The sequence below is a fragment of the Miniopterus schreibersii genome (genome assembly GCF_964146895.1).
Source record: "Miniopterus schreibersii genome assembly, chromosome: 16".
Taxonomy (NCBI): Eukaryota; Metazoa; Chordata; class Mammalia; order Chiroptera; family Miniopteridae; genus Miniopterus; species Miniopterus schreibersii.
In genome coordinates this window covers 21,956,122-22,028,210 of record NC_138116.1, presented here as the reverse complement: position 1 = coordinate 22,028,210, position 72,089 = coordinate 21,956,122, and the positions used below count along the sequence as shown (strand labels likewise).

General features: G+C 40.1%; 4 protein-coding genes across 7 annotated transcripts in view; all 4 read left to right on the top strand.

Annotated features, from left to right (window-relative positions):
- Nucleotides 1–15,179: 15,179 nt before the first annotated feature.
- Nucleotides 15,180–22,236, top strand: KRT20 (keratin 20; the record flags this gene model as incomplete). Of its 3 annotated transcripts, none has more annotated exons than XM_081161336.1 (8): nucleotides 15,180–15,578; nucleotides 17,511–17,593; nucleotides 18,830–18,986; nucleotides 19,317–19,478; nucleotides 19,620–19,745; nucleotides 20,620–20,840; nucleotides 21,578–21,618; nucleotides 22,139–22,236. In XM_081161336.1, the coding sequence occupies 8 exons, from the start codon at nucleotides 15,183–15,185 to the stop codon at nucleotides 22,234–22,236; spliced, it is 1,284 nt and encodes a 427-aa protein (XP_081017462.1). The 3 variants fall into 3 exon arrangements, with proteins under 3 accessions (XP_081017462.1, XP_081017461.1, XP_081017460.1); XM_081161335.1 differs by having other exon boundaries at nucleotides 15,183–15,578; nucleotides 21,599–21,618; XM_081161334.1 differs by lacking the exon at nucleotides 21,578–21,618 and having other exon boundaries at nucleotides 15,183–15,578; nucleotides 22,119–22,236.
- A 4,021-nt stretch (nucleotides 22,237–26,257) lies between these two features.
- On the top strand, nucleotides 26,258–31,822 carry KRT12 (keratin 12; the record flags this gene model as incomplete). Its single annotated transcript, XM_081161322.1, has 8 exons — nucleotides 26,258–26,806; nucleotides 27,193–27,275; nucleotides 28,255–28,411; nucleotides 29,518–29,679; nucleotides 29,782–29,907; nucleotides 30,042–30,262; nucleotides 31,179–31,249; nucleotides 31,725–31,822. The coding sequence occupies 8 exons, from the start codon at nucleotides 26,258–26,260 to the stop codon at nucleotides 31,820–31,822; spliced, it is 1,467 nt and encodes a 488-aa protein (XP_081017448.1).
- A 25,725-nt stretch (nucleotides 31,823–57,547) lies between these two features.
- KRT10 (keratin 10) lies at nucleotides 57,548–61,956 on the top strand. 2 transcript variants are annotated; one of them, XM_081161320.1, is made up of 8 exons: nucleotides 57,548–58,189; nucleotides 59,002–59,084; nucleotides 59,446–59,602; nucleotides 59,695–59,856; nucleotides 59,960–60,085; nucleotides 60,363–60,580; nucleotides 60,983–61,297; nucleotides 61,617–61,956. In XM_081161320.1, exons 1-8 carry the CDS (start codon nucleotides 57,566–57,568, stop codon nucleotides 61,624–61,626), a joined length of 1,695 nt encoding a protein of 564 aa, XP_081017446.1. In that variant the 5' UTR covers nucleotides 57,548–57,565; the 3' UTR covers nucleotides 61,627–61,956. The 2 variants fall into 2 exon arrangements, with proteins under 2 accessions (XP_081017446.1, XP_081017445.1); XM_081161319.1 differs by having other exon boundaries at nucleotides 60,983–61,317.
- A 6,910-nt stretch (nucleotides 61,957–68,866) lies between these two features.
- The window catches only part of KRT28 (keratin 28), a gene marked incomplete at its 5' end in the record, with an annotated part of 8,888 nt that continues 5,665 nt past the window's right edge, over nucleotides 68,867–72,089 (top strand). The window contains 3 exons of the mRNA XM_081162520.1: nucleotides 68,867–69,316; nucleotides 69,779–69,861; nucleotides 70,399–70,555. Of these exons, the coding sequence (XP_081018646.1) occupies nucleotides 68,867–69,316; nucleotides 69,779–69,861; nucleotides 70,399–70,555 (690 nt within the window). The remainder of the gene's footprint in view (nucleotides 69,317–69,778; nucleotides 69,862–70,398; nucleotides 70,556–72,089) is intronic.

Sequence of the window (72,089 nt, the reverse complement as noted above, 5' to 3'; positions counted from 1 at the left end):
CAGCACCAGCTCTGGGCCCCCCACTGCTCCACCCACACTCATAACTCTGGACCTTTGCACCTGGGAGGTTCCGCACCCTAGATTTCTACATTACTCTTCCCTCTCCCTGCAACTTCCGGCTATCACTCAGGTATCACTCTCACAGTGAGGCCAATCCCAGTCACTCTATATACAAGCGCACCCAACCCAACCCCAACCCCAACCCTAACCCGGGGCCCCTTCATTTGTCTCCACTGTATGGATCAAACTCTAGCATGCTCTCTTCACCTCTGGTCCTCTCCTCTCATCTAAATTCCATGAGGGAAGAAACTTTGGTGTTTTTTCACTACTGTACCCCCAGTGCTTACTAGGGCCTAGCACACACTTAAATATTTATAAATGTTTGTGAATGAATGATCAAATATTCTACAAGGTTCATACTAAACAGTAGCAGCCCCAGTCTCCTCACCCCTGAATCTTCGTCTCCAAAATCTTTTAAATATTTATTCAGGTATTAACCTTCATGTTTCTAAAGAACATGCTTATACTGCTATTTCTTGAATATTCAATTTAAGACATTAAAGACCTAAATTTCTATTGTGGAAGATGACGATACAGGATTTTTAAACCACAGCCCCAGTTCCCATTTCTCCACCTTTCTAGTATAACGATATCACACTACTGTTATAATTTACTTATATCTTTTTGGCCTGCATCCCTCTAGATACAATGATACAACTGAATGTATCAATACAATTGACTGATACAAGACAGTCCCTCTAGATACAATTCTAGCTAGAATAAAACTCCTTTAATAGAAATATTTGTAGGTTTTGCTCAGTGAAATATCCCTGTGGCCTAGAACAATGTCACATACATAGTAGGCACTGAATAAATATTTGTGGAATGAATGGATTAATTCTGATTTATAGTATGTGATTAACACAAGTCATTCATTATTGCATTCTCAGGGTCCTTTGCCCATTTTTTAATTAGCTTGCTTGCCTTCCTGGTATTGAGCTGTGCAAGTTCTTTATATATTTTGGAGATTAACCCCTTATCAGATGTATCATTGGCAAATATGTTGTCCCATACAATGGGTTCCCTTTTCATTTTGTTGATGGTTTCTTTTACTGTGCAGGAGGGAGCTTTTTAGTTTGATGTAGTCCCATTTGTTTATTTTTTTCCTTACTTCCCTTGCCCTAGGAGATGTATTGGCAAAAATACTATTCCAAGAGATGTCTGAGATTTTACTGCCTATGTTTTCTTCTAGGATTTTTATGGCTCCAAGACTTATATTTAAGTCTTTTATCCATTTTGAACTTATTCTTGTGTACGGTGTAAGTGGGTGGTCTAGTTTCATTTTTTTGAATGTATCTGTCCAATTTTCCCAACAGCATTTATTGAAGAGACTGTCTTTATTTCATTGTATGTTCTTACCTCCTTTGTGAAATATTAGTTGACCATATAGGTGTGGGTTGATTTCTGCGCTCTCTGTTCTGTTCCATTTATCTATATGCCTGTTCTTATGCCAGTACCAGGCTGTTTTGATTACAATGGCCTTGTAGTATAGTTTGATATCAGGTATCATAAGAACTTTGTTCTTTCTCAAGATTGCTGAAGTTATTCAGGGTTTTTTTAGGTTCCATATCAACTTTTGGAATATTTGTTCTAGTTCTGTGAAATATGTCACTGGTATTTTAATAGGAATTGCATTGAATCTATAGATTGCTTTAGGTAGTTTGGACATTTTAATGATGTTAATTCTTCCAATCCATGAACATGGTATATGCTTCCACTTATTTGTATATTCCTCAATTTATTTTTCAATGTCCTACAATTTCCAAGTACAGTTTTTTACCTCCCTGGTTAAATTTATTCCTAGATACCTTATTTTTTGTTGTTGTTGCAGAAAAAGCATTTGATAAAATCCAGCACACATTTATGATAAAAATTCTCAGCAAAGTGGAAACAGAGGAAACATAACTCAATGTAATATAGCTCATATATGACAAACCCACAGCCAACATCATACTCAATGATCAAAAACTAAAAGTGTTTCCCTTAAGATCAGGAACAAGACAGGGATGTTTGTTTTCACCACTCTGATTCAACATAGTGCTGAAAGTTCTAGCCAAAGCAATCAGACAAGAAGAAGGTATAAAAGGCATCCAAATTTGAAAGGAGGAAGTAAAACTCATTATTTGCAGATAACATGATATTGTACATAGAAAACTCTAAAAACTCCACCAAAAAGCTACTAGAACTAATAAATGAGAATCTATGTTCATAACAAGTTCCCAGTGATGTTGATGCCCATTTGGGGACCATACTTTGAGAACACTGGCTTCCTCATAACTCTCCAGGAGGTCTCAAGCACTAAGATGATGCACCTATGAATGGATTAGATTTCCTGTCACCATCAACCCCCCCAATCAAGCTAACCAGCTGTTGAGCACATGATCACAGCACTTCTCAAACTTTAACATGCACGCAAATCACCTAAGGATCTTTTGAAAACACAGATTCTTATTCAGCTGGTCTGAGGTGGGGCCCAAGATCTGCATTTCTAACCAGTTCCCAGGTGATGTCAATGCTGCTGGTCCACAGACAAAACTTTGAGTCTAAGGCATTACAAATTGTACCAAGTAGATTAGTATTAAAATTAAATAATTTCTTTAGGTCTCAAAGCTTTGAGTTGGTTCAAAGCATTTGATTTTAGGTCTGAGTACTAAAACTACCAATATACTTTTATATTTTATTAAAATTTTTAACAAAATAGAAGCTAGTTAATATTTTAACTTTCACCCACATGAAACTTCCAATAGAAACAGGCCCAACTGACTCCTTGGCACTGCCCATATGTACCCAAGCTCTGTTCAAACAGTGCAGGTAATAGTAAACCTGGTGGAGATGGTTGGGAGGGTGAGGCTATTTATACATGTTGATTCAGAAACTTGCTCTTTGTCCTGTGGTGAATGGTGTTTTGTTACATAGTTATAGCACTTAGGCTTCATTGACAGCTGGCTTCAGAACACCATTATCTAATGTGTTATTGGGCCCTGCCCCCCAACTCACACACACCCTGCAAGGCCTGGGTTATCTCTTTTTTATTTCTTAGGCTATAAAGATTGTGGTAATGGGAAGTGAAAAGAGAGCATTAGCTGCTCCCAAAACCTACCTAATCCACTTACTCTCTTATAGCTACATATAAATATTGAGTTCGCTCTTTGGGGAGGGCAGGACCAGCTACATAATTTGCAAGGCCCAGTGTAAAATGAAAATGCAGGACCCAGATAAAGCAAAAACTAAAAAAAAATTAAAAAGAGAGAGAGAGAACTCATGGACATGGACAGCAGTGTGATGGTTGCGGGGGTGGAGGGGGATGGGTAGAGGTGGTAGAGGGCTTAGAGGGGATAAAAGATGATGAAAAAATAAAATTTAATTTAAAAAATTTATTAAGAATTTCAACACTAAGACAGCAGAGCATTAAACCAAGTGCTACGCCCTTTGGAGGTGATATGCCCATGAAACCATCGTGGGGGAGAGACTGACATAATGAAAAATCCATGAATTAGGAAAGTGACCAGACCCCTTCAACTGTTTTCCCCTTTTTCTCCCTCTTGAAACAAATGTCAGAAAAGAATAGCTATGAGGAGAACGGTGGTGTCATTTGTTGAACGGTGGTGTCATTTGTTACATTGTTGACTAAAAATATATATATATACATAAATATGTGTGTATATGTATATATATCCCTGACTTATCTTTGGCCTGCCTTTCCTTTGTTTTTTGCTAAAATATCTCAACTTTTTGATTAAGGAAAATCTAACTAGATGCCACGGAATCCAAGCAGGGTGAAACTGAACTCTGCCTTTGATCTGATTATGATAAAATGGTTTACCTAATCTATGATTCAAAAAAATGTAACAGCACAGACATGATGGGAGGAGAGGGTGTGTAATCTCCAACAACAAGCTTTTCAAGTCATCAGGCAGCACATCTCAAACTTCAGTGATACACTAAGGATCTTGCGAACACGCAGATCCTGATTCGGGAGGTGGGTATGGGACCCAGGGGACACGTGCCCCAAGACTAAGTACCACACTTTGAGGATCTGAGCGCTAGAACTATCCTGTCCATTAAGGTAGCCACTAACCTCATGGGCATTTTGAGCACTTGAAATGTGGTCTGTCCAAATGATGACGTGCTATGAGTGGAATATGCACACTGCATCTCCAAAAAAAGATGAAATATCTCATTAATAATTTTACATCAATTATATGTTTTGGATATATTGGCTTAAATAAAATATATTATTAAAATTAATTTCACCTGTTTTCTTTACTTCTTTTAATGTGGCTCCTAGATAATCTTAAACTACATATGTGGCTCACTGTTGGACGCACTGTTTTAGAAGCTTAGTTGGAACTTCACTTATTCATCTTCCCCATTTAATTATAAACAAGTTGGGGTAGGAGCATGAGACTCAGGGAGGGAACAACTTGATAGCTGAGTTTACCTCTCAAGGTCCCACCACACCGAGTTTGCTTCTCTGGCTCCCTCCACCCCAGCGTGCGCGCGCGCACACACACACACGCACACACACACTTACACACAGACACATGCACACATGGGCATGGGGGTATGGAGTAGACTGAGAAAGCATGTGACAACTTGGAAATATATACTGTGACTCATAAGTGTTGCAAGTGGGAGATATTCATGGATTACTTAGATAATAGGCTCAGTTATATTTTCATCCAAAAGACTGTCCCTCGGCTTACCTAGTTCTAGCTACGGGGGCTCAATCAATAGCAATGACATAATGCTACTAGCCTAGCGTATACTGAATGGTAAATGTTTGTGACCCTTTTTTTTTTTTTTTTTTGGTCACCATCACCAAGTTTACAATGATTGTACTTCCATTAGGATCACTGCTGCTACCAGTAGCTATAATTCAGAGAGTGCTTTCTGCATGTCAGGCGTTGGGCTAAGCACCTCAGACACATCCTTTTATTTAATCCTCACAACAGTGCTACCCTGGGCTTCACTACCATCCTCCACTTTACATAGGAGTAGGGCGAGGCTCAGAGAGATTAAGAACCTTGCCTACGTTCACACGGCAAGCAACACACAATTCAAACCCAGATCTCCAAAGTCTGTGCTCTCAATCCTTGGTCTCTACAATACTGGCGGCGAGTGCAGGATGGTCAGTGCTGCCAAAAGGAAAAAGTGAGGTTGGATGGTTTTGAATAGTGCTTTGTAATATCCACACCAGGACAGATATTCATCTTTAATTCTTTTTCTGGGTCTATTTTTAAGTATACTATTTCTCAATAAATAGGGAACTAGAAAAATGTCATCAACCTTTCCCCCTGATTAGCAGGGAACATTTAAATCTGACATTTTCTTTAATACTAGAATGTTGTGAACACATGTATCTGTACATATATATGGATCGTATACAAATATGTATGGATACACATACACTGCATTTCATTATTAATATGGGGCATAGCAGAGTGACACATTGGGCAAATAGGCTTATAAGGAAAAGTGGAACAATAATTCATAATCAGTTACAAATGAACTGTTTTATGATGAAGGCACAAATATTAAAATTATCTTTGAAAGACAGATTTTAAAATTTTTAATTTCAGGTTGGAAGTCATTTTTTCCCCTAGTGACTTCATTCTTTCCTCATCAAAAGAACTGGTTTGTCCCAAAAGGAAGATTTTATGGTGGCTTTTACTTTGGGGATTATCACCTGTGTATATAAATATCTTAGTATAATTTTAAAATACCAAAGCTTTCAAATAATATGCAAACTACTTGCTAAATCCACTTTGACAGAACTGTAAAAAGAACAAAGTCTGTAAAAGCTTTCCTGTAGTTCTACCAAAAGAGATTTTATTCACGTTTCCACATTAAAAATGTTGGGTAAAATCCCTGAAATACTAAGATGCAAAATGATGGAGACAAAATAATCATAATCATAGTGACAAAGCCGTTAAAGAATCGTGGTTTTAACAAGAGAGAGAGACAGGCCAGAAAACTTGGTTTCCATTTTTACTTTCTGACTAACTGATCATTGCCTCTAGGGTCCATTTTGTTAAAGTTTTTCCATTCTGACAATGCTAAGGTACCAAGTCAGTGTAACCTGAAGGGGCAGGAAGGGTGTACCTGAATTAGAGGTTAAAAACCTGAACACTGGTCAAATGTCATACTTACTATGTTCAATAAAGCATACCTGGTGACTGAACACACACCAAGGTAAATACTATGCTTTTAAAAAGCCACCAGGTAAACCTTTAATAAAGCCCTGAATGACTTAGGAACAAAATGAACACTACAGTAGAAAACAAAGTGAATTACTGGTACAGATCAAATTGCCCAGAAACATCATGTGTCAACATTAATGTCAGTCCCTCAGAACCAAGATATTGCTCCTTAATTACTCCAGGCTTCCAAAGACTATAGTCCTTCTGACAGCTCATTTCAGAGATGCATTTATTTTGAAAAAGTGTCTGTAGCTACCAGCCTGTCCATTCTGTTAACGTAAGACTTGCCCATAAAATCCTGTTATATTTCACTCTGGGCAGCAATTATTCAGCACCCCTCAACATATGTGTCAACACATAAGAAATTGCTCCAGGCTCTTTCTACCTTTTCATGGCTTAAAAAAGCAGAAAACACCAAACAAAGAGGCCTTTGTGGGACATGAGGCATCAGAAATATTAGTTGTGTTGTGAGAGACAAAGAGTAGTCATTCATTCTTGAAAAATATTAATAAACCAAGTTTCCATTGACACCTAGTAAGTCCCCAGAAAGGTGTAAAGCCCCTGGTTATAAGGCCAGGAAACATATCACAGAAACAAAATGCAAAACTGCAAAAAGCTATACTATTTGCAATGGTTACTGTCACTTGTTGCAAAGATAGTGGTTCTCTGCCTTCACTTTTCTAAATCAGGTTAAATGGGGCTCCCGACCATTGGGTTGTTTCTTCTTGACCCTCCAAAGCCCAAGCAGGATATCTAAGGATTAGTATCTTATCATAGGCCAGCATTCCAACTCCACAATTAACACATACCCTGACCCCCAGAGCCTGCAGACTGGCTTAGCTCATCTAATTCTTTATCTTCCGGTGCCTGGGTCTCGGTGTTCTGCCCTCACATCCCACACTTCCTCGTCTTCCTTACCCACCCACATGAAAATGAAAAGAAAATCCATGACAGTGTTTCCTCGGCTAGACCACAAGCTCCCTGCGAGCAGTGTCTGACCACCTTTGATGCTGAACACTAAGCACTTTGATTCATTTGCCTGGTTACTTTCCTACTTTTAAAAGCTAGTTGTCGGAACTTCATTTCATGCTTTTGCCAAACTGCCTGCTTCAGAAAGTGCAAATCCTTTCTTAATCAATAAATACCTATTTTATTAATACAATATGGAATTAAGCTCTAAATAAAAATCTGGTTTTGCTAAAATTTGTTTACAACTCCTTCTTCCAAAATTTGACATTAGGAAAAACTTATTCTCTCTCAATCTCTCTCTCTGGCTTTTTTTTTTTTAATCTCTCAAGCATCTAGGGAGTTCTCTTTCAATCAATATTCTGCCTTTATAGATCTTTTAACTTAAATGTGTGCACATTAAAAAGTAATGACATAACACCCAACCGAGCTGAATTGGGAACACACCTGCCATTTGTGTTCTGAGAGATGAATTAATAATACATCTCTTCATCTGCTTTGATGTGTCTGCATAACACTGCGCCCTGCTCTGGGTGTATTGTGATGAGGCCAGTGATCACTGCCCCCTCGTAGAGCTTCTATCTCAATGGTGTGCTGTTAGGAGCAAATTGAAAAAGTCTTTAGCCCTAGGGTGGAAACTAGAATGTGTGGGGCATATACAGTGGTGCCTCAGTTTTTGAAGGGCTCCGTGGATGAACATTTTGGTTTACAAACACCGTAAACTCGGAAGGAAACGCTTCGGTTTTTGAACACGCCTCGGAAGTGGAACATGCCACACGGCTTCTGCTGAGGGCAAGATCCTGAGCCCTAGCTGTGGGCTGTGGATCCCTCGGTTTTCGAACGGTCCGGAACTCGAACGGTCTTCCGGAATGGATTACATTTGAAAACTGAGGTACCAATGTACCTTATATTAGCCTCTTAGGTGGTAATTTAATTGATGAGAGTTTTATTTACACATCAGGGTGGTGGTTTGTAAGCACCTTTCCTGGGTAAGGCAAACTTACTGGAAATCAATTTAGAGAGCAAACATCATGCTGACTAATCTCAACTTTCTATATTTGTATTGTCACTGTAGGCAAGTCATTCAATCTGTGATGGCCTTGCCTTCTTGTCTGTAAAGTGAGAAGGATGGCCTGCATGATTTCCAAGGTCTCTTCCAGGTTGGAGAGCTTATAGTTCTTTGTATTGAAAAATAAGCACCATGAAAAACAAAAACACATGGTGAGTAACTGCCACTTGCTTACTTGTCTTCACAAATACCAAATGTGGGTTGTTCAAATAACATAAAAGCACATCCTAGAACAGAATCGCTGATCACATCTTCCCCTAAATTAATCCAAAAAGTACAATGCTAGTTGGTTTTTCCCATTTCGTTAGCTAAATCTGGTCAAGATTTTCTCCATCTTTCACAAATTGCTCTTGAGCACCATAGACACTACATTTTTAGATTGTCGCAATGAATGAAATGCTCTGTGGTAATGCAGCAGGGGGGTCTAGAGAAAGAGGAAACCTCTAGGCAGCAACGAGGCCTATGCTCCTCCCAGTCGCTGTGGTCTGTCCTTGCAGAGGTTTGCCTCTGGAGTTCTGAAAGATCCTGAGTAAACCAGAATTACAGTGGTCACTTCACGAGGAATGATGTCACAACCCATGAGATCAGAGGCAACCTTTCCTACATCATATTACACACCTCCGGCCCGGTCCTCTCCAGACTGGAATAATCAACGGTCACCCACAGGCCTTCTACATCCCATCTAGTAACGCAGGCACCAAGACACGCACATCCACAAACAAACATGCCACCTACCCCTTTGCCACAGCCCCTCCCCAGAGCTTCTCCCGGCCCTGTCCCCGTGCTCTCCCCTTAGGTGAAGGGCACCGCCATGGCTACCCAGTCACCAAGTCAGAACACCAGGAGTCTTCCTTATCTCATCCTGTTCCTCACGCTCCACACCCACTCATCCAACAGAGGAGTCAGGGCCAAAGAGCGCACACATGCCGTACCTAGAGGGAGGCGTGTACAGGGGAGATGAACAGGGTGACCAACTGTCCCGGCTGGCAGGGGCGAGTCCTGGTTTGAACACTGAAAATCTTGCATCCCAGAAAGCTTCTCAGTCTCAGGCAAACCAAGACAATTGGTCATCTTGGAAAGGAGGGAATTTGGGAGGACAGGGATGCTTCCTGGAAGAAATGATACCCATGGACAAGAAGGGGACAGCACGTGCAAAGGCACAGAATGGAGGAACATCAGTGGGGTGTGTCACTGGAGTGTCGAGCTTGAGACATGGGGGGTGGGAAGGGGACTCTGGAAAGGTAGGCAGGGGCTCTACCTCTTAGAGAGTTATGTGCTGGGCTTGACCACAGAAGTGTCACGGGTTTCTCAGAGAAGTGGAATAGTCAGATCTGCGTTTGTAGGCAGGTATCTTAAGACTGGACCTTAATATTTATGAACTGTTGATGGCTTGAAGCAGGAGCTAAGCTATTATTGTTCAGTTGTCAATGATTTCTTACCTGTGACTTTAAAGATGGAAGCTAGAATTTGTCTTGGGGACAATTTTTTCTCCATTTGGGGAAGAATTTGGTTGGGCTTGCTCTTAGTCAAGTTGATATAAAGTAAGTACCCACTTGTTATCCCTGGTATAACCTCAGACTTTTGTGAAATAATCCAGGGCCAAATGCAGGAACAAGGAGGGCCATTCAACCTGTTAGGCTTCCCAGCAAGAGACTTTGGACGTTAAATTCAAATGTGGAGATAATCTGATTTCAGAAATCATGTCCAGGATTTAAAGAAGATAGTCATCCCGCCAGTCAAAACTGTATCCCAGCACTGAGCCACACAGCCTACAGTGCACTAAAGTTACTATTTTTTATAAATCTTGTGATTGGTACAGATATATTATATTATGATACCTTTGTTGAATATGACAACATGTAGTCAATAAAAACACTTTAACATGATAACTTTGGTTACCCTATTTTGGGTTTTTTCATTTGTTTAATACATCATGAGCCTCAAAAAATGGAAATGATCCAGACACCCCCCACACTCTGAGAGGACTTGCAAAGGGGTGTGCTTACACTACAGGGGGAACCAGTGACTGCTGTTTGCAATCCACCCCACTGTCTTACATATATCCCTTAATCACATATTACTTAGTTTTGTCTGGTTTTCACTTTATATCAATTGCATTATCCTGGGTAGATTCTTTTGTGTGTTGTTTCTTTTATTCAACATTATGCTTTTTTAAGATTCATCCATATCATGAGCATAGCTTATTCACTTTAAACTGCTGCAGAGTATTCCACTGTATGAATATACCTCAGCATATGTATTCATTCTACTGTTGATGCGCATTTGCATTGGGGTGTGTGTGTGTGTGTTAGTATTATGTCCATTACGCTTCCAAGAATATTGTTGTACATGTCCTCAGATAAATATGTTCAAGAGTTTCCTCTGGAACACGTAGCTATGGATGGAATTACTGGGTGACAGGTACATGCATGTTCCCCTTTTTGAGAAGTCAAACTGTTTTCCAAAGAAACTGCACCTATTTAACACACCATCAGTGGATGAGAATTCTCCTTGACGACAACTGATATTGTCCAACCTTTTCATTTATTCCGGTTGGCAGGTGTGAAATGGGCCATTCAGCTTTCCTCTTCTGTGCAAGTCTGTTCATAGTTTTGCCCACTTTTTCACTGGGTTGTTTTTCTTATTATTGATTTGTAGATATTCTTTCTTTCTTTCTTTCTTTCTTTCTTTCTTTCTTTCTTTCTTTCTTTCTTTCTTTCTTTTTTAAACATATCTTTACTGGTTTCATAGAGCGGAAGAGAGAGGGAACGAGAGATATAAACATCAGTGATAACAGTATTGATCGGCTGCCTCCTGCATGCCCCCCACTGGGGATCGAGCCCACAACTGGGCATGTGCCCTCACAGGAAATCGAACCGCGATCTCCTGGATCCTAGGCCAATGCTCAACTGCTGAGCCATGCCAGCCGGGCTGTAGATATTCTTTTCAGATTCTGGAAACTAATTCCTTGTCAGTTATATGTATTATAAATATCTGCTCTTCTGTTTGGGTCTTTTTCCATTATAAAAATGGTGTGCTTTAAGGAACAAAAGTTGTTAAATTGGTATCAATTTTGTACTTCATAGTTTGTATTTTGTGTGTCTTGTTTAAGAAATACTCCTTTATCCTGATTCCTAGAGATATGACTCTGTATTTTCTTCTAAACATTGTATAGTTTATACCTTTCACTTTATTTCTTTAGTGAATCTGGAATTTATTTTTGTTTATTACATGCATATTTTGCCTGAGATAGAAATACAATTCCATTTTTTTTAATACAGAAATACTTGAAACGTTTTCACACTAATCCGTAACGCCAAACCAGCTGAACATGATGTTTCCATATACCGCAGATCTGTTTCTGAGCTCTTTGTGCTCACCCATCGGTTTATTTGCAGATCAGTGTAGGAGCCATTACTCATCACGTGAAGAGCAAAACTATAAAATTAGAAACTGTAAAAAGCACTCTTAGCTTGTCAATGTCTGAAGTTAATCTGTATCTTCACCCTTTTCCTGAATAGTCAGGGACCTTGGGACAATCTGACACCATTCATCCCCTTCCAGCTCGAGTCTACTCTAATTCGCCACTGTTTCTCCTTCACAACACGTGTGTTCATTTACAGCCGATCTTCATTTAGCTTTGGCACCTACTTAGCACTCTGTTTGTTCAGCGTGCTCTTTTCATCCCAGGTCTTCCATCTGAGATCATCTTCCCTGTTTAAAACAACGTTCTTTCAGACCGCGGCGAGTGAAAGTCTGCTGATGGCTGACACAGTTTTTGTCACCCTGCAAACGTCTTTGTTTTCCTGTCACTCCTCAGAGATGAGGTCGAGCAGGAAAACTCCGCCGGCAGTTCTTTTCTCAGCCCGCTGAAGATGCTGCTCCTCTCCCGTGTCCGCTGTAGCTGGTGCGCGGGCGTCGGTGTGGTCACCACTCCTGTGTTCACTGCCTCTGCCCTCTGCCTGCTGCCTGCCTGTGTGACAGACAAGGTTCCAAGAGGGAGAGCTTCTCTTTAGTACCTGGTTTCCAGTTCCAATGTGCTTTGTTTTTATGCATTTTGCCGGGAATTCATTAGGTTCCCTCAACCTGAGAACTTGTTTCTTTAAGCGATTCTGGAAATGTTCACTCTTGCCTCATTGAATGTCTCCTTTCCCCTCCTCCCTCCTCTCCTGCTGGGACTCGGATCGGGAACATTTACACCTCCTTAAACCTTCGTCTCTAGACTCCTCGCCCCTTAGCTGCATGCTGGATAACGTCCTCAGCTATCTGTGTTCAATAAAGCCACCACTGGTCAGGAACCACTTCAAACTAAATTCTCCATTTAAGGTGTTCAGGTTACACAGAGACACGGGTAAATACAGACAACAAACTGCCAGGCTGGCTGTAGCTACAAATTCTCAGGGAAGTTTTTTTTCCCCCTCTGCACAAAGCACCAAGGTTGAGACAGAAAGTTTTTCTTACGGGAGAGGGGAGAGGAGGAGAAAGGACAGGAGAGGAGGGGAGAGGAGAGGAGAGGAGGGGAGCCGGCAACCGAGGTACGTGCCCCTTGTCTGGAATTGAACCCAGGACCCTTCAGTCCGCATGCCGATGCTCTAACCACTGAGCCAAACTGGCTTGGGCCTTCCCATTTTATTTCGAGCCAATCAAAGATACCATATCATTTCACTTGTAACTATTTCATTAAGTAAACCAATTTTTAATGCACAGAGGCCATGATTTTTTTCTGACTTAACTTTATGTTAAGCCAGGTATCTAGAACCACAATGCCTACAAACACCCACAGTTCCTATACGCCATCCTTCGCAACCAATCAGAGCGACGCATCCTGACTGAGATGTCTGGGGCAGACAACCCCTCCCCGCAAGAGATTGCAGATTCTCTGTGTATCACGTCTGGGCTGCAATAGCTTGTCCATAATGGGGGGGGGGGGGGATCAAAGTCCTCTGAAAACTACAGTGCTTATGATAACTCTCCAAAATACTGGCCATACTTAACATTAATCATTAACACCCTCAGCAGAGTCTGTCTACTAGATAAAAATGTGCCTCCTATTAGTCATAAGGAAGTTGGGACCTAATAAATATTTACGGATGCAGTCATCTGACAGCCTGGAACATCAGGGACTGTAAATTCTTGACTTATGTATGAACAAGAGCCAACAGGACTTGTTACCTAGTCCTCAGGGGTAACTCAGAAAACTGAGCTGCTGTGAAATACTTCCCTGATTTCTCCTGTGATCATATTATAAGATATAAAAACCTACCAAGCCATAAAACTCAGTGTGACGGAGGAGCCATCAAATTCTCCTGGCCTTACATAAACATGTGGGAGTCATCACAGAAGAAATTTATCTACCCCTCAAATGAGTAGATTGGATGACTGAACCCCATAAAATAGTGCAAATGTCTTATATTTAGTTTAAATTTGAAATCTCAAAAACCTACAGACACTAGCCAAAAAATTGGTGGAATAACACATGGACAATATTTGGAGAATATTTCTCCAAAATATTCAAAATTATTTTAATCATTCTAATGAAATTTTAACTCTTTCACTGAAACATAAGTGGATCCAGTCCAGACATACGGAAGAATTGTGCTAAAGAAGAGAACTTGAAATATTATTGCATTTAATAACTGCACTTATATTCCTTTCTAGCTATAAAGCTAATTCTTCATTTAAATAATGCTTCTACACACCTTGATCCTGTGTCATGGTGTGTGAAACTCTTAGCTGAAACTAAATCACTACAAAATGTGTACAATTTAAACAGTGCAATTTTCCAGTGACTTGAATCAAACCCCTTCTCCTCCGTTAAGCAATAATTTAAAAAAAAATTAATCTTGTGAATACGCTTATACAGAATGTGTGTTTATAAAAAGTTCTTCACTACAGGTTTTAGCTGCGACATCTATTTACAGAGTAATTTACAGCTCTATAATAAGTAGTGAGATCTGCTTATGACATGCCCAGTCATTTTTGGTGAACACTCAGTGAGTGTTGGTTGGTGCACACACATACAATATTCTGTATACATACACATGGGGTATTATTCGGCTAAAGGAAATCCTGCCATTTGGAACAACACGGATGGACCTTGAGGGCATTATGCAAGTGAAATAAGCCAGACAGAGAGAGACAGACACTGTGTTGGTGCCACTTACATGCGGAATCTGAAAGAGGAGAAAAAGAAGTCATCACACTCACAGAAACAGAGAGTAGAAAAGTGGCTGCCAGGGGGCAGGGGTGGAGGAAATAGGGAAAGGTTGTTCAAAGAGGACACTTTCAGCTCTAAGATGAATACTGCCTGAGGATCCAACGTAAAACATGGTGACTATAATAGGTAACACTGTATAATTAAACTTTATTAAGAGAATAGAACTTAAATGTTCTCACCAAAAAGAAAAAAAAGAATAATGTTTTTTAAAAAAATTTTTCTAAAGCATTCTTTATCACTGCCCTGACTTACTTATTATGTAGCCACACCTGCCTTTTTAGGTACCTAAATTATTCATGGAGACTGCAAATATTCTTTGTGTATATCAGGATGAAAAAAAATTTGCCAAGGCAGGTGCAAGAGCTAAAAGAACATGCCTTCTTGTTTCCTTTCATGACCTCTGTTGAAAAAAAGAAATCACCCCTGAGAAAAGCCTCTAAGAAATGCCTCTAGTGGTAATTTCTGGAATGTAATTAAACAGATTGCTGTACAAAGGGGTGGGGGGAGCAAGGCAAGGTGGACTGTGATGTCAGTCCTAACGTGAGATGTCAGCAGAGGAGGAGTTTCTTCCCTGTGAACACTATAAAAGGTTACTTCATTCACCACAGAGGGACAGACTCTGCTCCACCCATCCTGAAGCTACAGGTGCTCCCTTCTAGAATCCTCAATGGATTTCACACGCAGAAGCTTGCAAAGAAGCCTGAGTTCCTCCTCACAGGCCTCTCTAGTCAGCATATATAGGAAAGGGGGCATGCAGCTCGTGGGGACTGCACCCAGCGTCTATGCGGGGGCTGGAGGCCAAGGCACCCGCATCTCAACCTCCAAAAGCTTCGTGAGCTATGGGAATGATCTCAGCAAAGGGGACCTGGTTTTTGGCAATGAGAAGATGGCCATGAGAAACCTCAATGACCGCCTAGCAAGCTACCTAGAAAAAGTACGGTCCCTGGAGCAGACCAACTCCAAACTTGAGATACAGATCAAGCAGTGGTACGAAACAAACGCACCCAGCACCAGTCGGGACTACAGTGCGTACTACAAACAAATCGAAGAGCTGAAATCTCAGGTGAGGGGGCGATGCCTGTGTTTTCTACTCCATTGTTTAGCTGCATGATATATCAACAGGGCATATACAGTAGGTGGGTCCAAATGGACTCTGTAAAGCAACTTAGGCCGAAATGCAACATCTATAAAAATGGTAATATTCTATAATCTACCCTTCATGCTGGAGTACCTGGCTACATAGGATGGCTGTAAATCATACTTTTTAAACTTTTAAAATCTAATTATATATGAAATATGAAAATGTTATCCTCCAATCTTATAATCTGTGTTTTTGTCACAGTTTACCAAGTCAAGGCTAAGTGAATAGTAAACCTTTTTCTTTTTTTTCCGAAAAAGCTAAATCTTTTTAAGTAATAATAAATTTTTCTTAGTTTTTCACCTAGTTCCATCAACTTTTGAAACCCCCGTCAACTTAGTTTCCTTCTTTCATTTGTGTAAATGGTATGATACAAGCATTAGAATACTGTATCACAGATTTCAACGATAAAGTGATTGGGGTGGAAACGGGGGGAAGGGGTATTGGCCTTAATGATACCTGGGTTTTTAAAAGTCCTACTTAATAATCTGGTCATCAACAGCAAGCAGTGCAGAAACCACTTCAACAGTAATAAAATGGTCTATTGCCCCCAATTCAGATTTATTGCAATTGTATCAGAATCATGTCATCCAGGAAAGGTGGAGTTCTCTGTTTTATCGATTGTATGGAATAAAAGAAGACTTTGCCCTAAGATTTCAGATATGACACAGAGCACTTTCATTGCTTTAATATTCTTATCTAATCAAGAAAAGTGTCTCTTTTCTTTCCTTTTCTATTTTAACATTCATTTTCCTTTAGAGCAATGGCCACTTACCAGGAGGTCTCTTTTTCTTGTGCTGTACGAGACATCAGTACGATTTCATTCAGATTCTACAGGAAGTTACTCTGGTATTTTAGGAACTACGTCGATGTGAGAGACGAAGGTGTTTAAAATGCCCTTTCTGCCAACAGGTCATTCTTCTCAGGCTCTCACTAAACACATTGAAAATCAGCCGACCCTTCTGCCTACTTGTCTCATGGTTCATGTTTCTGAATCTGCTTTGGATCATCCCGAATCCATAGGCACAGCTATTGCTTCCATTTAGCTGGATAGACCTGGCATTTGAAGGAAGGCAGTACTCTCTAGGATGGGATATGCTGAAAGAGACATGTCATTATAACATCTTCTAAGAGCAGACTCCTGATCCATGTGCACCTTAGAGAATTCACCCATTAGGTGACAGCTTCTTAAGAGCAGGGGCTTATGCATCCTGACAGGCCCAGTGCATAGCACAACTCCCACCACATAAGTGTCCATTCATCAGCCAATATTTAGTAGACACTAAGTGCTGGTTACCATGCTGGGCAACGGGAAATATCATGGTAAACATACTGTGATTTAGGGGGAAAGAGGCATGGACAAAGGCAACAATCATCCCACACAGAGGGACAAATGTTAGCAGGGAGAAGGAACTGTGTAGGGCAATGATGGCACCGGCAGTTCCCCCGTCCAGTTCTGTTTCGAGGAAATCGTGAAGCCTCGAAGCAAGGGACGTCTAACTGAGACGTGGAGGAGGTGGAAGGGGAGGACGGGTTCGCCGAGTGAGAGGAGCTAAGAAGAATGTTCTAAGTAGGAACAAAGGCGAGGCACTCGGTAAGGTTTGATGCCTCAAGCTGAATTTAAAATCTCCTTTGGTAAAACAACAAGAGAGCTGACCCAAGTCTGGAACGAGCATTGCATTTTACCAGCCTATTGTGTTAAGTACCCATATCATTATTCTTCCTCTCCATTTTCATGAGGAAATTACAGAAATGAACATCATCTTTGATATAATAGTAGTTGTATCTGAGGATAAATGCGATCATTTTAAACTTGTATCCAGTTGAAAACGTCATTCTTTCTCATTTGTTTTCCAGATTAAAGATGTTCAATGGCAAAATGTTCAATGGGTCCTGAAAATCGATAATGCTAAACTGGCCGCAGAGGACTTCAGGCTGAAGTAGGTTCTCACAAACCATGGCACTTAGCTTCCCATTGTTAGTAAAGGAGCTGCCACTAAATATTTTCAGGATCTTGGCATTTAAAGGGTGTTAGAAACTATCTGGTGTAGCCCAGCACTCAAAGCTGGACTTGCCTCTCCCACAGTCTTAAGATTTGGTCACCCAGCGTGTAACTGAGCACTTCCAATGCTCTAGTTGCTAGAACATTCTTTTTTAGTAACCTGGCATCTACCTTCTCAAATACTGAGCCTAATTCTGCCCTTTGGGATAACAACAAAGCAATTTAAAACTCTGCGTAAGTGCCCCTGTGCTATCTAAAGAGTCATTTGTCTACCATAGTGATTCTGCGAGTCATCCATGTTCCTCCCACTGCCTGCAAGTGTATGGCCAAAGTCCCCGGGGTGATGTGACTCTTGATGCTTTCTAGTTTTCCAGTGTTTTACAATACAGTCTGACCATCCAAAGAGCTAGGACTATGATTAAATCAGCTCAAACTGTGCTCACTCTCTTGTAGTCATATCACACTACATGTGAGCAGAGCTGCTCCTCAGAAACTGCTTCTCCACTAGGGCTTCCTCGTACACAATGCATCTGCACTAAAGGGTACTTTATGTTGTAAAACAGTGGCATCTTAACGCTACAAGGAATCAAAAAGAAAAAAAAGAGAAAGCCTATCTGAAGATTAAAGCAGTAAAAGTTCATTAATTCCTGTCAACATCTAAGTGTCCTATTGTATTATCATTTTTTGAACTTTACTACTTTAATAAAAATGGGAGTATATAAAATTGTAGAAGAGAATGCATGAATTTTTAAGATAACTTACTTTGGATACACTTGTTTACAAAGTAATAAAAATAAAATTGTCGTGTATATTCATTAAGTAAATTTAATTCACCATTTTTTAATATCAATAATGAGAACCCTTTGCTAACACAGTTATTAAAGCACATTTTTTTAGAATTTCTTTTTAAATATATCCTCGAATTTAGAAACTTTTTATAGTAATTTCAGATTGGTGGGTTTGTTTGTCTTTTTAACCAAATCACAGAGATTATATTATGGGGCAAATGACCTGATTCCTAGATTCCCAGGAACATTTTTGAAATGTACAAAGAGGGACATACTAATATATTGAAACTGATATCCTCATCTACCACACATACACCTAGCTCCTTATCTTTTCCAGGATGGCCTCAGAAGGACTCAATTATCTCTGCTTATTAATTAATTCACAGGTATGAGACTGAAAGAGGGCTGCGCCTCACCGTGGAGGCAGATCTCCAAGGCCTGAATAAGGTCTTTGATGATCTAACCCTAAACAAAACAGACTTGGAGGTTCAAATTGAAGAACTGAACAAAGACCTGGTTCTCCTCAGAAAAGAACATCAGGAGGTAAGAAAATATTCAGAAGTGGTACTGGGAATGGTGGAATGGCTGGCTATAATAATAATAAGGAAGGAGACCTGGTGGCGGTGACAGTAAGGAAATGACAGCAAGGTGATGTTAGCCCTAACTTCTTTTCATTAGGGCTTCTGTCAAGGTTAAATAACTTAAAGCAATACCTGGACCATAAAAAGCCCTGCCTAAGTGATTATGTTCTTCCTTCCTTGACTCACCCCCAGTGAAAGAACCCATAAAACAATAATTATTAAGTCTTTTCTGCCCAGCTTCTTCCAAGAACACACTTCAGGCTATAATGAACCAGGATTTTCGTTCTCGTAGGAAGTGGACAGCCTACGCAAACAGCTGGGCAATAATGTCAGTGTGGAGCTGATGGCTGCTCCAGCCCTGAACCTCAGTGCCATCATGGATGAAATGAGGCAGAAATATGAAGTCTTGGCCCAAGAGAACCTTAAGAAGGTCAAAGAAGAGTTTGAGATACAGGTAATAGCATAATTCTAAACGGTAAGCAAATGTGTAGAAGTTGTCCCCCAAAAAGAGGTAACTCTTTTCCTTTCTTTCTTCCTTCCTTCCTCCCTCCCTTCCTTTCTTTTTTCCCTTATTTTTTCTTTTTTGGAATTTCAGACTTTAACTCTGCAAGAACAAGTCACAGTGAACACTGCAGAGTTAAAAGAATCGGAGATTCAAGTAAAGGAGCTGAGACGCACCTACCAGAACTTGGAGATAGACCTCAAGTCCCATCTCAATATGGTAAAGCACATCTAACTTCCAACTCTCAATGCTGTGCGTGTTTACTAAGTGCCTGTGTTAGGAACTTTAGAAATGTAAAGCCCTCTAAGAAATAACCCCTCCCCTTGCTGAACTGGCAGGGAAACAGGCCAAACAATAGATTATAATGAAAGAACAGAAAAAAGTCAAGGGAAAGGGCCATGTACTGCAACGATACAGAGGAAGGCGTGGATCTGGACTACTTCACAGGGAAAGTGGCATTTAAACTAGATCTGAAAACTTAAGGTGAATTTTTAAGCTAGAGAGTAGGAGTAAAGACATCCTAGACAAAGCAAATCAGTCAGCACATGATAAGTTATGCTGTGGTAAGAACCTCAAAATCCCAGTGGCTCGCACCACTGCATCCATCATGGTTTGGCTGCCGCTCTAGCTGGGGCACACCACTGTTGCGCACAAAGAAAAGAGCAATAGTCGGACCATGTGATCACTCTCAAAGCTTCTCAGAAAAGGCATTTGTCCATTTTGCTTGCATCTCATTAGCCAAAGAAAGTCATAATACCAAGTCTGGTGTCAACAGGGTGAGGAAGTCTAATCCTCCGCGTGGAGGGGCACCATAAATCGCAGGGAGGGGAAGCGGGTATTGAGAGCAATCATACAATTTATAGTAAGAAAACAGTGAGTGCAAAGCTAAACACAAACAAAAGCGCCCAAGAGCTAGTGATCCTAGCTGGCCCACTGGGGGTTGCCTAGATGAAGAGTGGGAGATAAAGCTAGAAATATGCATGATGCCCATGATAACTAGCTACAGAAATTCCTCTCAAAAGATATTAAAATTGAGCCACCTCTTAAATTAACTCCTCGAGTAAGAAACGTCCACTTTTTCTTGTGCCCATAGAAACAATCCTTGGAGCAGACACTGCAAGATACCAAAGCTCGTTATCACAGCCAGCTGGCCGCCATCCAGGCACTGCTCAACTCCATTGAGGCCCAACTGATGCAGGTTCGGACTGATGCAGAACTCCAGAACAAAGAATACAATGACCTCCTTGACATAAAGATCCGGCTTGAGCAGGAAATTGCTACTTACCGTCGCCTTCTGGAAGGAGAAGATATTCTGTAAGGCTCTTAGAATCAAGGGATATGTGTCAATGTCTACACACTGTGCTATTTCAATGTCCACACATTAAACCTTGTCACTCATTTCCCAGCATCAATACAATCCCTAGCACAAAATCAATTACACACATACACCAACACCAACGCCAACACCAAAACAAAAATACACCCTAAAGTACATACACCCCAAAAATACCAAATACAGGCTTTGTACTTGAGGTTGTGTTGTAGGACAGTTAGAAGATGGTTATACAGATGATAAAGATTATGCTAATGTTAATTTTTATAATTAATACATAATTGAAAGCAAAATTACTTTCTGAAATTCTCATCAAGAGGTCATGAATTGCACAACAGGCCACAGAAGTCTGTGGGAACCAGTTAAAGAATCATGGGTGTTGCAGCAGCAACTGTCTTCAAATCCCACACCCAAGAAAGTCACAAGAGAACACAGATTTCAACTTCCATTGTAGTTTTACTATTTTAATTAGAAAAATGTCTAGCATATGTTAAATGGCTCAGTTTTGAAGCTCTGTATTTTCCAAGTTAAAAAGTAAAACACTCAAGTTAGAAGAAACAAGCATAGTAAAAGAGGGGGAAATGCAAACACAAGATTAAAACATACACCACTCGGACTCTACATTGAAACAATAAGGCAGGACGGTGCTTCATTTTCAAAATATCAATAACACTTTTTTTTTCTGTTTCTTTTTCTTTAAAAAAAAAACAAAACACAGAACCACAGAACATCAGTTAAGCATCGTGGGGGAGAAAGCAGGTAAGTGTTCTAATTTTCAACCATTTCCTATAAGACTGAATTCTCACTCAATAGCTGACCACTTATTATCCGCCACTGGTGAGAAGTAAAGGGAAATCATTTCTCAAGTGAGCAGATATTACCCTAGGGATTCTGAAAACCAAGCACATCACATGAAGAAAACCTCCCTGTGGGAAATTTGTCACATTGCCTATGACGGGGTGATTTTCTTGGCCCTGTGCTATTGCTGTCCTGAGACACCCTGAGATCTTGAAAATGAAAAATAAGATGAAAATGTGCATTTTGCTTAATTCAATATTGTGCATTTCTCTTTGGGGGTGGGGAGAGTAGAAAATTTATAAATTGGGGGAGAGTGGCACATTCTCTGCATTTATTTTTAAAGTGGACTTAAGATATTTAAGAAAGAGATCTTTTTTCTAAAAGAAGGAAATACATACCAAATAATAATTAAAAGATGAATATTATCAACCAGCAGAGTTGTGTGTCTGAATTAACATTTTATATTTAAATCTAAATTTAGATGTAAAGAAGACCAGGAAGATTAAGACCGTCGTGCAAGAGGTCGTGGATGGCAAGGTTGTGTCATCTGAAGTCAAAGAAATGGAAGAAAGTATATAAACACCCACCAGAAGGAGATGCTGCTGAGGTCTTGGAAGAAGTGTCACTATAATTTTTGCTCCCTACAAGAAAGTGGCCACCGGAAAGCACTGTTAGTGCTTCCTAGTGATGGGGTGGGAGGGGTAGCCCATTTATCTATCAGTCTCTGTAATTGAACATAAGTGTTTTACTCAAAGGAGCTGCAAATTGCCAGCAAAAGTGAAATCCAATGAGCATTAGGATATTTAAAGCATCATTACTGCCATCTTTACCATGAAACATATTAATTACGAGCTACAGACCACCTTCTAACAATTCATTAATGTTCCTGAAAATTGTAACACATTTCAATTATACTAAACCTCATGGAACAGAGGTTCCATGCAAATAAACCTCTTTCTCCCTCACGGTTCCTGTTCATGAACTGCAAACATCTCCTTTCCAGGGCCCCTGGATTCTTGATTGACGTAATTTCTTGATTGATTTCATAGCATTTTCAGGATCGGTACCATTCTGCTGGCTGTGAATTATATCTGCTTTCCCCATTGTCTCCACTGCCTTTTAATACTCAGCTCAGCTCTTTGAATAATTTGAGAGTCACATTCCAATCGTAAGTGATGAGCAGAATAAGAATGAAGCATATTATGCTTGAAGTGGGAGTAGATTAAAAGCAAAACTAAAAAGTGAAACTCTTTTCAAGGCAGAATGCTTCTCCTGATGATATTAAACTGCATAAATCATTGGGTTCTCTCTTCCTTTGTGTGGTGAATATATGCAATGCTGTTTCTCACTATTTTTTGTAATAGCTTTAATGAGTTATAACTCACCACAAAGTTCATCCTTGTAAAGTGTACAATTCAGTGGTCTTTAGCGTGCTCACAGGATTGTGCAACCATCACCACTATAAAATTTTAGAGTGTTTTATCATCCCAAAAAGAAACCCCATTAGAGTCACTCCCACTCCCCACCCTCCTAGCCCCTGACACTAACCTACTTCCTCTCTCTATGGACTTGCCTAATCTGGACATTTCATATAAATGAGATCATGCAATGTGTTCTTTTGTAGACAATGTTTAGAGCAGCATTATTCATAACAGCCAAGAAATGGAAATGACTCAAATGTACATCAACTGATGAACAGATAAACAAAATGTGGTATATTCATACAACAGAATATTATTTGGTACTAACAGCGAATGAAGTGCTGATACATGCCACAATGTGGATGAACCTTGAAAGCATTACGCTAAGTGAAAGAGGCCAGATACACAAACTTGCTCATTGTATTCTCAGCTTGTTTGCATTATTTTAGCGAGCAGTAACTGCCTTGCAAACGTTTACAGAAAAAATTAATTTTCCCTCTATTATTGTATTCTAGTAAGTGAATAGTTTGGATTTAAATTTCAATATATGTTTGTACAGAAATAGGATTCTAAGTGTGATTACTAAATTAAAAATAGTGTGATTTGCTTAAGAATAATATCCACCACTTATTGAACACTTGCTGTGAACTAAACAGAGTGCCAGGTATTTCACAGCCATTTCTCATTTACTCTTCATAATAACACTATGAGGTAGAAGCTACAAGGTTGATGCACATGAACCTGACAAATATGTGATCATTTTTGACCTTCAAAAATAGCAATTTTGTATGGCTTTACCTTATCATGTCACCTCCATTTTACATATGAGGACAAATGAGGGTTATATATGAAGACATGAAGTCAACACTTTCCCAAATTAACAATTAACAAGTAATGGAGCAAGACTGAACCTCAGGGCTGTATGTCTAAAGTTATCCTGGGCTCTGGGAATTACTTCTACGTAGAGCCTTGCGGCATCTAAAAGCAAGAATGACATGGAATCATATAAAATCAAACCGTGACCAGTGGACACCCTCTGCCCTCACCCTTACTCACTTGGGGGTAATCTCAGGTACCTGATTACACCCTCCAATAACATTTCCAACTTAGAGCACTAGTTAGTGATTTCCACTTTTTAATTTCCCTTCGAACATCTGTTTTCTCTCTCCTACACTCACTTGTCAGATTCCCCTTAGCAGTGTGTTATTTTATCTTCCTCTCTCTAACCACATACGAACTCCAAAGTCAAGAACTTGTCTTCAAGAGTGGCCCCTGGGGTCCTTGTTCATCTCAAAAAAAATGCAAAACATCAGTAACCCAATATTCATTCGCTCACTCACAGGGTCTTAAAATTTTATTCAAAGCAAAAGTGAAAGGTGGTATGGACCAAATGGTCACTGAATTGCAGAAAATGGAAAATGGAAAGTCTATCTGTCTTTAACTCAGGTGCAAAATTCTGCAATCAAAGACCAGAAAGGTGACCAATCTGACATGAGGAGATGAGCACGCGTTTTACTTAATAAAAATCTAAAGATTTACAAATACCACATAAATAACTATCCCCATTTTGAGTACTCCCAAAACTCTAATGAAGACATAATCTTTTTGAACAGTCCACCCTCATTCTAGTCAATTCCCTCTCTGCCTCACCTTGTGTAATCACTTTGCCAATAGGACCAAGACTGTCTCTGTTTTATACATTTCCACCTTCCTACATTTTTACAGCTGTCAAAGAAATTCTTTCCACTTCTAAAAACTCTAGAATCGAGGCTTGATCATTTAACTGAGCCCTCCCTCCCCCACCACACATACACAAAAAAAAATAACCACTGAAGAAGAAATATTTCTCTTTCCAACCTCTGAGGTTGCTCCCCATTTATAATTGAATTCAGAATAAATCTTGGTCAAAGCATACCAGTAAATTAGAGCAGAGTTGTTTTCAAACGAATCAATTTTAAATGACACATTCAAGCATATTAAGGATTAAGTTCTTTCAAGTGAAATAACTCCAGGTGTGTGTGAATGAAGTTTAGCCAAACACTAGGCTATGACTCAGGATAAAAAATGAATTAGACATAGTCCCTACCTGAGAAACTTACAGACTAGGATAATATATAATATGTATAGAAACATAAAGGTATAACGTGTAAACACAATGTATAGATATTGAGCAAACTTATTTAAATTTACATATACGCATTAGAGTTGGGAAGTATACATTTCAACACAAAATTGGTTCCAAGCTCAAAAACTGAGGTTAATCAAATTCCCACACGGCGTGATGGTATCGCTAGGCTACAATCTGAAGTTGGCACATTCCCTCTGGCTCTGTCAGCACTGATACAATTAGAGCACACGAGAAGCAACTGTGTTTTGAGAAACTAGCAATGCTAGTGAACAGACAGGCTCCTAATTTCATGGGGATTACTGAGAAGGTCATTTCTTATGTAAAGGAAGATCGGCTGAAAATACTCTAATATTCTACCCAAAAACAGCATTTTCAATGTTTAAGACATCTGCTTTCCGAATCAGAAAAGAAAGAAACTATGCAACATGCTAATGACGACGTTTTAAAATCCTTGAGCGTTCAAATTCCAGTATCAATCTGGAAAATGCATTTATTCCCCCTTCCACCGAGTACACTGCACAACTGCTTCTAAAGTGATAGTCCCCTGGAAGGTAGACTAGATCATGACTGGATGGTTTACACCGAGTTTTCTAAAGGAAACTGAAAATATGAGTGAGGAACTTTAAAAGGCTGAAGGTTGAGAAAGAAGTAGTCATTCATTTACCCATTCAAAAATCACTCGTTGCTTTCCTACTGTGCATAAGGCACTGGACAATGCTGAGGACACAGGCAATAGAATAATCGGGGGAAGAAAAATTGCTTCTGACACCCTCTCTCTACTCCACCCAGGTTTCCTGTTTTGTATATCAAATACGTAATGGGCACAATTATTCAATTATTTCTATACCAGTGAATTTTCTGTGTGTTAATCATTTAGGTGTTGAGATGGTCAAGAAAAAGGGGAGCACTATCTTGTTGAATGGAGAGAGTGAACTTTTCAACTGCAACACCCATTTCATGGTCTATAAAAGGGTAACTCTCTGCCTCGCTGACACTGCTTCCTCTCAGGTTCTGCCCATCTTCCCCAGGCTGTGGATCTCTCCAGCACCCCATGTCTCTCTCCATGCAGAACTCTGGGCTGTCCAGGCGGCTGTCTGACCAGAGCGGGACACTGGGCAAAGCCAGGGGCATGTCTGCTTCCAGTGTTGGAAGTGGCTATGGGGGAGGTGCCCTTGGCTTTGGAGGCAGCTACGGGGGAGGTTTTTCTGCTGCTTCCATGTTTGGTTCTATTTCTGGCTTTGGGGGTGGCTCTGGAAGTTCCTTTGCAGGAGGGCTGGGCACTGCTTATGGGGGAGGCCTCGGGGGCAGCTTTGGAGGCCTGGGGATGGGGATTGGATTTGGAGGAAGCCCAGGAGGTGGCTCTTTAAGTATTGTCTCTGGCAATGACGGAGCCCTTCCTTTTGGATCGGCAAAGGAAACCATGCAAAATCTTAATGATAGAATGGCTTCCTACCTGGATAAGGTTCGAGCTCTAGGAGAGGCTAATACTGAGCTAGAAAACAAAATTCAGGGATGGCACGAAACACGAGGATCTGAAGACCCTGGGTCACAGAATGATTACAGTAAATACTGTCCACTGATTGAAGACCTCAGGAAGAAGGTACGGATATGGTTTTTGGAGGGGCTTTGGGAATTACGTTTTATCTTTATTTTTTGCTATTACAGTGTTTTACCATGATAATCACCACTTAAAACATATATTTTTCAATTCAACTATATTTGGAGTGATTTCTCATATTAAGATATTTAGTTTCATTTTATCATTTACCATAAAGTGACTCTATTTCCACTATCTTTCTGTTGGAAATATATGTTCCTTAACTTTTAAATATTCTATCAAAATATATATTCTTTAAAAAATTAAACTGCCTTAAACTCCTAATAAAATATAATTTTAACATCACCCAAAAATGTCCTGTCAAAAGCATACTTGTATAATACTGATATCTTAGGGCCTTATTTTGTGCATCTTCCCGATTTTGCCAGATCATTTCTGCCAGCGTTGGAAATGCTCAGTTCATCTTGCAGATCGACAATGCAAGCCTGGTTGCCAACGACTTTAGAATGAAGTGAGTTGAAGAAAAGATAGATTAATGAAAACTAGCATTTCTTCTTTTTCCCTATTTTCCTGCTTTCACTGATGGCAAGTATTTCAAACCTTCTGCAGCTCACCTGCTCCACACATTTCGTGTTTTGGTAAATTTACATAGGATATTCTAGAAAGTAACTAGATTCAAACACAACCCACACACTACATGTCCTTAAGTGTAAGTTGCTTAAACTCAGGGCTATGGGTTAATTTCATGTCACATCATGAGTAATTTGCTACTGACTCGTGATGTGACACTATAATTCCACCAATGTCCTAAACCTCAACTTTCCATGTATCAAAATGAATTAATAATGTTTTCTGCCTGGGAGTTAAATGAAATCATCTTTTTCCTGATGATACAAACACCTAAGATATTAACCATGCACTTTATTTTTATATTCTTTCCTCCTTTCCCAGACTCCACCCTTGGGACATCAAGAAGAAATACTAATGTCCTTTTTGCTCCACAAAATTTCCACACAGGATGTGGCAGTGGTGATGGCCCCGAACCTGTAAAATCTTGGTAAAAGCTACTAAAGAAGCATCCGTGTTTTAAATTAAATCAGGAGTAAAAGTTAAGCCAAAAAAAGGACTAATTATTTTATTTTCAACTGCTTTTAGGATTCTGTCTGAAACCCCTGGAGAGGGGCTGCTGCTCACAGCCAGGGCAGTCGGCCAAAGGGGAAACTGCTCCCCCGGAGGCAGTGCTGTTGGGGGTTCACTGCTGCGAGAAAAGTGTCACCTCATAATTTTTTCAATTCTCTCCAACCGAGCAGTAAACTATCATTAAAAAGGGAAGGAAAAAGTTATAAAAGCAAAGGCAGCATTGTACATTGCAATGTTACCATTTTAAAATAGTCACACAGATTCATGCACAAAATAGCCCTGCGGACGGCAGGTGCCTTATTCAAATGAGTGTGTTGATTCCCGGGACTGTTTTGCACTTGGTTTTTCAGGCATGAGAACGAGCTGACCCTGCGCATGAGTGTGGAGGCCGACGCCAACGGCCTGCGCCGGGTGCTGGACCAGCTGACCCTGGCCGGAGCCGACCTGGAGATGCAGACCGAGAGCCTAGCGGAAGAGCTGGCCTACATGAAGAAGAACCACGAGGAGGTGGGCCAGAAAGGGCAGCTTTGGTTTCAAAGTTACAAATGTGTTGGAGTTAGAACAGATGTGGAGGATACGTTATTTCCCTGTTAAAATGGCCATGTGTCTTGAATATCTTGTAGGGTGTGGGGGGGGGGGGGTATGTCGGCTGCTGCTGGTCATATTGATGGCAGTTCCCATTAAAGGCACTTTCTGATTTTGTCATTTTCATCATTAGGTAAGGAGAATAAGAATTTTTTAATTACCCTGATCTAGTGATTTTTGCTTAATGGAGTACTTTTAAAGTTAAAAAAACAAAAGCCTACCAATAATGCATAACAGTATATGAGAAGGCGGCTATGTCCCTTGTGATACACACACGGAACTCTGATAGGTCGCAATACCTATCGGGGCCTGGTACACAGAATGGACATTAATCACGACGCTAGCAATAGGCTTCTAAAGAGCTTTCGCCTAGAAATCAAAGGCTGTGATACAAACAGTATGCGAGCCTAGGTACTATCTGCTGTGCTCGGTCTGGCAGCTGTAGCTGAAACCCCCAAATGTACTGTTTCTACCAGGCCTTCCCTTCTTATTAAGGCCCTGGATCCCCAAGAAGTAGGGCCAACTCATCCATTAGGCATGGTAGGCACAGCACTTCGGACCCATGGTAATTTTAGGGGTCCAGGAAAATGTCTTAAGTTCTTCTAAAATCAAAAGAAAAATATCAGTTTTTATTTTTATTTCTCTTTTTTTAATCCTCACCCAAGGATATTTTTTCCATTGCTTTTCAGAGAGAGAGAGAAACATCGATGTGAAACAGACAGGTCAACTGGTTGCCTCCCGCACGTGCCCCGACTGGGGCCGGGGATCGAGCCTGCAACCAAGGTACGTGCCTTTAGCCAGAATCAAACCTGGGGCCCTTCAGTCTGCAGGCCGAGGCTCTAACCACTGAACAAAACTGGCCAGGGCAAAATATTAGTTTTTAGGTTAAAAACAAGTTTTACTATTGTATTAATATGTTTGTCTTATACCAACTCAGTCATAAAATATGTTTAATATTTTTTATAGACGAAGCAGCCCACAAAAATCATAATGGGCCCCTGCGCCCCTCTCTCACTTGCTGTCCCCAGGAGCTCCAAAGCTTCCAGTCTGATGGCCCAGGCCAAGTCAGTGTAGAAATGGACGCTGCCCCAGGAGTGGACCTCACCAGGCTACTCAACAACATGAGGGCACAGTATGAAGCCATCGCTGAGCAGAACCGTAACGATGTAAAAGCCTGGTTCACTGAAAAGGTACCACTAACAAAAACAAAACTCTTTATCTGATACATTGGCAGAAAAGACCTGTCGAGGCAGCGCTCACTCCTGTCCCCCTGCTCCTCTTTTCTGTGGCAGAGCAGGGAGCTCAAGAAGGAGATCAGCACCAATACTGAGCAGCTTCAGTCCAACAAGAGCGAGATCACCAACTTGAGACGCGCGTTTCAAAACCTGGAGATCGAGCTCCAGGCCCAGCTCACCATGGTAGGGCCCACGCAAAAAGACCCAGCATCATTTCAACTTCCAGAGAAAATACTGTGTCCAAATTAGGCCATTGGCTGCCTTCCTCGTTGCAGTCCCTTCCAATGTTGTCTGTGCCATTTCTCTCCCATGTGCAGAAGAAATCCCTGGAGGACTCCTTGGCCCAAACCCAGGGTGACTACTGTGGCCAGCTGTCCCATGTGCAACAGCTCATCTGCAACCTGGAGGAGCAACTGCTCCTGGTGCGAGTGGACACTGAGCGCCAGAACGCTGACCACCAGCAGCTGCTGAATGTCAGGGCCCACCTGGAGCTGGAGATCGAGACCTACTGCCGCCTGCTGGACAGCGAGGCCCGAGGGTGAATAGATAACTGAGGTTGAAATAACTGAGGTTGACCAACATGGTGGTACACCTGATGCAGTTTGACGGGGCAATAGGAGAAAGGGTTCCTTAGCTGACAAAAAAAATAACAAATCTAATAAAAACACACCTTGGATTTATTAAGCGCTCTACACTGTGCAAAGTGGTGTCATCCATTTCTTACTTGGTAATAGTTCATAAAATGCCGAGATGAGCAATGGCACCACAGACGGAGGCATACTGCAAAGGAGCACTAGAAAAATCAGCCATTCGAGTCCTAATATCAACCTCCTGATACTAAGAATGATCTTTCAAATAACAGTCACCTGAGCCACCTCAGACCTACTGTAGCAAACTTTCCAGAGTAATAGGAGCTTGGCCTAGTGGGAAGAACTCAGGAGTATAAGTCAGAAAATCCAACTTTTGAGACCAGATCTTTCATTAATTGCAGCTTTGCTGCACCTTGAGGTCCCGGTTTTGGAGGGGTTTGAAAATAAAGGTGCACTGCACAGAGTGATTACCCTCAGGATGGATCCTTCAAGCACTCTTTTATTTTTTCAGTTATAATACTAGGACACTGCTCCTTTTTTTCTTAGTCAATTGAGCTTTTAATTTAAATTTTATTTTTCAATTAGTTTACATTCAATATTAATTTGTACTTATTCCAGGCATACAGCATAGTGGTTAGACAATCACACTTTATAAAGTGTTCCCCCTGATGTTTCCAGTAACTACCTGGCACTGTACATAGTTATTGCAATATTATCAATCAATCATTCTTGATCAAGAAACTTGGAATACCGTCCTTAACTGACCATAGTTTTGTGTATATTTCTAATTTTTAGCTCAAATAGCAAACTCCTTATTTCTCCTCACTCCGGAAAGCATGATGTGGTATCATCTCCCTCATTTAGTGATGGTCTAGATGAAACTTCGTCTGTGACAGACTCCAAATCTCAAGCACAATCCACTGATTCCTCTAAAGGTATGCAGATTCCCTAAGAATCACTTAGAATAAGTCAGAATCACATTTATTAATGAATAAAACTATAAGATCACATTGAATATTGCAGTATTATTAGTAATTTAAAGCATACTTATATTGAGCCAAGGAAAATCATTTATGCATCCCTGCAGAAAAATTAGTAGTCTGTACTAGATTAAAACTTTTGGCAAACTCGGGAAGAAAAAAATCCACTCTGCAAAGAGGTATTATGAACATCATAACTACTACTTAAATGCTTAAACATATTCTCATTTGTGCATAAAATAACATTGAATACACTTCATTTTCATTGAATACATTTTTTAGAATGCAAAAGTCACTTTTCAAAGTTTAAATATGATGGGTTGTATCAACCAATACCTAATTTATAAGGTTAAGCTAAACAACAACCAATTTTGGATGAATATTTGAAACGCTAACTTTTGTTCCCCCCTTGTTCCATCTTTATTTTTAGACACTACCAAAACTCAAAAAGTGAAGACAATCATCCAGACTGTGGTGACCGATGAGGTCGTCACATCCCAAGTTCAGGAACTTGAAGAACTAATGTAAAATTTCACAAGATCTTCCCCATGATGATTGCTTCCTTAGGAACAAGAAATTTACAAGTAGAAACTATTCCTTTCAGAGTGAGATGCTGTATTGGTTCAAGCTCAGTTTTTGTCTGCTTCCTTTTCTTAGAATTCCTACTCACTTGGAGTCCTTTTCGCCCTTCTGAAACAATATTCAACTATGAATCACTGTGGCCGTGTTGGCCTTTATAACAAACCAAAATTGCCTTTTATCTTTCTGGAGCTGGAGCAGTCTTTTGATAAACTGTCTTCTAGCAACCTGGAACATGCTTTTAACCACAGGGCTTTGGCCAAGTAGTCTTGTTTTAATAAAGTTAATTTTAAAAGACAAATGGTAATAATGTGAAATCTGTACCTTCTGGATTCCAACAATAATGTCAAGGGCATAGAGAGAGGTTTGCAAAATACTAATAAGTAGTTAAACACTGGGATAAAAATGTCAAGGTCTGAGATTCAGTTAAGAACTTCCTTTTTGAAGTCCTTTCTTTTTTACATTAGCCCATCAAGTTTATATTAGCCAAGCAAATTTATATTGTCCACTACAGGGCCTAACAGTTGTCTTATTAATTTTCTAGGGCATTCTTTCATTCAGTCAAGAAACACTTATTGAACCCCTCCAGTTGCCAGCCTGGAGACTCTTCCAGGAATGGTGAGACAGTGAGACAGGGCAAACAGAAGTTCAAAGGGCATGTGGAGAAGAAAGTAAACAATATCTCAGGGGGCCACTAAATATTTCATACAGAAATCAGCCAGAGAAAGCAGAATGGGATGAGAGGAAACACACTGTACACAGGGGTGTGAACAAATATTGCTGTGATGTCCTCTCTCCTACCTGATACTGGTGACGCCAAGGCTGGGGCTTCTACTGGGGTGGGTCAGACTCATAAGTCAATAACAGATGTCAGGTTCTGGGTTGGAGCAGGTGGCCAAAGTCTAAACCTGAGTAGATGGTGGTTCAGTCTGCGTTGACAGATTCAGAACCGTAAAAGGAAAGCAAGGATTTAATGACTAAGAACCTGGGCCCTGAAGCCAGACTGGGGTCAAATTCTGGCTCCGGTACATAACAGCAAGTAACAACCGCTGTGTGCCTTGCTTTCCTGATCTTTATTTAAAGTGGGGTGGATTTTGTGAAGGTTAAATGAGGTAATAACACACATAAAAACATGAGGAACAGTCCCTGGTGCCTAACAAGTACTCAGTATTTGTGTCCTGTTATTTACTGTACGGAATCAAAACGGTGTGGAGGAATCAGGGGCACTGATGAGCAAGGAGTGTAAACAGGAGCAGAAGGGACAGGGGGGATTCATGCAAGCCTGGAGGAATTCCAGCGCTGAGTGCAAAAGCTCGGGGAAGGTTATTATGCCATTTTAAGATGATTTTGTTCAGTACACAGCTTTCTGAGATCACACTTCCTTTTTAGTGGTTTCATCTCCCTTGGATACACACAGCAATTCAATTATCTGTCTAGCCCTCGCCTTCCAGAACATGTCCTAGGAGAACCTTATCTTTCAGACCCAAAGAGATTACCCGGGTCTTTTCCTGAACAAGGTCCATAGCCCACAAGTAATAAATCATGTCAGAAGTGGCTGCAAATAGTTATTGCTTTAAATGTTATCTGTTCACCTTACAACTACATCTGAACTGTGCGAGATTCAAAGGAGAAAAGGGTTTTGCACAAGTATTAACCTGGTGGTGATTTCTTAGCTTTCATTTAGCTCCTCGGCATCCCCTTCTTGTGGAAATATTTTCTCCACTGAGCTCCCAGAGACATCATCTCAATGGAAGCTTTTTCTCAGACTCTTCTTTGTGGCCTCTGATGCTGGCTCAGTCCTCTTGTCTCCTCTCTCTACACTCTCTCCCTAGGTAACCTCATCTAATCCATGGCTTTAAAGTAGCCATCTACGAGTAAACATTAGCTAGACTTATTGTGGTGATCATTTTGCAATATATATAAATACAGAATCATTATGTTGTACCACTGAAACTAATATAATGTTGTATGTCAGTAATACCTCAGTTAAAAATAAATAAGGTGGCCATCTATGCATTGATTAGTTCTTGTGGTAGCCTCCAAGATGGTCCCAATGACCCTCACCTCTTGGTACTCATGCCCCTGTGTACAGTCCCCTCTCACAATGAACAGAGTAGATTTACTGAACAAGTGACAGTAGGTAACCTTCAACATTAGGTCACAAAAGCGTTTCAGTTCTGGCTTAGTCATAAGATTGCTTCACTTTGGGAGCAGTCAGCTGCCCTTAAGGTTATTCTATGGGGGGGAAACTACCTAAAAAAAAAAAAATCAATGATTTCACAAAATTTCCCATCCAAAATCACAGTCTTATTCTGATACTATCTCAGTGAAAATATTCGACAGTCTTCGGTTGGCAACGGAAGCATTATATTTCTTATTAAATGTACTTTGCACTACTCTCACTGCCAAGAAATATAATTAGCATAACATCCTTATCGTGAGATTCCAGCCCTTACTCACTAGACCACAAGTCCTAATTCAGTACAGACGTGAAATGTCCTTTTGGACTCAGCCATTAATGAGTTGCAAAAGTGACAGGTCTGTCTTTAAAGAAAGCAACTCAACTCAAAAAACAAAAACAACTACAGGATCAGACAACAAAAGATAAACATACTATTTATGCTTATTTTAAAATGTAAAATTTTACCAACACAAATTTTTACTTTTACATGCATTTGTTGTGTGTACAGGCTAGAAAGAAGTATGGAAAATGTTGTTTATATTAACCTGGTATAGTGGTTATCTCCTGGGATTAGCAAGCAGTTTGAAGAATATTTTATTTTTTCTACTGTACATTTTGTAAATGCTTAACAAACTGTGTATATAACTTTGATAACTGAGGTGAAGATGAATTTTAGCTATCCAGAACAAATGGGTTTGCAAGTAGGTCACAATAGGAAGGGAACCATCTGGAAAACAAACCTCAGTTGCCAAAGCTATCATTATTTTTAGGCTTTGCAAGAGCGCCACCTACTGGAATTTTAGGAAATGGATTGTTTAAAAGAACTAGTACAGCCACTATGGAAAACAGTATGGAGGTTCCTCAAAAAATTATTAAGACTAGAGTTACCACATGACTCAGCAACCCCTCTTCTGGATATCTACCTGAAATTTTTGAAAACATTTATTCGCAAAGATATACCCACCCCTATGTTCACTGCAGCATTATTCACAGTGGCCAAGACATGCCTGGATTGCAGGCTTAATCCCCAGTAGGGGGCATGCAGGAGGCAGCTGATTGATGGTTCTCTCTCATCAATGTTTCTCACTCTCCCTCTCCCTTCCTCTCTGTCTAAAATCAATAAAAACATATTTTTTAAAAGTAAATAAATAACTTTTTAAATCTTTTTTTTTAAAGACACACTTATTCATATAAATTTGAATATATGGCTTTTTATAGGGTAGTAAATGTTTCTTATATCTTGGAACTGGATCTAAGATTTAAATGTCATTGTTTAATATTGAAAAACATTAGTGTCTTAATTGAATGCATCCTCTTCATCACTACAGTTTTTTAATAAAAGCTATGGCTGCAACATTCAGCAACCTCTTTATAAAAGGATCTATGACGACTAGAATTCACAACTGAAAAATAATCACCTGGAGAATAGATAAATTATGGAATATCCACACAACAGAATACAGCATACCAATAAAAAATTAAATTAAATTAGAAGAATGGAACTACAAACACGAAAAACACCATGGATGAATTTCAAGACCATTATTCTGAACAATGGACACCAGACTCACAAGAATACATACTGTGTGATTCCATTTATATGGAACTCTAGGAAAAACAAACCTAATCTATAGTGACGCAAAGAAAATTAGTGGCTGCCTGGTCTGAAACTGGTTGAGAAGTGGGGGGTTCACTGATGACCTGGGACGAGTCACAGGAGAACTTTTACAACGGATGAAAATGTTCTATATCTTGATTATGGTAATGGTTACATGGGTATATCCATTTGCCAAAACTCTTCAAACTGTACACTCATGATGGGTACATTTTATTGTATGTAAATCATACATCATGAAGTTCATTTTAAAAGGATAATAATAACTTGCTAGTCTGTCTTCATGACAATGCTGTGTTGAACATGAAGAGGGAAGGTAGGATAATCAATGGTGTGCTAGGATGGGTTTGCACCTGCTCTTGAGTGATAATTGACAGATATTCAGGAATTTTTTCAATCAGGCTATTAAGCCATTGGTAGCTTGATATTGGCCATGATGGGAATATTTATACTATGGAACTCGAGCTCTATTTATGTACCTCCAGGAGAGCTGGTTTCCACCAGCAAGCCAGTGAGCACAGTAGTTAAGAACACAGATGCGGAGGCGGACTGCCTCCGTTTGGGGTCCAGCCCTTCCATTTTCCACTGGTTCTATTTACCTCTCTGTTCTTCAGTTCAAATTAAATAGACTGTAAATTTTAGTTGCTAAAAGATATCATGGTGAATGTTTCACTATACATATATTCTTAAAGAAATGCAATTTTTCTTCAAAATCCTGAAAACAGACCTTAGGAGCAAACCTTTACATAAACCATATTAATAGAACAGTACACAGAGAAGAAGTACAGTCTAACAGATAGAAACTGGATGGTATTTCAGGCTTCGCCCAGTGAGTCATTATTTTACTCAGAACGAGTTACTCAACTTGAGATGATTCATCTTTGACAAAAAGACAATAGTAATATGCATAATCACATTAGAATCCTCATTAAAAACACCATAAACACAGGGCACTATGAGCCTGGCTGGTCAGAATATGTTCATTTGAGTTATCGGCTTGGAACCCACCTCCTACAGTTACATATACATGCAGTTTCTGCTAAGAAAAGTATGTCCCTTTTGAAATAGTTCATTTACTTACAAATACCATGGGACTTTTTTTTTTTTTACTGATTGATTTTAGAAAGAGGGGAAGGGAGAGGGAGAGAGAAAGAGAGGGAGATTGAGATTTGTTGTTCCACTCATTCACGCATTCATTGGTTGCTTCTCGTTTGTGCCCTGACTGGGGATCCAACCAACCACCCACCTTGGTGTAGCAGGACAACACTCTAACCAACTGAGCAACCCCACTGGGGCCCATGGGATTTTTTTTAATCACTTAAGGCTGCAACCTCACATTTCAAGTGGACAGAACTGCAAATTCAACATTTTTTAACCAGATGAAGTGTAATTTTTACTTTTAAAAAAAAAATTCAGTTGGTATATTTATATACACATGTGGGGCATTACATACTCATTTATTTGTGCATTCATTCATTCAACAAATATTTATTTAGCACCAACTATATGTAAGTCTTTACATAGTCTGTTGAAAATAACCTCAGCTTTTATGAACTAAAAGTAGATGCATGATAAAGCTTTATACATTTTTGTTGCATTGGTGCAAATGAAATAAGGTAAGTCATCATCATTTTTTATTGCAAAACTGTCATGGCTCCACATGCGGTATATGCTGATTATTTAACAAAGGTGTAAGGGGGCTCCTTTTGGAAGATATGACACCTCCTCATTCATTTTTATGAGTTTTATAAGTTTTATAAAGGGGTAACCCATACTGTTAAACAGATATTTATTTACAGGGCATATTTTTAAATTATGATGCTCTTAAATATTTAATTATATTTTATATTACATTTCTCATGATATAAAAGTACCTTCAAGGTACTTTAAGATGTTTTCACTGCACACATATTTTGAACAACTTTATGTGCTAATTCTGGATGGTAGAGTAATGTTAAATTTCCCTCTTATCTAAAAAGTGACTAAGTAGGCTGATAAATAATAAGATAAATTTTCATCATTTTTTAAAAAACAAAATATACAATCCACATCTCAGCAACAGATAATCCTGGAACAAAAACTGCAGAATTAGATCCAGGCCAATAAGAATTCATTCCTCAGTGGTGTTACAGATAAAGCAGAACAATGAATTCTAGTTTCCCTGTCTCATTAATCAGAGGCTGGGGGTAAGGAAAAGGCCTCTGGGGATGATGTGAATGTGGGAGGATTTGACTCAGTTCTCCACAGGAATCTTCAGTGGAAAATCTCCCTCCCCTATGTGACTCTGGGAGGTGTTTTTACAGCTTCTAGAGCTGGAAGACGCAAGGAGAACTGAATGCTAACCAGTGGGAAGGTGAGAATCGCTCTAGGGGAAGGTAGGTGTCGGCAGGGAGGAGAACCCAGTGAACACTTTAGTCATCGTTATCATCACTGTCACCTCCAGGGTGCACAGGGAACAGATGCGTGGCAGAGGAGATGACTCCTGAGGAGTTAAAGGGCAACATAATATTGTAATTCCCAAGATACAAAGCTAGGACAGTAGGTTACATAATTATTTGCTGATTTATCCAGAGGGAGATTTTTTAACTGCACTGTCCAAAGTACTGGCACTCTGAAAACCTAACCATTCCAAAAATTTGCACTCTGCATCATAAAATACTTGCTATATACCCATATCATAATAACCTGACTGTTTAAGATGTTATGGATCATTTAATTTATGTTTGGTTTGGTCAGTAAAATCACGAAAAAGAAAGCATTATTTTAACAAATTTACAAATTCAGTCAAACTGGACTTAAGCTTAACAGTCTGAGAAAAGTTATTCTACCATCAATGTTGGTCTAAAAATCCTTCAACTGTAACTTTTTAACTAGGTCAAGATCCAGGTCTCCTGAATCCATCAGTGTATTTATTCACTCATTCAACAAATGGTCTAAACGCATCCTGGCCATATCTGGCATTTCGCCTCCTAAATATCTGTGATCTAATTACTCTTCTCCATGTCCACCACCACCACCCTGGTCCAGGCCATCATTCATCACATCTCACCTGAAGGAGCACACAGCTTCCACTTGCACCAGCCTTCCCCCACTCCGTTCACTCCGCCACAGACAGGGAAAATTGTCTTGAAAACACAAACCTTATCCTGTCACCCCGTTGCTTAAGATCCTTCAAAGGCTGCTCACAGTCCTTGGAATAAAGATCAAAATTTAGCAAGGTCTGGCCTGGCCTCCCTTCCCTCTCTACTTCACCAACCCTTCTGGCTTGATTCAGCTTTTTGCAGCCTGGCCCCTTCCCACAGCCTCTTCCTCTTTGCCTAGCATGTGTCTCCTCTCCGTTTTGGCCTAGCTAACTCCTACTCATCAGTCAGGACTGGATGACATGTTACCTCCCCTGAATCTGCCCCGACCCCCCCACACCCCCACCACCATCCAAGTCAAGGTCTTGTTATACACTCTCCCAGTACCCCGTAGTCTTCCTTCACAGCTCTTAGCAAATTGACAGTTATGTACTTAATTGCATGACTAATGAATTAATGTCTGATTTTCCTACTTTAAGAGCTCTAGGTCTCTACTGTTTTGCCTGCCACTGCAGCCCTGGTGTCTAGCACAGCCCACTGCACAGGAGGCAATCAGTACTGGTTGAATATATGTGCATGGAATTGTGTACAAGTGCTGGACTACTCACTCAATAAAAGCTGGAATGACTTAGCAGAGGGCACCCAAGCATTTTTTGCACGAATAGTGAATGGCGGTGATGTATTTCTTCTATTATTTTCTTGAAACATTCATCAGATTTTTATATTTATCACTCATCTTTGGTAAGACTGAATGAACAAACCTTAGCTTATCAATGCACAACAACTAAACAGTGCCCATCATTAGGAGGCACTATGAGGATGCTCTGAATATATTTAATTTGAATCTACTTTGGTTACTTTATTTTTTTTAAATGCACGAATCACATGGAAATGAATTCCACTTACTTTATTCTCCTTAAATCTTTTTTAGTTAAATTTATTGGGGTGACACTGGTTAATAAAGTTATGTTTTCAAGTGTACAATTCTATGATAGATCATCCGTATATTGCATTGTGTGCCCATCGCCCAAAGTCAAAGGAATTATGCTGTCAGGGACTAAACCACCAGTAAGAAGTTATTTGCATTTTACTGGGAAATTCATTTAAGTTCAATTAATATTTTCAGAAAACCTTCAAAATATTTGACACTCTATGGATACAAGTTTTTTTAACCAAAAATACAAATTCTAATTTGGAATTTTTACAAGGCATATTGATATAAATTGTATTGCTCAATATACTGTATCTGATAACTCAGTAGAAAGTGATCTTCAGTTTCAACAAGCAGTCTTTTAATTTAAGATGCTTTTTCTTTTTTTTCTTTTTTAATTAACCTGAGGACTTTTTTCCATACAACTAGGAATTGTTTTCACAAAATAGAGTAACTTGGTTTCTATGAAGTTTTTATAAGAAAAAAAGTGTCCATAAATGTTCACTTATGGAAGCAACCCCAGAATCCTCTTGTTCATCATTGGAGTGTGCTCTGTACACAGGATATCAGCTAACTGGATACAAAACAATTCTGTTAACACAACTAATGAAAGAAGGACTAGCTTTCCATGAAAAAATGGAGTCTGAAACCTTAATATTCCTGGAGGTCTAGACCAAAACAGAACTTGTTCCCCCTGAATTAACCAAGGTGATCTATCTAAAGTAGACTTTTCTCACCCTAGGTGGTTTAGCTCCGTGGTTAGAGCATTGGCCCGTGGACTGAAGGGTCCCAGGTTTGATTCCGGCCAAGGGCACATACCTCGGGTGCAGGCTTCATCCCCACTGTGTGGGAGGCAACCAATCGATGTGTCTCTTTCACATCGATGTTTCTCCCTCCCTCCCTCTCTCTCCCTTTTACTCTCTCTGAAAAGTAATGGAAAAAATTTCCTCAGGTGAGGATTAAAAAATAATAATAATAAAAATAATAATTAAAAAAGACTTTTCTCTGAATCAAACTTGTATTTACTGGGTATTATGGAAGCAACTGTGAGCAAACATAGGCATACACAAATAAGCTTACCTTGAAGTACTGAGACCTGCCTATAAGAAAAAGCGCAGGTGATGTGCTACAGAAGTCTGGAAAAGGGAGAGAATATATAGGGCTGGGGCTTGAGGACCAGGGTCACTCCTACGACAGAGTAAGAATTTGAGCAGAACCTTGATGAGTACATAAAGTCTCAATGTACAGTGTTAAAATGGCAGGAACAGAATCAAAGAGCATCTCCCCTGGAATGCTCCCCCACAAGACTAAGTGACCTTCTTCTGAGAACTCTATGTTCTTTGACCATGGTGGCTTGACCTTTATTTTTAGAAGATGAACTTGTGTGTCTGATTCCTCCTCAAAGGCAGGGCCATGTATTAACTGGTCATCCAGAAATAAATTCCCAGACAATGCAGTGTCTGGCAGAATGCAGGTATGCTAACTACACATTTGTCAAAGTGATGTTTAGAAACATCACATTCAGTTTACACATTGTCAAGATGATTAAAAATTTCAGAGGAAAGGACTGGCTGAAATCCAATGAAAACTATTAATCGATCACATCATTTGGCACAGTTTAAAATAAAAGCATATGTTGACTGAATTTTTCGTTTTCACACCAATTATGTAGTCACATAGGTGTGGCTCTAGTTTAGGAGTTACTCAAAAATCTGTAATCTGGAAATAATAACATAGTATATTTTAACCACTATATTATAGCAAGTGAGGATATAGGAAAACAGAACCAATAATATTGCAAAGCGCTCACTGATCAATCTCTGTTAGGAGGAAAGTACTACTCAGCAGTGGTATAACAGCAACACCTAGCATTTGAACAACCTAGAAGAAAAATATGAGTTGTCAGGGAAAGTCTGCTTACAGGGAAACAAAAATCCACTGTGAATTATTAGATTTTGCAACAGCTCATGTTGTAATACAGAAATGTGCTGTTAATTGAAGGAGGAAGATAATTATAGCTTAAGAGCCAACTAGTTAATCAACACCATGATCAGAAATGTCTAAGTGACAAGCCTTGGTCCCACACCCAGGAAAAAAGGGTGAACCCAAAAAGTAAGTAAAACAAGTTTCCATTAAAATGTGTTCAAGACAGCTGAGCCATTCTGAAACTGAGCCCTAAAACCAAGGGAGGAGGGGAATTTTATGTAACTAATAATTATAAAATTTAAATAAATAATTTCTATACATTTAATAGAAAAACAAGAAATTATGTGCTATATTTACATCTCTGGAAGTCATATTATGCTGGGAATTGATGCAATGGAATAAAACTCAGTTAACATGCAGTCCTCAAAAAAAATACTCCTTGAACTAATAGTAAAGACAGAAAAGAAAAAGAGGGAAAAAAAGGCTAGATCAATCCTACAGATTTAGGAGTGATCCAAGTAATGGCAACCTAGATGATAATGGAAGTAAAAAAAAAAAAAACCATGTCATCTAAGGAACAACTGAATGAACTGGTGACCCCTTCGCTAAGAACACAAAAGATTTAGGAGGGTAGAGTAACCCTCTTCAAATATCAAAAAACCTCTAAGTTCTTTGTGGCAGAATGCAAGCTATATTGTACGTAGCAGATTTCAGTTCAATATAAGACAAACTTTTTAGTAATTAGAGCAACTAAAAAATAGAACACCCTGAAAGACAACGAACAGGCTTCCCTTCACTAGAAATATTCAAGTAGATACTGGAGATATTTGGTAATGGAGTTCAGCTCAGTTTTGAATATCTTTCACAAGAGAAGAAAGAAGGGAACTAACATGTATGAGCACCTACCATTTGCAAACACTTTGTGTGTGTTATGTAAATTGGGCATCTCAAATTCATGAATCAAATATTATTTCTCATATAAGGATACTAAGGTTCATAGAGGTTAAGTGGTCAAGAGGTTATCACACTTATTAAGAGGCAGACCTAGGATTTAAAACCTGAAAATGACTTGTAAGGTCCCTTGCAAGTTCTATCCTGGTTGACACCATGACAGTGAATGTGTTGGTGGTCTAGATAATTTCATTCTGATAATTTGTTAATTTATCTAGTCTGGTATTATTTCTTTTTTTTAAATATTTTTTTTTTAATTTTTTTATTGACTTTTAGAGAGAGAGGGAGAGAAAGAGAAACATTGATGTGAGAGAGAAACGTTGATTGCCTGCCTCCTGCAGGCCCCCCACCAGAGATTGAGCCCACAGCCCAAGCATGTGCCCTGACTGGGAACCTAACCCATGAACTTTTGGTGCATGGGACAACACTCAACAAACTGAGCCACACTGGCCTGGGCAAGTCTGGTATTGCTTCTGTCAGAATATCCTGAGACTCTTGGTCAAAGAGCATATTAGCTTTCCCCATGACATCCAACTCAAAACATAAACCATCCTTTGGGTCCTCTGTAGCTGAATTCTGTAATTTGTTGATGACCAGAATCCCCAACAACCCACCTAAACTAGAAAGGGCAGAGAGTTTTAGCTGACATGGATTCAATCTAGGCAACTGGTTATGGCTTCCTGGATTAATGTTGTTAATAAGATTCTACAGTCAGTCTAGCTTCAGCAAGAAAGACTGTCATTATCAATGAGTAATGTCGGCCATGAATACAGGACAAAGAATGGCAGAAAAAAGGTTTTGTGTTTGTCAACTCTCATCTAACCATTTCCTAAAACTATTTTTCTTTTTTTCATCGTCAGTTCTTACATAGATACAAGCTCCATGTATTTTTTTACCAACTAACTTGAAAGTAATGCTTACTGCTACTATTCCTAAAATCACTAATGGAGGATATTGGAATACATAATGAGGCAGACAGAAGGCAGCTCAAAGACTGATTATCAATATAAGTAGACAATATTTTTAATATAAATTAGAATTACTTTGAAAGACTTGCCTTGTCGATTGGTTCCTCTCAGCCTTTCATGTCCAGAAGCTGGACTTCACCAGTATCCCCACAGGTGACCTGACACTTGACAGCAGATTTAAAATAATTGTAGTCATACATGCTGTGATTTCTAATGTATAGATTAGAATGCCAGTTTATCAGCAACGAGGGACATTTCTTCCCAGATGTTCAAGACTTCTTCCTTAATCTTACTTGGTAGGATGAATTAAGAATCCAAAAGCTTCAGAATTTGAGCAGAGGTTAATAGAGTTGAGGGACATCTCCTCCAGATCCTACTGAGGCCAGCTGAAATATCTTTGCCCCACACTAGGCCACCTCTCTCTGGTGGCTAGATGGTCCACATGTCCAAATTCAGAATCTCTCTCCCTAAGATGAAGCTTAAGGCAACTTCCTTGAATACCCCTTTTGATATTCCCTGCTGTCCATATTCCTTACCCAGTTGTAGACTGATTATACTTTGGTTTTACTAGTTCAGTTAGGAAGGCAACCATATTTCCTTTTCTCCTAAGCTCATGGAGATAACTCACTGTCACATCCATATTTATAGCTGTAACTACCTCTTTGAAGGATCAGAGTGCAGCCCCCTGGGTACACTGTACATAAGAATGAAGTCTGTTATTTTAAAAATACAAAAGAGAACAATGCACACCTTCCAGACTCAATACACATTCACCATAGCGACTCTTCTAAAATGTAGAATTTTTTTCCATCATTTTTCAAAGACACCACGTGTCTGTTTTTTAGGATAAGTTCCCTATAACAAAGTTTAAATTAATCATTCAGCAAGTGATTTCCTACCTCACTGAGACTTCACTGATCCTTGGATCGCTATTATTTCTGATTACTCTTTCCTTCCAGGTACCTAAATGCTGTATCACTTCTTGGCTCCCTGAGTGCTCTCGTTTTGTTTGTTTCCCAGAAGCTCTAAAGAGCTTGCTTCTGCATTCTACACCTGACAATCTTGTCTTCACTCCACCTTTGCTTCCCTCTTCACCACTCCTTTGTCTCTTACCCCCACTCAGGATGCTACAGCAATACAAGACACAGATGGCTTCATTCCATCTCCATCTTTTCCTTCCCTCGTGACAGAGGGTCTGGCTTCTGTGCCCTAAATTATCCAGAAGAGTCTTGCTTTCAGATCTCCAAAGATCTTGTGGCAATATCATGGACATTTTTCTAGCCCTCTTTCTCCCTGATCTCTGCAGAATTTGAAACTTAAGAGCTGGAAGGACCTCTGGGAGGTTCTGGAAACCCCAACCAGGTTAATCATCCAAGCTGAAATCCATGCTGTGATTTCCTGAGACTTTTCCAGCCTTCCAGATGATTCCTTATTCACTGCCTTTACTGGGTACTTCACCTCTGAGTGAAGCCTAACTTTAAGGGTTTTCTCACCATTCAGTCTTAACCTTCTGTCCTCTCTCCCTTAAAAACTTACTGTTCTCAAGGCTTCAACTATCAACTCAATATGAATAATCCTTGGCCTTAAGCTCTAGCCTATATTCTTATATCAATTTCCCTTTTAAAGAAAATTAAAATATTCTTTTGACTTGTGCAAGTGGTCATGTTATATGATCCACAGACTATAAACACTGAGAATATGTACGTATTTAGTTAGTAATTTTGAGAGAATTCATTTCCCAGTACTTAATGGTCTTTTCAGAACCCAAAACAGCCAAACGGAAAGTCCACATCCTAATTGACATCTATGAACTGTTGACTGGTGTCTCTGACACTGCCGACTGTTCCATCTTGAAATTCTCCACTCCCTCGGCTTCCTTGAAACTCCTGTCTCCTGGTCCTCTCTTTCTGCTTTGAGTGCTGCCTCTCAACCCCTTTTGTTTGTCCCCAAATGGTACAGTTCCTTGAGGTTTTATCCTCGGTCCCCATCTCTATCTATCTTCCCTGGGAAATCTCATCCAGTGTCACGGTTGCTCCTTGCCAGTAACTTCCAAATCCAGGCACAGTGTCTGTCTGAATGCCAGGCCCACACTGCAACTGCCTGTGGAACATATCCTTACCTAAGCACCGACAGGCGCTTCATTCCCAATCTTCTTACCCGAACTCGCTATCTTTCCCAAAGGACCTGCTCCTTTGCATTCCCATATTAGTTAACGGCACTTCCCAAAGTCCAACACTGGGAACCTCTTATCATTTAAGACTCCCTCCCTCTTCTTCACCAACCTGTAACCAGTCAATAGTCAAATGCCACCATTTGTCTTCTGTTCTTGCCACCCTACTGCTACTTTCCTGAAGCTCTCATAATGTCTTCCCCGGCTCCTAGACTCTCATCTCTCTGCCTCCAGTTACTCTCTCATCCATCTAGTACTCTGCCAACAGTGTTATCTTTCTAAAAATTAAGATAATGTCCACTCCCTGACTATGGGACCAAGTCCAAGTTCCTTAGAATGGTATTAAAGGTCCTTCCCCATCTGGCCTCAATCTATTTTTCCAATCTTATCTCTTGGCACTCATTCATAAGGACATTACACCCCAGCCAAACCAAACTTTTCACAATTCTTAAAATATGTCATGTATGTTTATACCTCCTTTATACAGGCTGATCCTTCTGCCTAAAATTTTTTTCCAGACTCATTTTTTAAGATACTATTCAAATGGTATCTCCCTAAGTCCTCTAGTGGCTGGTTTCTCGTTTTTGGTGCTTCACGTGTTTTATATAAACCTTAATTAAATTCCTTACCTTCTTTTGTAATCATTTATGTCTTACCCCCTACCTTTATCCCCACAAGACATGGCTTCCTTGAAAGCAAAGACCACATCTTACTCATTTCTGCATCTTCAGAACCCCATAAAATTTGTGGTATATAATATATATTCAGTGAGTAACTATTGTATAAAAATGGGGAACGGGGGGGAGAAAGGCTAGAGACAAAAAAAAGAACCTTCGTTACTCTCTTTCCCAATTCAGCTAATTTAATAGTCAAGTTGTATTAACTAAAAGAATACAAAAAATTCCTTTCTCCACAATTTTTTACCACCCTCGTGCCTGAAATTCCACTTAGGTAAAAGTTACACTTTTTTTTAAAGCAAACAGTTTCGGTGAACACCTCTCCACCCTTACCCACCTTTACCAGTAAGTCACACCTCAGCCTGAATTAGACTAACCAGATGGTTATCCTCCTAATAACACCTGTTCCCACACAGACTGGAAAATTTCAGAAGGGAAGGAGAAATAAGGGAAATGGAGCCCCTCAAGGGAGGGCTAACTAATACGGAAGGTGGCTTTTGGGTCCTAGGGAGCAAGTTCAGAGCAAAGGACAGCTGGGGGAGGGGAGAACGCTGCAGAGGAAGAGGGCAGCAAAACAAAGATCCGAATTCTACGATGGAAACCTCGGTAGGTGCCGGTTCTTCCGCTCCTCCCCAGAGATGGGGGAAACACCCCTCTCTCACCCTCAGCAAAAGCAGCCCCACCTCTGCACACAGGCTTGGCTCTTCAGGGGAAAGCTCATCTCCCATTGTTACCTAACTCCTGCTAACTCTTGTAACCTCACTATTGTTCCCACCCACTGCCCCCATTACCCTGCCTTTTATCTAGTGAGGAGGTGAGGAAGAGAGGGGTTAGCAGGCCTGTAGCCCCAAGACATAGGCTGTCACAGAGGACTAGATCCCACCCGAGACATCCTGTTTCTTCCTACCTGACCTGCAGCGGTGAGCAGGAAAACTGGAGGGGAAAAGTCCAGAGAGTTTCCATACAGTGATTATTACATGTATCCGAGATGTTTTCTGTCCTGTGAAACCTATATCAATACACCATGAAGAAACTGAAGCCAGGGGCTGTCCATGAGGATGCCCCACTTGTACTGAATGCATGACTTTAGCTATGGTTTCTGCAGACTAGCCCTCCAGGACACCGCAGTTCCCGTCTATCTTCCAAGACCTGTTCTCCTGCCTGCCTTTGATTCTAGAAGCCATTGAAATTCTTCCAGTAAATTCCTTTATTTAATGCAACCAGTCTGTTTCTGACTGCCTAATTAGCTACACTGTGAAGGCTACCTGGACCTTCCTGGGACAGTTGCTCAACTCCATCCTTCATTCCCCCACCCTTCATACACACCTCTTCCATTCCACACTGATAGGCGCCTGCTTTATGCCCAGCACTAAGTGTAAAGAAAGAAACACGAATAACGTGTGGCCTCTACCCTCAAAGATGTTATACTTTAATAAGTATTTATTAGCCTTTATTTCATGGCACTGCAATTATTCATTTTCTTATTAATCTCCTGGAGGGTAAGGACTTTATACAAGCCTACCATACGATACAATCTGAGCAGGAAACAACAGGCACATTCAAATTAGGAAAAACTACAGCAAGTTTAATTAATGAAAGGACTGTTTACAAAGGTGGGGCATGGTGACCACTAGGGAAACCACTAGGGGTGGGTATTACTACCCCCATGCCCAACAGAGACAAAGGAAGGTGACTAAGAAAGGGAAAGTCATATGGGGGGCCATTATGATGGGAGCTGTGGCTTTTAATGAAGGCCAAGCCAACTCTTAGAGGAGGCCAGGGGAATAAACGCCCCAAACTCATCCCCCCTCCAGTTTCCTAATTGGGTCTCCACTAAGCAAACAAAATGAAAGCCAGAGGGCGAGGTATCCTCCTGGAGCAGAAAACGGACGAGAAAGGTAGAAAGGGGATCTGGAGGGACAAATGGCTTTGTAGGGTCAGTGCTCAATGCAGGTGTGTCAAATTAGATTACTACTACATATGCATAGACAACTGATTTCTAGTTTCTCTTCTCTCATTTTATTAGTTTTCTAGTAGCTATATTAGTGCTTTCATTGACAGCTTGCCTAATCCATGCAAATTTAATTCTCTTCTTCCCTTCTGCTACCGAATTTTACATATATATGTAACTTTTTTAAAAAGACAATTGCCCTTAATCTAACTATAGTCAGTGCAGACATTAATAATCAGTGTGCTCTTGAAACCCTGATGAAAACTACTTTTCTAGCCTTCCATGCATTTTCACCCCCTCCATCCTGTGCACCTAAGTGTAACAAAATCATCGGCCCTGAACCATGGGAAGCTGACATAGAAAAGGGACATCTGTAATTCTTTCAAAAAATAAAGATAATTTTTTAAAAATTCCTGTTAATTCATTTATAAGTAGGAAATGTAAGCTTATCCTAAAATAGACCTGCTATAATAAAAAGGTTCCATCCTCATCACTGCAATTTCTGGAACTGTCTTGGAAACCACAAAGCAAAGTTTAAACATCTGGCAGTGGAAGGTAGTGGTTAAGAATGTGGGATCAAGAGAAGACGGACCTGGCTTCAGTCCTGGCTCAGCTACTAATTTATTGGCTGACTTACCCCCCCATGCACAATATATAACCACTCCTCCTTTGTAAAAATGGTCTAATAATAGTACCTGCCTTATAGGGTTGTTAAGTGAGTTGCAGGAGAAAATGTACATATACCCCTTAACACAGTACCTGGCACAGAGTTATTATTCTTAATATTCTTACTTTTATAGCAACTTGATGGTTGTGTGATGGATTGTTACAACATTTATCCCAGTATTGGTTGTGGGGGCCTCATCCTTGGAGAGTTGGTTTAAAAAAAAACCACAATAATTCTACTAGATTATATTTAGATTGTAGCATTTATATTCTAGATATCAAGAAAAAGAAAACAGGCAACATCTCACAGTTCTGTAAATATCCACTCAACTGCAGCTTTAGGACTAGAAATTTCTAACCTTAGCACCACATTTTAACCATAATGACCAATATGAAAAATACTTTTAAGAGATACCTGTAATAGGATCAATAATAAAAATGAAGTTTAAAAAGAGAGAGACACCAAAAAGTTTGATAGCTTTTGAATTATGGAAAATGCCAAGCACCCAGAGCCCATTAATGTCATGGTTTATTACGGAATTAATTCAGATATATACCCTGTGTTCAACACTTAAAAGTAAAAACTTGATGAAAAGCAGTTAATCTCCATAATGGGTGTTAGTTCCATCTGGAAAAGCAGCATTATAAAAGGATTAGCACTGCAATTATGCTTGGTGGTTTAGTGATCTGATTAGCTACTTTAATGGCTGATCTAGAGCTACACACTCCTGCCAAAGAGTTAGGAAATTCTAGAAACTCAAGCAGGGGGGATCCCCCAAAAGTTAGGACAGAGTCTAGCCTGTGTACAGACAAGACCTACAAGTCTGACCTCTTCAAGAGCAGAACTCTTTTCTCACTCTTTTTCTTTTCAAATTAGTCTGTTGTCATTTTTTTATTGCAAATGCAATGATAATAAGGAAGGCTTGTCCAGTCTGAGAAAGAAAATAAAATCCCTATGTTCTTGTTAATTTTCTAAGTCACAAGATTGGAAAATAGAATTCTGGGTCAGTTTCTTATTATGTTAAAGCAAAAGCTCTGAAGATAAATAGATCTGTGTTCAGATCCCAGCTGAGCCCCTTTATTGAATAATTTTGGGCAACCTACTTAATTTTTTTAGTTAAAATAAAAGCTGATGAGACAAAAACTCAGGTCAAGTGCTTAGCACAGGCCCTGGAACATAGAAAAGTCTCAACAAGCTCTTCACAGCTCTAATTATCTGAGAACTGACATTGCAAATGTTACTCCCATGTTGATTTAATGAGTTTAATCCAAGAAATTAAAAGTTCTTTGAGCATTATTGTCAGCTTGTGGAGGGAGGCCATGGAATGGTTATGGTAAATGTTCCCCATTATTATTGTGTGTTACAAATCTATTTCATAACATTTCCACACACACCCCCCCCAAAAAAAGGTGATTCAGAGAAAGAGCTATTCTCACTTTGTTATGCCATGGACAAGTTGTTGGATTTTTAAGTATTTTAAAAATCTCTAAACAATAAGATTAAATGATGAATTTCATAAGACTTTTATTCTTTAATATTTAATCACATTGCATATATTCATTGAAATCACTACAATGGTGGATTGCTCCTTTCATTATATTCTTTAACTTCTATGTGTACCATTTGTAATCCAAAATTTTCTCTTTTTTTTTTTAATCCTCACTTGAGCAAGTGTTTTTACTTGATTTCCGAGAGAGAGAGAAAGAGAGAGAGAGAATGATCCATGTGAGAGAGAAACATCAATCAATCAGTTGCCTTCCTATGTGCCCTGACCAATTGGGGATCAAACCCGAAACCTGGGTACAGGCCCTGACCAGGAATCAAACCTGCAACCTTCCAGTGTAGGGGATTACATTCCAACCAACTGAGCCACAGTGGCTGCCACCTTTATTCTTTTTTTATCTGTCCAGGCTCCCTAAGTAAAAACTAAAAAGACCTGGTAATGAAGTCACTTTCTCTCATTACCAGCCATCTCTGAGTGGATCAATTTTGACAGACAACCACAGCTGGACCTAAAGGAATTTTCTTAGATTTATGAATGGGGGTAAAAAACAGCAACTACATTTTTTATTGGAGTCTGAAGAGGTTGGTTGGTTGGTTGGTTTGGTCCTTTCAGCTTTACTACTTTTTATGAAAATCAAAAGGGATATTATGTTTCTATTTCTGGTTCTGTATTAGAAATTCTCTCCCTAATGCAGGTAATCCATAGTGAGCAACTGTCTTTCACAAAATGAAGTTAACTTGATCAAAAGGGAAAAGCCTATGACATACTAATGAAACTTGCTAAGTCATTGTTACATTTAATCCTTAAATTACACCACACTAATGGGCTAGCTAACCAGAGAACCAACCAAAATAATCAATTCTCCTAATTTAAAAAATGAAATTTTAGAAGTACAGATATATTTTAGCAGTTTTTGAGTATCAAGATCATTCTCAACACATCCAAGACCAAAAAGGGGACTTTTAATGAAGAGGAAAAGGTCAGAGCCAGAATTTTAAAATATATATATTCTAAGGTATAAATCTTTATATATTTTAAGATACCTTAGGTATCCTATGTAGAATCTTAGACTTCTTATCATTCTTACACAACACTCTCACATCTAAAAAGCACATGTTATCATTTACTTAAAGCAAAATTAAATTAGTTGTCTTTGATGAGGCATTATTTAAATTTTGAACTAGTACCATTACCAAAACACACGGAAGAAGAGTTTAGAGAACAAAATAAAGACAAAGAAAAGAAAGTGGGAAAAGGCACTATGGTGATATGAAAATATTCAGAGAACAGTAAATGCCTACAAGGTACAGCAAGAGTATAAGGCAGCCTCCCTTCTCTGAAGAAACTTAAATATCTTACCTCATTAGGTACAATAATAATGTAGTATAGTACAAAATACAAGGTTGTACACAGGAAATGAAAAGAACATGAGGGCCATGACTAGACTACAATGATTTGAGTAAGGAACAAAGTGGAAAACGGATGTTCCAGACCAGGAACAACAGAAGCCCTAAAATAGGATAAAGCATAGTGTCTCGGCCAAGATTTAAAAGAAAGTCTTGCTTATAATGAAAGGATTTTTTTAAGAAAATGCTAACTTTTTTTTCATTGGATCGTAGATTATTATTATTATACATATTTTAATATTTGCTATTATTATTATCCATATTTTACAGGGTAGTAAAATAAGGCACAGAAAGACTGAATCTCTTGCCCAAGGCCACATAATTACTTCATGAAGAGAATCCAGCACTCCTTTCATTCCACCACAGGGAGCGTGAGGTTGGACAGATGGAGTAGGGCAAGGTTATTCAAAAGATTTAATACATCCACAAGAGAAATCCATTGTAGGTGCTGAGTATGTTGATAAAGTGATGACAATACTTTTTCAAGAACATTAATCTTGCATCAGTGAACAGAACAGATCTTAAGTGGCACAGCAGTGAGTCAAGAAAAACACTTCAGAAGCTGGTGATGTAACCCACGAGAGAAGTGGTGAGAGCCTGGATTAGGGCAGCTGCAGAGGGACAAGACAAAAAGAAACAAATAGATATGACAAAAGAAACGGTGACGAAATTGGTGACTTGGTGCATGTAGGAGCTAAAGAAAAGAATGAAGTTGAAATGAAAGCAAGTATCAGAGAAAAACAGATGGCATGGTTTATCACAAAGTTATCAATAAAACACCATTATCTGCCCTGTTCTCCCCAGCCACTGTCTTCCTCACTGGTCATGTTCCAACTTCCAATCTTATCCTTTCATTCATTTATATTTTGCTGGCTTACTGCATGTTAGACGGTGGGTGAGGCTCTGAGAAACAGAGATCACAATGATAGTAATAACAATAACAAAAAACACTTATTAAACATTTATTCTATATATGCCAGGCACTGTTCTAAAGGCTGTGTATTTACTAACTCACATAGGGTAGGCAAAATTATTATTCCCACTTTAGAGATGAAACAAAGCCATACAGTAAGTGGTGGGGCCTGGATTGTAAGCCACACTGTCTCACTCCAGAGCCCATCCACTCAACCACTCTGCTATAATGCACTGAAAAGCCTTCATGCAATTTCCATATTTTTGTGGTTTCCATTACAGTGCATCCCAGAAGTTTTAGAAAAAGTATATAATATGGGCGTGCCTTCAGAATTTTATAAGGTTGCCAGTGAGAAGATATGGGCCTTATCTGAGTTGTTCTAATTACTCAGCTATCTGGGAGGAGGGCACTAAACCCATCGAACAGTTCTACAACTTTCCACTTGGCTTCAATTCCATGGGTGGTCATCACAAAGGCACATCCAGCAATTTATACCAAGTCACACAACACCAGGGTAAAAAAAATGTCTAATTCTCCAACTTTGTGTGATAAACAATAGAAAATGCTACACATTTAGCTTATCTGCCTTGTCATCTTGAGGCATAACCTGCATTACCAGATTCATCTTTCTGCAACTACCTAAATTATTCATTATACCTCAGTTACTCAATCAGACAAAGAAGCTTGCAAATAGAATTTTCAACTAGCAACTTCAAAAGAGAATTTTGTAGCAAAATAAGGAAGATCCAAATTGGAATGATCCAAATCCTAATTGGTAAGCAAAACTGATAGCAACGGTGAATCGATGACGAGCTTTGAGAGCCCCAGCCTAATGAACCACACGGGAATAGCACCTATACCCTATCCTAACCATGACCCAAAATCCAGAAGCAATTAAAGAATAAATGGATACACTGGAATACATGAAAGTAAAATACTACAGGCAAAGTAATCAATTCCAATACTGAATACATCGTGGATCACCCCACCAAAACTCTACTAACCCTGCCCTCTGAAAGGACGGCCATGGCTCCTACTTGCCAAACCAGGAGTCTTTCTTCAGTCTCCTTCATCCTTGGCCAAGCTCTCTGGAGAGCACCCCACTGTATCTGGGTACTCTCCTCCCTTGACTTCCATGACCCTTCTCCCCTCTTCCCCAATCCTAGGTGCCCTATTATTCTCTAGCTTTTCTTTCCAGCTCCTAACATGGCTGTACCCAAAAGTTCAGGCTTGGGTCTTCTGCTCATTTCTCTCTAAATTCCTTCCCTTAGGGGCCCTAACTATTCTGATGTCTGCTGCTCTAATCTCTCTCCTGAACTATAATCCTATGACTCTAACTGCTGAAAGACATTTTTACATGAATATCCTGGTATTAGTACTTCGAATTCACATCTTAAACCAAATTCATCTTCTCCTCCAAACCTGACTTCACTATTCTTTCAGTTGTGCCCTCACACATCTCTCTCACACACACACACACACACACACACACACACACACACACACAGACTATTGGAGCTCCTCTCTGCACTCCCTCAACACCCTGTCCAAACCTCAAAAAGCCTAGATTACCCTATTATAATCTCTGATTCGTGGGTATGTTTGTTTGCCTCTCCAAGTAGATTATAAACTCCTTGAGGGGCAGAAATTGTATCTTAGTTGCCTATGTATCCCCAGTGACTTTTGCAGGTACTCAATACAATCTGCTAAGAGAAATTAATCAACATGGCCCATCTGTTCCAGCCAAACTGGTCCACCTACAGTGTCCACATGATTGGCATTTCCACAGATTCCACTTCCAGGCTTCTCTCTGCTGGTGCACATATGGAAAAGCACTACCCACCCTTTACAAGACTGAGTTTAAATTTCACCTGCACCATGAAACTTTGCCAGGTGACCCATTCCAAGACTCCTCACTCATCAGTCTTACAGTGGCAGTTCAGTGTCATAAAACAGTATCACCTAGGAAGGTACACAGGCCTGATTTAAAACCAGGCTCTAGCATAAACTAGCTGTGTTACTCTGGGCAAATTCCTAAAACTTTTTAAAGCTATAAAATGAGGTAAATAATACCTATCATAGGGGATTTAGGGGAGGGGTAAAGGACAGTAAACCACCCAGAACATAGTAGATATTCAGGAAATGTTAATCCCTCCCCACTCCACCTCCTTCCCACTTCATTTACCACTGCTGTAGTGCTTAAATTGATAATGTATGTCATGTCCCCTCAATTAGATCCCAACAATTCATAAGATCCTTAAGGGCAGAAGCTGAATCTCAATCATCTCTGTACCTTCTAAGCACCTACTAATGTGTCTTACATAAAGACACAATAAAAACTGAGGACAATGAAATCACAGTTACAATGGATTATGGCAATCAAGTGTAAATTGTGCCAAGAGTAGAACTGACAACCGTATTCATCCAATTTAGCTGCAAAATTATTACACGGCACCTCTGTCATTTCACTCATTCCAAAAGCTGATTTCAACAAATGACAGTGTAAATAAAGACAAATCAATTTGTAGAGTGTACAAATTAATAAGTAATCATTGATAATAACATTAAAGGTGGCTTAAAATGTTACAGTTGGTATTAGAAGACTAAACATGTTTTTGTTCCCATGTGCTTTTATGCAATGGTTTCCTTTCACATATCCTTTGATTTAATGTAATTATAACAGATCTCTTCGAACCACTTGTTAACTAACTGAAACTAGATTAAGATTTTTATGTTTTCCCACCAGGGGACAAAATTAAGGGCCAATACTAAAGCAAAACTAGTAAGATGGAGATTCAAAACATAATAATTACAGGTAAAACCTTCCAAAAATTCTAATTAAAGTGTTTTCTTTCCAAATGTCTTTCATTAATATCAAGCCTTCAACATCCTCTTTGAACTTACTAGAATCTTTTCTCTACCCTGATTTATCATAGCTTTCCTTCACTACATAGTATCTTCATCAGGGATCAATTCCCATGGTTGCCCCACTTGCATGTGCTAACAGGCTGGAGTGGCTGCAGCTTGTTGCGTAGTAACCTCCACTCTAACAATCAACTCTTCATTTTGCTGCCAACTGCATTCCCTTTCCCTGCAGAAACTATTTCTATAGTTTTCACAAACTGGAATGTGCAGCTTTTCAAAATTTAATTTGAAAAAACAATTAGGGATAGAAGTGTGCGAAATACCCTCCTTTCAAAATGCTCACGCCTCCGAGTTCATTTTGTTTTGTTTTGTTTTCCCATGTAGAGAAGTTTATAGTAAGAAAGAGGCATTCAGTTCTAGCAGACCCATCCACTAGAACACAGAACACACACACACACACACACATACACACAGGTACAACAGGAAAGAGCTAAAAGCCAAGCATTAAAAGACCAAGTCTCTAATCTCAGTTCAACTACCTATTATATACCTTTAGGCAAAACCATAACCTTTCTCGGCTTTGACTTCCTCTTCTATAAACTAGAGATCATAACCACCATTCCTATTTCAGCAGCTTATTTCAGAGATTTTAAAAGCACAGGATCACAAATAGCACTGTATAATTGTAAAATGTGTGTGAATGGATATGTATACATATATAAACACACACAGCAATCTCACTGCCTATGGGTAAATATATTATATCATGTATTAAAGTTCCAATTAAATACCTCACTAGAATTTGTTATATCAAATTCTATACACAGTATAACCATGGCAATTTTTTCTTTTTGGGAAACAGAATCTAGCTTGGAAATGTATGTTCACAGTCTAGTTCATAAATTTTGGAGCAAGTATCATTTTCTAATCTAATTTATATTCTCGCAAGCAAATTTTTACTTACAATCATAACATACCTAAATTTTCCCTTTCAATCAACCAACATTAGTATAAAAAAGTACGGGAGATTAGTTCTTCAGATCTTGTGTTAAGAGTATCTACATTATGGTCTTCACATAAGCCTTAACTAAAATTTATTTAAAAGTCAAAACAAAGAGGATAATTTCATGATTTTAGTTTTTTAATGTTAAAAAGAGTAGCACCATTAAATTAGAAGATTGCTAAATTATTACTCACTTCCAATTTCCTAGGCAAAAATATCAATATACTTTCATTCTTCAAATAAAAGATTCCCTACACACACACACACATACACACACACACACTCTTCCTAAATTGTGCTTATATGGCTTTAACTTTTTATATGTGGCAACTTTTGAACACTAATTCAATTGTTTAGCATATGTGTTTTCTTTCTAGTTGCTTACAGTTTCCTACAAGATCTCTATTACAGTGTGATTCTGGCACTTTGTGCTATTTGTTGTTCCAATTAATTAATACCATTTAAAACATGAATTTGAAAAAATCTTATTTTAACCATAACTTTGCAGCTAAAATTCTTTTTCCAAACTTTGCCCACATTCTGTGCAACCTAAATTAGTGCTGAGCTCAAACTGGATTTTAACAGTTGCTCAATGTTCTTCAAAAGGTGAAAAGGCATATGTTTATCTGAACTACACCCATTTTCAATTTCAACACAGCAAACCTCTCGTTTTTTCTTAAGGCAAATTTTAAACCATACATATTGGGATTGGTTATTACTGAAGATAATTTATGCAATCATGAGCCAAAGATGCTAAGCTGGCAAGAAGAAAACCGTGCAAGTAAGCAAACTCTATCCCATGTGGGACACACCTTCTCAGTATATAAAGGCTTGCCACTGTCCTTGGTAGCAGCAGGCACTCCCTGGGCTAAATAGCATCACCATGTCTGTCCGATACAGCTCAAGCAAGCAATACTCTTCCTCCCGCAGTGGGGGAGGAGGAGGGGGAGGAGGGTCCCTCAAAGTTTCGAGCAGCAAAGGCTCCCACGGCGGAGGATACAGCTCAGGGGGCGGTTTCAGTGGTGGCTCTTTTAGCCGAGGGAGCTCTGGTGGAGGCTGCTTTGCAGGATCAGGCAGCCATGGAGGAGGGCTAGGGGGTGGGTATGGTGGAAGCAGCTTTGGTGGGGGCTATGGAAGCAGCAGCTTTGGTGGGGGCTGTGGAGGAGGCAGTTTTGGAGGAGGCAGCTTTGGAGGGGGCAACTTTGGTAGCTTTGGTGGAGGAGGCTTTGGTGGAGGCCTCTTTGGTGGAGGCGGCTTTGGAGGAGGTTTTGGTGGTGGTGCTGGACTTGGAGATGGTGGCCTTCTCTCTGGAAATGAAAAAGTAACCATGCAAAATCTGAATGACCGCCTGGCTTCCTACTTGGACAAAGTTCGGGCTCTTGAAGAATCAAACTATGAGCTAGAAGGCAAAATCAAGGAGTGGTACGAAAAGTACGGCAACGCAGGCCAGAGAGAGCCTCGTGACTACAGCAAATACTACAAAACCATCGAAGATCTTAAAAATCAGGTAAGGGGCATTTTAAAATCCAACTTTAAACCTATTTTTCATCTGTGTAGTTCAGATAGATCAATTTTAAATTAACCATGATGTTAGCTGGTCACTGTGTTTGCCTACGTTACTTTCTTGCTTCCAAAATTGATCCCATCTCATCAATGGTAAATATGTGTGAAGGTATGGTCATTTCACTCTTTACCCAACATGTGTATTGTATGTCGTATAGGATGGTGGATTACTGAGAATTTTTTTGGTTTTAATGAGTGTATAATGAGTCCATTGTTAAAATACGCTAGATCATTTATAAATATGAAAACTGAAAGGACTGTTAAATGAGTCAGAACAAAATATCATTCAGATTGATAACAAACAAAAAATATTCATTATCTATATTGCAAGAAACATGAACTCTGCAGTATGGCAGTGAGATACTGCTTGCCTCTAGGGATTTGTGAATTGTACCTATAGTGTACCAGCTTAGAGTGTATTCACTTAGAATATCTATTTATAACAAATTAAACCAAATATGGGTATGAGTCAGTATTGGCTGAAATATAAGGAAATCACAGTATGAAGGGGACACACATGCAGGAACACAGCTATATAATTCCAGTTAGCTTTCAGAAAGATGATATAGAAATAGAGGCATACAGAACCTTCAAGAGAACAAATGACTCAAGTTTAAGTGTAATGGGAAGCCTGCAATATTTAATATTTAAAATAAAAAACTCCCCCAAAATTTTGTAAGAGAACATAAAAATGCAGTTCATCTATGTCACTATAAAAGCCCTATCTGTATCTGATTTCTTTACCTCTTCCCACAGATCCTTAATCTAACAACTGATAACGCCAATGTCCTGCTTCAGATCGACAATGCCAGGCTGGCAGCGGATGACTTCAGGCTGAAGTAAGCTAAGTGAATGGGGTACAATACTGTCACAACAAATACATGAGTTGTTTTTAACAATGACTTTGGATGTCCACAATAGCAGTTACTTTTTCCTGAATTCAAAGTTAAACAGTACTGGAGCTGTCAAGAGATATTTTCCATTTCAATATACCTTTTTGAGCAATATTCAAAGAAAATGCATTTTAAAGTAACTGCTAAGCTTCTTTGCATTCAACCACTAATATCCCTATGTGCATTAGTATATGATAAATGTTGCCAGGATATGAAGTCAACTCTATCTTTACTTCTTAAATACTCTCTTCCCAGGTAACATCTCCCTTATATGTTATAGCCAGTAACTGTACCATGCTCGTTTCAGGTATGAGAATGAGGTAGCCCTCCGCCAGAGTGTGGATGCTGACATCAACGGCCTACGCAGGGTGCTAGACGAGCTGACCTTGACCAAGGCTGACTTGGAGATGCAGATCGAGAGCCTGACTGAAGAGCTGGCCTACCTGAGGAAGAACCATGAAGAGGTGATGCAAAAAGTTATATGTACTTCCCCCAGCCAAAATATTGTTCATTTTGGTCACAGTTCAGCCATTAAATTTTTCTGTTCCTCAAACAGGAAATGAAAGACCTTCAAAATGTGTCCACTGGTGATGTGAATGTGGAGATGAATGCTGCTCCAGGGGTTGATCTGACTCAACTTCTGAATAACATGAGAAGCCAGTACGAACAACTTGCTGAGCAAAACCGCAAAGACGCTGAAGCCTGGTTCAATGAAAAGGTAACCTACCTTCCTTCAGGGTGAAACCAATGGAGCTTTGGTTATCATTTCAGATTTTTCTCATCTTTTCCTTTTTTTTTCTTTTTTTTTTTAAATATTCTAGAGCAAGGAGCTGACTACAGAAATCGACAGTAACATCGAACAAATGTCCAGCCAAAAAACCGAGATTACCGAACTGAGACGCACTGTTCAAGGCCTGGAGATCGAGCTACAGTCCCAACTAGCCCTGGTATGTTACTAACTCTCTCATACAGTTTCCTGCTCGTGCAAGACTATGAAACACAACGAAAAACCCAGAGTTGGGGGGTCACAGGGTAGAAATAAAAACTGGAGTTCTTGTTAACAGCAGAATAGCATCACTGGCATCAAGGGCTTGAAACTGAGACGTTGCCGTGAAACGTAAAACACAAATTCTATTCACTGTCTTTATGCTTCTGGATGAGGGCTTAAACTGTTAGCTGAGCTAGAGGGTCGCTGCGCTACAACACGCTCTCTCCTCTTTTCAGAAACAGTCCCTGGAGGCCTCCCTGGCGGAAACAGAAGGTCGCTACTGTGTGCAGCTGTCCCAGATCCAGGCCCAGATCTCCTCCCTGGAGGAGCAGCTGCAGCAGATCCGCGCCGAAACCGAGTGCCAGAACGCCGAGTACCAGCAGCTCCTGGACATCAAGATTCGGCTGGAGAACGAAATCCAAACCTACCGCAGCCTGCTTGAAGGCGAGGGAAGGTACGCTAGACCGCCGTTTTAAAAACGATCCCAGTTGCTTTTATTTTTTTGTAAAACTTTAACATTTCCACTCGCTTTTCTTCAATATTCCCAATCGCAAGGCTTTCCCCAAACCGAAGGACGCGCCAGAGACTGGGAGGAGGGGAGGGGCGGGGCGGGAGGCGGCGGCGCGCCCCAAAAGGCGCTGGGCACCGGCCTCCGTTTCTCACGGACCGGACTCTGAGGGCGGTGTGTCTGTGAAACTGTTTCTAAAGAACATGTTTAAAATACATACTTGACAGGATTGGGGGGTTTTTTTCCCCTCGCACCATGTTTTTATTTGCTAAGTCACAATAAGCCGGAAAGCGACCCACCGTCTTCCCACGTTAGAGTTTAACTGAACGGGACGTTTACTCTCCGTAGCGGCGGCTCCTACCGCGGAGGACGCGGCGGCGGCGGCGGTGGCGGCTACGGAGGCGGAAGTTCCGGCGGCGGCTACGGAGGCGGCAGTTCCGGCGGCGGCTACGGCGGCGGAAGTTCCGGCGGCGGCTACGGCGGCGGAAGTTCCGGCGGCGGCGGCGGCAGCTACGGCGGCGGCAGTTCCGGCGGCGGCGGCGGCTACGGGGGCAGTTCCGGCGGCGGCGGCGGCGGCGGCGGCAGCTACGGGGGCGGCAGCTCCGGCGGAGGCCACAAGTCCACTTCCGGGTCCGCCGGCGAGTCCTCATCTAAGGGATCAAGGTCAGCAGAACCCACCTGGGGTAATAAGAACTCGTTTTAACTTTCTAAAACTCCCGACTCCTAGAGCTCCTGCCTGCATGTTTTCATAAATTATACCCCTGACACCAGTCTTGAAGGGAAAATTGCATAGTGGAAAATGCTATCGGTTAAACATTGCTCGGATTTTTTTTGATTTTTTTTTTAAGCAACTGAAAGTTCAATTTTCTTTCTTTTAAATTCAGTGTATTTTTCTTTTAGAATTGTTGCTTGTTAATAATGGGGACCTCCACAAATTGCTTTGTCTAAATTTCTTTTCCTTTTTTTTGTGATTCACCTACAGACACCAGTAAAACCAGAGTGATCAAGACAATTATTGAAGAAGTGGCACCTGATGGTAGAGTCCTTTCGTCTAAGGTTGAATCAGAAACCAAGAAACACTACTATTAAGCCGTTTTATACAGAAGCACGAAAAAAGACCTCCAAGAAAGCACTTCAGTCTTAACGGTCTATGGAAATAGCTTCCCTCTTTGAAAATAAGGTCTCTAAAGGGTGTTTTGTGGTTTCTGTCTTTCTTCTTTCCACTTTACCAGAAGGTGTTTCTTTAAAGGAAATAAAAAAGAAATAATTTCTGTCTTCATCTACTAATGAATTCAATAAACTTTCTTACTGATGCAAACTTATCTTACTTGGTCAGGATCGTCTTTATTTAAACTACATGATATTCTTAACCTTACACATTAGTAAACTCTAGCATTTGAAGATTGGTCTATACATAAATTCTGAAGACAAAATTATTGTCCTTAGGATTTCTCTGAGTGCATTTTTTAATCTTTGGGGTAAGTTGGACCAGTGTCAGTAACCTCACCGAGTAGAAAGCCTGTGAGTCTCCAATCTCATTCTTTCTTAGAAATACACAATATGTAGGAAGCTCCCAGTTCTCTGTCTTCAAATTATTTGAAGCCTGGAAATTCTGAAATATCTCAACTAAGACCCTCAAAATAAAGTTAATTGGAAATTTCACATTTTATGATTACTCGGCTTCTCACATTTACCTTCCCGTAATTTCTTCCCATTACTGTATTCTGCTCAACTGCTATGCAGCGTAAGAGATATTTTCCAATGTTTTCTAGCACAATGAAATCATATCAAACAAAATTATGTGGTGTCTGTCAGATGAACAAGAGAAGAACTGTCAAGCCATGGTGATGCCAATTTGACTGAAAGGACACCTCTAGGATTTTGCCTTGGCCAACCCTGCCCAGTGATCAGTACTAAAAATCTGGTTTTTGTAGGGTCAACCCCATCACCACATCTTTCAGCCAATAACAACCCAAATGATATTATTTCATACTCTGCTAGCATATGGGGTGGGTAAGGGCTGGAGTTATTCTGTGCCCCTAAGACTACCTTCTGTTCCCCGGTGGGTTCCTGGGTTACCCATGTCTACCAAGTAGCATTTCTCAGTATCCTTCCTGATTTGAGCTCCAGTTTTCCTAGGACCTGAGCCCTGGTCTCTAAGCCATTTGCTTGGGACTCCTGCTGGGTAAACCTTACCCTCTGTACCCCAAATTCTTGACTGAAGCCCTATTTCAATGTGAATAAATTTTCCTATAGTCAAGTTTCCATGACCTGCCTGGCACCAAATATTAACCATAGTTCAAAGACTTCACTTTAGTTCATATGTCCTATTATATATGTACCAGCCATTCTTGAGGGGATGGGGGCAGTCTTCTACTGTTCACTGTTGAAGTTCCAACATGCCACATTGGAAAGCCCTGAAACACACGTTGCTGGGTAAGGACCCTTAGAGCATGTACTGCGTACATATTGACTGCTGTTCAAAAACACTTACCTCTTAAAATATTTATTACCTAACAAAGTTAACCAAGTCCCTGAGGCCTAGGATATTGTTCATAATCTAAGATGACCATTCTTATTCTGAAGAGATGTGTTTTCATATTTAATAATACTAACTTGAGATAAATACAAATATTATAAGATTCTTTATCTGGTTGGGTGGTGAGCGAAACCTTCATTCCTGAAAGGTCTGAATCATGGTGGTCCTGTTGTGTTACCTTCTCAATCTCCTTAAACAATTATTTATATTAAATTCTCTCTGATAAGCCCTGGCTGGGTAGCTCAGTTGGTTAGAGCATCATCCTGATGCACCAGGTTGTGGATTCGATCCCCAGTCAGAGCACATACAATAATCAACAGATGAATGAATGCGTGATTGAGTGGAACAATGAATCCCCCTCCCCCTACCCCTTCCTCTCAAATCAATAAAAAATATTTATAAAATAAATAAATTCTCTCTGATAAAGAACTACTTTCTTGATGGATGTTAACTAAACTTATTGTGGTAATTGTACTGAAATATACGTATATCAACTAATTATGCTGTATACCTTAAATCTATACAGTGCTGTTTGTTGATTATATCTCAATAAAACTGATAAAAACTGCTTTTCTGACTGGACTCTGAAGTTACATTTTAATAAAGAGAGTCTGTCTAAACAATTTGATTTAATAAGGACACTGGTATTATAATTAAAAAATTGTTAACTGTACAGGCCACTATTTCTATTACATAGGTTTATCATGTAGTTATTAATCAAAAATCCTGTACCTATCCTTACAGAGTCTCAACTAATTACAGAGTCCTGCTATTTAAGCAGGACAGTATCCAGTGGGACTAGCAGAACCAGTTTTTGGTACTCATGTGGAATTCTACTAAACAGCAAAAGTTTGTTTCTCTGAATATTTTGCCTTATGGCTAGAGGCTTTAAAGCTTTGCACCCTGACTTTGATGTTTATGATGTCTTGATATTTTGTTTGGATGTGGAGAAGTAATGTTGTTACAGTCAGCTTTATAGGGGAAAAGGCTTGAGTGAGCTTAACTAAATCAGGCCCGTCCAATATTCACCATCTAGATTGCATTGTGAGAGTAGGAATTAGGGAAAGAGCTCATTTTGTCGTTATAAGCATGCATTTCAATGTTGTGATTCCTGGACTTCATATTCTGGCACTGGTATTTACAAATCATAGACCTTTTGAACAAGTTACTTAAACTCTTGTGAGTCTCAGTTTTCTATATAATAGGGATAACAACCACCTCATGGGATTATTATGGGAATAAAAGGAGTTAATACCTATAAAGCCCTTAGAAAAATTCTCACCATGGAGTAGGTACTGAAGGAACAGTATTATGTTCATCTTTCAATAAATATGCTTACTGGTTAAATAACCTAGTTGTCCCAAAGATGAATATGAGCGTCACAATAAGTGGTTGGAGTAGATGATCATTAATGTGGTCTAGCAAGGGGTAGAGAACAGCTCAGGTTGCTATCCTAGGCCTGCAAAACTAAATTCCAGACAGCAGGAATAATGGTGAGAGTGTGCCACAAAGGACATGACTAATCTAATCCTGTGAACTTGAGGTCCAATAATACACAGCAATAGCTTTGTGAAAGTAAGTGAGAAGGACCAGATGAGTGCCCCAAAGGTTTGATATAGGCCATCCCTAAAGCCTGCAGCTGTGTCACCCTAATCATGGTGCACCCTATCCAAGCTGTGTCACTGTACGACAAATAGAAACAAGTTATCCCAAAAGAAATAAATTCACTCTCAAAGCAGCTAAAAGGATATTTCTTGTTTTGAAGGATACTTTTGAACTAGGTCGTCCCACAGAAAGCCACGCCAAAGGAGGAAGGGCTCTTGAGTGGTCACGTTGCTCCTCAGTGTCTCACAATAAAAACCCAACACCATCCTATCTCAACACTAAGAGGTCTTTCCAGCCTAGTACCAGTTAGAAAAGGAAGGAATTATTGTTAATTGGTATAAATATTGGATGTGACCTCGGGAAAGGAAGGATTTGGTAGTGTTCTGAAAATAGCTTTGCCCTTCAGGCTTTTAGCAAGGAAAAAAAATCACATAAGTTTTTAAATTAACTTTCCCTAATTCAGAATAAATTGCATCAGGAGAAATGCCTGAAAAGCATAAATAAATGGGTGCAAAGGCTAGCTGAACTATGACCAAACTGTGACCCCTTTGGAAGAAGAACTCTCACTCAAAGTTTTGATAGATAGAGCTTCTATAAGGTTTTGTCAAGTAAGAAATCTGAAGGTGAGACTAGAAAACAAAGTGGCACCAAAATGCATCTTGATAGATTGAAAGAGTCGTAAAAATAAAAGCAAGTGGGGTATTGCCAATAAGCACAGGATAAGATATTCAACGTCACAGTCATTAGGGAAATGCAAGTCAAACACTGGAATAACTACTATTAAAAACAGGGAGGCTTGACTTGTGGTGGTGAACACACAATGCAATATACAGATGATGTATTATAGAATCATACCCCTGAAACTTATATAATTTTTTAACCAGTGTCCCCCCAATCAATTCAATTTTAAAATAGCAAAAAATAGGAAATAGCAAGTGTTGGCAAGGATGTGGAGAAATTAAAACTCTTGTGCCCTGTTGGTAGGAATGTAAAATGGTACAGCTGCTACGGAAAACAGTATGATGGTTCCTCAAAAATATTAAAAACAGAGTTAGCATATGGTTCAACAATAGCACTTCTGGGTCCAAAAGGCTTGAAATCAGCAGCATTACTCCCAAGAGCTTGGGAGGCAACTGTTTTCTTCCCCTTCGTATCCCCTACTATTGGCACAGTGCCAGGTGTATAGTAGGTGCTCATTAAAATTTCCTTTATGTTGTTATGAGTTTTATAAAAAGCATAAGTTGTTATAAGAATGTAAGTTTCCTCATCTTAAATCAGAGGAAAGAAACCTCTCTCTCATTCCCAGATTCATTGTAAGGTTCAAATGAGATAATACACAAGAAATCACTTTGGAAGCTGTGGAGCTCCATGTAAATGTAAGGCAATCTTGTCTTTATATTCATTGTGCTCTCGCATTTTGAAAAGATCAGTACTGAGGCTGCTTCTGATCAGGGGTTTAATCATTTCTAGTTAAAGCCAAAGCGGAGGTTCAGAACCTAAACAGCATCCATTTGAAGGTGAACGCTGCCCCCTGGTGGAAGTAGAAGGGAAGGGGCAAGTGTAGGTAACAACGTGGGATTGCCCCAGGGGATGCTGACTGAGGAGCAGAAACATCAATGCTGAGAACGCCCCCAATGGAATCGAGCCCACAACCCAGGCATGTGCCCTGACCGGGAATCGAACCCCGATCTCCTGGATCCTAGGTCGATGCTCAGCCGCTGAGCCACGCCCGGCTGGGCAAAGGATATTTTTATATCATTAACCACATAATGTACTTCCCTCCTGAACTGGCCTAGCAACATTTCTATGGGAAACTGATCATTCATCCCCTCTCTCCATTCTCATGTTTCTCTCCACCCGTGTCCCCTCCCACATCCCTTCCCTCTCCCATCTGCTCTCTCTTCACCCTTCATCCCCTCCTTCTCCATCTCCCCTTACCTCCTTCCCCATTCTCTCATCTCCACTCCCACTCCACACCCACATACCTAATATATGGCCTTCGAGGCAGAATCTGTATTCTCTAGATCCCCAATGCTTCATCCAGCTTTATGTAATCTAATTCTTCAGCTAAAATTCTTCTTTTGGGAGTCATGCCATCCCCTTGCCCCTCCCCACACTCATCATCCAAGAACATCCACTTCACTCCCATTTCCTGCCTTCATTTAACGCCATAATCTAGCAGTTCCTAATCTCCTGCTCCAGTGGCTTTCAGGCCAGTGCATATCTGACCTCTATGCCAGTGACTTTTGGGCCCAGTTCCCATGGCTATTGACTAAACTTTGTCAAGGTTTGGGTTTGTGCCCGGCCAGACGTGGCTCAGCGGTTGAGCATCGACCTAAGATCCAGGAGATCGCAGTTCAATTCCCGGTCAAGGCACAGGCCCCATTGCAGGCTCGATCCCCAGCTGGGGGTGTCCAATGATGACTTTCTCATCACTGATGTTTCTATCTCTCTCTCTCTCGTTCTCCCTTCCTCTCTCTGAAATCAATAAAGATATATTAAAAAAAAAAAAAAAGATTTGGGTTTGTGCCTACTTGAAAACTCTAAACTTGCTTCTGCTGTTCAACAATTATTGTCCCACTTTGCTTCGCCTCCATCAACCTCCTGCTCACACTCTGCTTGCTCCGCGACCACATAAAGATGCCCAGTAACTCAAACGTGTCTCCTTTCTCGGTGTATCTGTCCCTCAGGCCTTACTTCCTTCTTTGTACATGACCTTATGGTTCATTACTTCAACCATTTTTTTTTTTCAAGGACACCAGAAACTTCTTTGCTACCTTCCCCTTCTTCCTGAACCTGCCTTCAACCCCCAAAACACACATCGGCCCGATCACCATCTCTATTCCTGCCCCACGATCGCTTCTAAAGAGGCTTCTGAACGTTATTACAAGTGCAAGCTGGGCCCTCAGTTATTCCTGACGGTCCCTTCCCTCGGGGCTAGTCGGGTGTTTGTCCCAGTTCAATGCTTACTCTGACCACCCACACCTCCCATCATCATCTTCCTCCGAGGCGTTCCGCCAATCCCTCAAACCCAGCAGGCCAGAAACTAAACTCTGTGTCGTTCTCCCCCTATATTCCCCAGCTGTGAATATCTGGGACCCCAGCATCTGAAATCAATGACCTACGAGTCATCCCCAACTCCTCCTTCTTCTTCATTCTCCGAGTTCAATCAGTCACCGTCCAGGCCCGGCTTCCTCTTGCTTCCCTCCCGTTGCCTTTACCCTCCCCCGCTGGCCTAGCCTTGGCTTGCGACTCACTTCTCTTTCCATTTCAACCCGATGCGTTGTCTTCCGCTTTTCCTTAGGATTCATCCCAAACTCTTTAGCACGGATGGCTAAACATGATCCAAGCCCCTGTCTGGTCCTAACCATACATTCCTTAAAAATTGTAACTATGTCTTTGTCACCTCTGTATCTATTTAACGTCATGTCTTCATTTTTGCATTCAGCACTGAGTGCCGGACACAGTGCCTATGCATGTTAGATACAGAAATCAGTCAATAGTTACGTTATTGTTCAAGGTAATCAGTAAATGTTATAACCCTGGTAAGACCAGAGAAGTTACCAGGATTGTATTTTTCTAAATAACACTTTTTTTTTTTTTGCTCCAGTGGGATAAAATATGTTTCTGTTGTTAATGGTTCTTTATATACTCTGGTAATTAAGACTCTGCTGTGGCTGAGGGTACCCTATTACAGTCTTACTTAACTTTCTAAAACTTTATAATATCCTCTTCCAGATAATGATGGTATATTCCTCGGATCAAGATGAAAGTAAAGGATTACTCACTGGAAATTAGAAGTTGAAATAATGAACTTAATATAGAATGAACCTTATTATATTTAAGATAACAAACACCCTGAAGCAACAGCCAGAGAGATGCCAGACATTAATTTTTTTAAATCATCCAATTATACGTAATTTCATGCCAATCTCAATGATGCCATTTTTCTTTTGGCTTGCATACCTCAAATAGAAGCATCCTAACCATTGCGTATAAAAGCCCAACGAAACCATCCGTGCACAATACTCTGCCCTCCTTTGCCGTTACAGCTAGCCACAGGCGAGGTGAACGTTTCGCACACGGCCATGTCTCTCCGATTCTCTAGCGGGTCCAGGAGTCTTTGCTTGCGCTCTGGACCTGGATCCCTCAGGCCCTCCAGTGGAGGCCCAGGCTTCGCAGGCAGCAGCGTGTGTGGCAGCTCTGCGGCTGGAGGCGGACTTTCCTGTGCCTTGGGAGGGAGCTTGGGCAGTGTTCCTGGTGGGAGCCATGCCGGTGGTGCCTTTGGAAATGCTGCTTGTGCCAGCTTTGCTGGAAGTGAAGGGGGCCTCCTCTCTGGGAATGAGAAGGTGACCATGCAGAATCTTAATGACCGCCTGGCGTCCTACCTGGATAACGTGCGTGCTCTGGAGGAGGCCAATGCTGAACTAGAGAGGAAAATCAAGGGCTGGTATGAGAAATATGGGCCTGGATCTTGCCGTGGACTTGATCACGACTACAGTAGATATCACCTAACAATCGAAGATCTTAAGAACAAGGTGAGAAATGACAAATTTGGAACTATTCCAACGACTTAAAACTAAGAATTACCTTGCAAAAGACATAGAACTACAACAGGAAATGCTTCGTAACTGTTATCTGTAATTTACATCACATTTATTTTTTATTTATTTTTATAAATAATTCTTCCTGTTAGTCAAAAATAGGCACTTTGATTCATGAAGTTCAATGTAGCTTAAATGTTAATAATTCCATCATTGTTTATTTTGAAGTATGTTCACTGATAAGAAAGTATTGTGTTCTAAAGTTGTATGAGTATATGAGAGAAAAAGTAAACCACAGCTGTGATTTTTAAAAATTAAATTTTAAACATTTTGGTTGTTACTTGAGGGAGTCAGATTGTTATGCAAAAGCTCACTTGTGTAATATTTCTTATCTCCTGAAATAATAAATTATAAAAGCGACTTATTTGTTGCTTTCTCCCTTTTGATTTCTTCTAGGTTATCTCTTCCACCACTGCTAACGCTAATGTCATTCTGCAGATCGACAATGCCAGACTGGCTGCTGACGATTTCCGGCTAAAGTAAGTGATAGAAAATAATCGCACCCCAGAAAAAGTTTCCTATCTGTTTACTTCACTAAATAAAAATGTCAATGTCATCCCAACTAAAATAAAGTATAACCTAAGAGATTAAAGGAAGTAATGCATGTTATAATACTAAAATATGATACAAAGCATGTTACAATATTTCAATCAGCTATACTTATAATTTATGCATATTTATTACCTTGTTGGGACAAAATATCACTGTATTTCTATGCCTGTCTAGAGTAGAGCCAAAACAAAGATGTTTGTAAATATTTGTTAACTAAGTAAAAATATTAACTAAAATGGTATGTTTTACTTAATGGGGTTATACCACCGGGACTTGCGTGATTACATATCTGCAGATGATCCCGCACAGAGTTGGGTGAGAGGGGTGAAGAAGGCTTTCTCTGTATAGTTTCATAATATTTAGAGTCCTGATTCCATTTCTAACTTTCAGTTAGGAGCGATCGAAGTTTTATCCACCTCTTGAGTGGTCTCACTCGTGCTGATGTTCACTTAACGCCTCTCCAGGTATGAAAATGAGCTGGCCCTTCACCAAAACACAGAGGCCGACATCAACGGGCTAAGGCGGGTGCTGGATGAGCTGACGCTCTGCAGGACCGACCAGGAGCTGCGGTACGAGGCCCTGAGTGAGGAGATGACCTACCTCAGGAAGAACCATGAGGAGGTGGGAGAGGCTGCCCTTCTAGTCACAGCACACTTCTGTACATTTTAAATACTTTCAGGGGACAATTAGGTTATAACAGTAATTCATGCTCATTATAATAAGTCAAGCAATGCCCAGGCGTATGAAGAAAGAATTTCATTTCTCCTGCTCTGCCCTTCTGATCTCATCCCCCAAGCTAATGAATGTTAGTAATTTGACCTGCATCCTTCCATTTTCTAGACTGATAGAATATTCTAGTCCTTTGGAGATACTACATTACTTTTGCATTAATGCAACCGTCTGTCTTTCCACTGCATTATTTCTTGTGTTCACATAGGCTTATCTTGAGGTCATTCTTCTCACATCAGGAAAGGAAACAGTCCCAGAAGAGAAGAAATAGCAACCCCAGCAGCCCAGTCAGCCGTGGGCCTGTAGGGTAGGGTCAGGATCACAGCAGGATTCATTGTCCCGCTTAAAGACACACAAACCAAAAGAAGGTACCTCTGAATGCACTGGGGGTGGGAACAAAGAGCCACTTACATTTCAACATCCCCTGAGAGTGTCATATTTACCACACTCACCAGTGACCAGTGTCCCTAAGATGACATCACGCAATTCAATTTTCTTTTTTTATATATTCTCACCTGAAGATATTTTTTCCATTGCTTTTCAGAGAGACTGGAAGGGGGGGAGAGGGGGGGAGGGAAGGAGGGAGGGAGGGAGGGAGAGGGAGGGAGGGAGAGGGAGGGAGGGAGGGAGGGAGGGAGGGAGGGAGGGAGAGAAACATCGATGTGAGAGAGACACATCGATTGGCTGCCTCCCACTCACGCTGGGTGAGGCCGAGCCTGCAACAGAGGTACGTGCACCTTGGCTGGAGTCGAAACCAGGACCCTTCAGTCCGTGGGTTGAAGCTCTAACCACTAAACAGGCAAGGGCTCAATTTTCTTTTCTAAAAAAAATTATACTTATTGATTTTGAGAGAGAAAGAGAGAGAGAATTGCTGTTCCACTTATTTATGCATTCCTTGGTTGATTCTTGTATGTGCCCTGACTGGGGAGGGAACCCCCAACCTTGGTGTATCGGGGGGGACTCTCTAACCAACTGAACTACCTGGCCAGGGCCCAAGTAATTCAATTTTTAAACTATTTTTAGCAAGAAGAATTTTTCTTCACATGAATCTTACCCAACCCCCCCTCCCCCCCAAAATATGGAGATAACTTAAAGTTATCAGTGGTCTCCTTGGACAATGTAAGTCTTTTGCTCTTGGTGGACACTGGAAAGCCACTGATCTAAGGTCATAAAAAGATGGTTTATAAAAAAGAGAGAGAGAGCAATCCATCAAAAGCAATTAACTAATGAAAACGGTCAGCTACCTAAAGAACTAAGTTCGGGTTGCTGGTAGCTCATTTGTCCAGAAATCTATTCTTTGACTAGGTCAGACCATTTAATGATTCAACCTAGTAGAAGGTATCCTGGGACACAGCAGCCACCGAGCGTAGTTACTCAGAGCAGACACTCCGGGACCAGAGGATGTACCATGTTCAGGTCCCGGAAT

Coding starts and splice junctions, on each gene's coding strand:
- KRT10 (XM_081161319.1), top strand. CDS start 57,566: ATGTCTGTCCGATACAGCTCAAGCAAGCAATACTCTTCCTCCCGCAGT. Junction 58,190..59,001: donor TCGAAGATCTTAAAAATCAG/GTAAGGGGCATT, acceptor CTCTTCCCACAG/ATCCTTAATCTAACAACTGA. Junction 60,086..60,362: donor TACAGTCCCAACTAGCCCTG/GTATGTTACTAA, acceptor TCCTCTTTTCAG/AAACAGTCCCTGGAGGCCTC.